Source organism: Glycine max, chromosome 5 (genome assembly GCF_000004515.6).
Source record: "Glycine max cultivar Williams 82 chromosome 5, Glycine_max_v4.0, whole genome shotgun sequence".
Taxonomy (NCBI): Eukaryota; Viridiplantae; Streptophyta; class Magnoliopsida; order Fabales; family Fabaceae; genus Glycine; species Glycine max.
Genome location: NC_038241.2, coordinates 27136645 through 27208733, shown reverse-complemented (window position 1 = coordinate 27208733; position 72089 = coordinate 27136645). Strand labels below are relative to the sequence as shown.

Sequence of the window (72089 nt, the reverse complement as noted above, 5' to 3'; positions counted from 1 at the left end):
TTGTTCATCTTCTATCCCTTATCTTTGTTTGATTCAATTTCTTTTATGTTATTAGCTTTTATATACTTGCTGTTGTGTTGTTCTGTTTGGTTTTGTAAATCAGTTACAGGTTTAGAACCATAACACATAGGGAACAAAAATGGTAAAAAAAATTCCATCGGTAGTCGCTAGAAAACAACTATCATGACATTATAAAACACCCAAACTCCATCAGAGCAGTACCCTTTGACACTAGCCTACCCTTCTTTCTCATCATCAAACTTAATAGGATGTTGGTCGTGGCTCACTCATAGATATAAGAGTTGATAGAGGCGGACATACGTATTCGTCGTCAATGCTAGTATTCGCATCATGATGCTCATAACCATAAACTTGGTACACCATCAATCATTTCAAGGCATCACATTCTCATAATGAATATATTTATACATATACTCATCACACACTTCAAAATATAGTAAAAAAGACTTCTATTTTTATATAGATCTGGCACATTACCAAATTATATAGCAACAATCTTAGTAAAACTGTTACAATTTTAAGCTGCATAAAATAATAGTTATAACAAGGTTATTGCTTCTTGATAAAAAATACTATATATACTTATAAAAATTATTCTTAAATATAATTCACATGAAATATTAGCCTTCTTTATGAATATTGAACATATATAATAATTTATTTTTCAAAATTTGACAACATCAAATCATGCAACTTCTTTTCTAAATAGTTATTTAAATGAGACAATTTATATAATAATAATAATTGAGAATCACATAACACCTTTTCACATAAAAAAATATCATAAGTTAATTATGTAAGCTATATGATTGAGAGTCATAACTTATGAAAGAGTATGCATAAAAAATAGTGTATTACATAAAATAATACTTTTTCATATATTATAAAATAGTTTATATAATAATAACTTGTCACATAAAATAAAAACTTTTCACATAAAATAATAAACCTTCATAATCATATTTCTAAGGAAATCACTAAGTAATAACTGGGAATGTTTTGTTTGTCGAGTCTTATTTTTCGCACTTTATTAGTTTTTCCTTTGTTTTACTTTTTCATGCATCCTCTCTTCACATTAAACAGTATCGTGCGGCTACTCGGCCCCTGTTTGGCAGACTTCAGAATCCTTTCTGTTGATGCTTGCCTTCCATATTATTGCCCATTGTCGAAGATTTTCGTGTTGTCCATGTGCACAACCAACTCAAAACACCATCACTCACAAGCCCCCCTCCCCGCAAGGCCTTGGTGTGTAAAGTTCATGCACATGACGTGTGACGCATCTCTAACAAGCGTCACATTGGCCTCCATCGTCATTGCAGGCCTTCGTTGGTTGTTGTCAAGCCATGTTTATCCAGTGCAACCACAAAACTTGAATCACCTTTAGTTTTTACCAGCATGACTACATTTGGAACAAGCTTGGTTCATATCACACATATACTCCATCTTGAGGGGGAATGTTAAAGATATGATTTTATCATAATAAATAGGAAAATATCTCAGTTGATAATTAGGGATTATATTGATTATTATTCATTATTATGTTTCCTTATATTGTACTCTTGATTCATTATAAATTAGAATAATATATATTTGACACACAACACAAGAACTTCAACATATAATAACTAGATCAAAGCATGGAAATGAAAGTAAATCCTAACAATTTCCTGAAAAGAAAAACCATTGAAAAATACAATCTGACTCCTTATTTCTCCTAAGCTTGGTTGAAGTTGAAAGTCTCCTTCTCCTATAGCTCACACCCACCACCACCACTTAGAGATCCAAAATCCTCCTTCTCTTCAACTTTATCTCTAATCTCTAACTTCTCTCTAGGAATAATTCAAGTGTGAAGAATCAGAGATGGTATTTATTGGCTAAGTTAGGAGACCTAGTGATAAATAAGACTAATGGTGGATGGGAACTCATAAGTGAGGACTAAGGTTACTAAGCCTTTAATTTGATCGTCCATTCTTCTCTTTACCTCACCTCTTCATTTATAATGTATTTTGTTTTTATTTTAATAATTTTGTTTATATTTTAATTAACTAAGATAGCAATTCTGCTACTAATTGTAACTCCTAAAATACTTTCTGCACCCTTCTATAGAAATTGGTCAGCTTTACTTCAAGAACCTCCCTTTTCTGCTATTTGCACCCCATCACTTTTGTTTTTATTTTTATTTCCTAGTCCCAAAACTAATAATTATTTTAATCTTACCCATATAGCAATAAAATGGCACACAATTAATTAAATAACAACAAATCAAACAATAATCATAATTATAAACGTAAGAAATTTGCATAAAATAAACACAATTATAACTAAAGAGATACAAGCACATAAATAAAATTTCAAGGAGTTAAACCATGCAAGACATAAAAGAACTATAATCAATAATACAAGAGAATTTTAATACAATGGTGATGGGTTTGATGTAGTTTTGGGGGCCTATTGGTTGAAACAGTTCGGTCTAGTTTTGATATACTATCAAAACCTCACTATGAAATTCCTTCATGGGGAAAATTACATTGAATTAAAAGGTGACACTAATCACACCCCTTACTTGTGAGTTTTAGGCAAATGGAGCCATTGGTTCAGGGTGACCAATCAACTCAGTTCTTCTCCTTAAGAGTTTTTGGGCCTTATGAAGCTAGGCCAACCTTTTCTTCTTCCTTGTTAGTTAATTCCCTTGAGCTTCAACACCTTCTCCAAGAGTTCGCTCCTTTGTTTCACGACCCAACATAGCTTCCACTTTCACGTTTTTCTAATCATTCCATTCCCTTCCTATCTCATGCCTCACATGTGAATGTGCGTCTCTACTGCTACCCGCATGCCTAGAAGCTCGAAATTGAGTCATAGGTGGCCAAATTGCTTGCCAGAGGTTGGATTCCACCTAGCACAAGCCTCTTTTCCTCTCCAGTTCCCCTCCTTAAGAAGAAATACGATTCTTGGAGAATTGTGTAGATTACTGAGCTTTGAATGCATTAACGATTAAGGAAAAATTTCCATTGCCAATGGTGGATGAGTTACTTGATGAATTGGGGTCATCTCAATCTTCTCCAAGCTCAACCTTACTTCCAGATTTCGCCAGATTCACCTTTAACCTTAGGATGTGCATAAGATGACTTTCCACACTAATGAGTACCAGGTCATGTCGTTTGGTCTTTGTAACGTACTTGCCATGTTCCAGGCCACCATGAACTATATTTTCCGACCGCTGCTCCGTAAACATGTTATTGTCCTCTTTGACAACATTTGGGTTTTCAGCGCTTCCCCAAAGTTGCATGTTATCCATTTAGCTCAAGTGTTTACTATACTGGCTGAACATTAGTTCTTCTTTAATTTGTAGAAATGTGTGTTTGGTTAGTTGTAGGTTACCTATTTGGGTCATATCGTGACTCATGGTACGGTGGCTCCTGAACCTAGGAAGATAGCAGCAGCGAAGGAGTGGCCCACCCAAGTTCTGCTAAGGCTTTGAGAGGTTTCCTTGGTTTATCTGGGTTTTACTATAAGTTCATTCATAACTATACAGCCATAGCTCAACCCTTAATAACCCTTTTGACTAAAGATGGGTTCAAATGGTCCCCCGCTGCCCATAACTCCTTTGATGTGCTGAAATGTGCTTTAGTTCAGGCTCCCATTTTAAGTTTGACTGTCATCCAAATGGATGCCTCTGGGTTTGCCATGGGTATTGTCCTATTGCAAAAAGGGCACCCACTTTCTTATTTTAGCAGGTTATTTTGTCCTCAAGTGACATATGCATATACTTATTTGAGGGAACTACATCTTATCACTTGTGGAGTGAAGAAGTGGCAACAATATTTACTTTGTCACTTCTTCACCATCCAAATTGACCACCACAATCTCAAAGAACTTTTAACTTAGGTGATCTAGACACTAGAACAACAACATTACTTATTAAAACTGGTTGGCTATCACTATGAGATCTAATACAAGTCGGCTCCTCTAATATTGTTGTAAATGCTTGTCCCAATCTTCCTCCTCCCGTATAGTTGACCTCAACTAAATTCTTGTTACCAATCATATATATATATATATATATATATATATGTATGTATGTATGTATATGTATGAGTCTGAGCTCTTACAACTATCCTTATCCTACAAAATAATGTCTACTTTATTCTCCCTAACATAATCGTAACAAACTTTCTTCTAGAATATTCACTACTAAAAAACTTGTTTTTTACGACGCACATTCTAAGGCGGTTATACAAAAACCGTCTTAGAATGTGACGCGATGGCATTTTTGTAATTAAAATCATTATTTTTTATTTTTACGACGCACATTCTAAGGCGGTTATCAAGAACCGTCTTAGAATGTGGCACGATGGCATTTCTGTAATTATAAAAGAGTTAAACAAGGACGGGTATCTTAAAAAACCGCCTTTATATTTGTTTCTTTATTACTAACCCTAGCTTTATAGTGCTTTCAATCTCATATCGTGCCGCACCTCACTCACCCTTTCATTTTCCATTCAATAATTCAAACACCAGTTAATGGCTACCCTTCAGATATTCTCCTCCTCCTCCTTCTTCTCACAGCATTAAACGTCGTCGTTTCCATGACTCCATAATTCTCCGGAAGCAGAACAAGAAGCAGCAACAGCAGCAACATGAGTTCACTTCCTTCCAACAGCTTCACCATCACCGACCCCTCCATCCCGGGACACCCCATCGTCTTCGCCAACCCAAGCTTCCTCAAGCTCACGGGCTACTCCCTCCGCGAAGTCCTGGGCTGGCCCGCAGCCATCTTCTCGGGCCCATTAACATCCCAAAAATTTGTAATCAAAATTCATGAAATCGTTAGAGAGGAGCGAAACGCGTAGGTCATTTTGCTCAACTACCACAGAGATGGTATGCCGTTTTGGATGCTTTTTTGTGTTTCCCCTATTTTCAGTAGCGACGGTGGCGCTGTCGTGCACTTTATTGTTGTACAGGTACCGCTTCAGAAAAAGGAATGAGGGTCCGGAGTAAGGGATTTCGGGTTCGGGTGCTATCGGAAGGAAGTGTGCGTGGATTCGTTGGCGGAGATGATCGCATTTGTTCATTGGAGCAATTGCTCGAACCTGATGTTAGAGGTTTATTTCTTTGTTTTGTTTTTTTTCCTTCCTTTTCTTTACTTTTTCATGCATGTCAAGTGAGTGCTTCGTACTGAAACATTGCTTCACCAACCCTAATAATTAAAAATAATTTTAGGACAACGTAGATACATGTGCTTTTTTATCATGTTAGGTTATGCTAAATAAAAAAGTTCAAATGTATTTTAAACTTGATATTTGATGCAGAATTGTAATAGTTCCTTTTGGTCTCCCAGTAATTGTCCTAGTGTTTGGGTTGTACTGATTTTTTAGCTTTGTGGGATGCAGAATTGGAGAGAGAAGAGTCGTGTGAGGCGAGTGATGATGAGAAGCGAAGTGTTGTTACTGCCATGGACTGTATATTTTCTGTGCTAACCCATTACGGTGAGGCCACAGGGAGATTGGTGTGTAGAAAGAGGTCCAGCATTCCTGACGTGGGTCTTTTAAGCACATCCTTGATTATTTCTCTTGGTAGAATCAAACAAAGCTTTGTATTGTGAGTTATTGGAAATGTCTACTTTTGTTATTACTTTACCGCAAGCTTTATGCTTTTTTGCAGACCCTTAATTTGTTGTTTGTATGATTTTGAGTTTCCATGCAGAACTAATCCGCATTTACCAGACATGCCTACTGTTTATGCTAGTGATACCTTGTTGAATTTGACAGGTTTTAAAGTCGTTACCTTATATAAATTAGATCAAGTTCAAATGAACTTATTAATATTCTCCCATAGTTCATAGCATGAATTGTATTGAACATATTCAACTAATTTTATTCTTCTTTTTTGTATTTGACAAGAGGGAATTGTACATCCTTACGTGGAATTGAACATGAGAGAGAGAGAGAGAGAGAGAGAGAGAGAGCTCTGTTTTTAAAATGTTCTTGCATACATTGCTTTTTTTTGGTCAAAACATACACCTTGCATACATTGCTTTTTTTTGGTCAAAACATACACCTTGCATACATTGCTTTTTTTTTTGGTCAAAACATACATGACTTATTTAATCTCAGTTTTGAATTATTCTATAATCTTTACTTAAGAGTTAAGATGGAGTGAAGGTAAGGTGGAGAGGAATGAAAGAGGATAGGGTCATGCTGCATTGTCAACTAATTAATTTAATTTACATGACTTATTTTAAAAATGAATTTAATTTACATGTATAAAAAACTACATTGTCAACTAATTAAAAACTATTATTTATATGATTTTAAGATAATAACTTATCTGACTACTCTTTATTTTTTAAAATATATATATTGATTTGAGAATACAAATAATTCATATTTGAAATTAGTGATTCTAAACTTTTCCATCTTGTATTCCTTGGCTGAAGAGTAGTGCTGTTACTTTTTAATGCCTTTCACGTTCAAATTAATATGTATTCCAACATAATAATAGCTAGGAAAATAGCTAGCATACTTAAGGCAATTATGAGCGTCTTATTTATTGGCTATAGATCAATAGACAGGTTGTGCATTTTAACTTTTAATTATATCCTTTAAACACATGTTCATAAGCAAAGGAAGAGGAGAAGTTTATTCAAACGGAATTATAATTTGATTTTCTAGCCTTGCTTAAATTGCTGTAGTATTCCTTTTACTTTGACACTACTACAGGATTATAAGCAGCAGAGGCCATCAAAAGAGCTTGTTGCCAAAGACCTGCATGGTGTGGAGTGGAAATTTCATCACATTTACAGAGGTAATGTAATTAGAAAAATTAAGTGTCACTACAAGAAAAATGACCTATGCCTACAGACAAAAACTGTCACTAGAAACAAAAAATCCGTAGGTAAATGTATGATAGACTTTGTCCTACGGACATTTTTTCCGTCAACTTTGAGGGGGCGTATAATGACAGTTAATTGTCTGTCACTATAGGTTTTACCTACTATGTATAGTGTGTAGGTAAAAGTCATTAACTTCTACTTACATCTCCTAACTGTAGGTAAAAGTCTTTAATATATACCTATCATCTTCAACTAGGTAAAAACCATATAATAATAATAATAATAAATCTTCTAGCTATGCTCCCTGCTACTTACCTATTCATATGCTTTTTTTAATTATCATGTGAAAGATGACATTTGAATTGGAAGAATATGTAAATATACTGTTTAAACATATCTATAGGCCCTTTTTAAACTAAATTGGTGGTCTTCGTTTGCAAATCATGCAAAATAGAGAAACCATGTTTGAATAATTTGTCAAACATCATACAAAAAAAGCATTTTCACCAACCTGCCGGCTGCCAAGTAAATGTGTGTGCCTATCATCAATAGGTAGAACAACCAACCTGCCGGCTGCCAAGATGGAAATCAGAACTGAAACAAATTAATTTCTTTGATTTGCATCAGGGGAACAACAAAATCTTCACAGCCTCATTTCAGAAAACTAAATGTACAAGAGAAGGTATATTTAAAGCGAAAGTCAATTCATTAATACAAGTCTAACTTATTGAGAGGAATCTACATGTACATAAAAATTGGTTGCCACTATCAGATAGCAAAGAATAAGCATTAGTCCTTTGAAGTAATTAGCAGTTCCTTCCTGCAAATGCATAATAAATGTCACAGTGTTGTCTCTTCAGTCTTCACCATACTAATAATCAAGACGTTGTTAACATGTGTCATTATCTACGTGTTTTAGGTTCGTAATACCATACTTTTAATTTTCACTTGTTTTTTTTATGTTTGAATACAAACCTGTAACATGAAGGCAACAACTATAACAGTAAGAAATAGTACTGCAGTCTCAAAAAGTTGAAAGTTTAAGTCCATAGGGTGCCCTGTTATCCAGCCAATAACAACACAAAATGGTATCTTCATAATGAAAAGGAAAATGTGAACGAAATGAAATTTCACACACTAGATTTTTGTTATAATTTATAAGGAGGAATTTATGAATGAAAAAACCAGATGACAGTCCATTAATGCTGCATCAGGCCATCTTCTACTACATATAGGAAGAAACTGAATATATTCAGTTGTTTCATCACTTGGTTTCGATCCTACTATCATGTTATATGTTACTCCTACTAAATTTTGCTTTCTCTTATTTGGACATCATGCAAATATTTCAGCATATTGTACTCCTCAGAAAAATGCATCTCTAAAATTCTGTGTGCAAAACTCTACCTTAATTCTACCTGAATATATGCATGATACATAAGAAAGCAAAGACTGTCACACATACTTGCATGAAAACTAAAATTAGAAAAAGCATTTTATATTTACCATAGCAACAGTAATTCTATATAGTAATTCAATCTCATCCATACAATATAAATATATAATACTTGCCACAAACATAGATATCTGTGTGGATGACCCAATTGCTACTCCTAAGGAAATGTCCTGCAAGAATAAAACTTATTAATATGAATATATATGGGAACACATGTGTGAATACAAGAACTGAAACCTCACAAGTTTATCTTTCATGGCAAACATTATAGCACTGGCATGTTCAGTTGCATTCCCCACTAGTGGAAGCAATATGACACTAATAAATGCTACTGGAATTTCCCATGCCATAGATGCTCCCTGTAACAAATAGAAATTTTATTTCTTAGAAAAATGTCCTAAAAAGAACAAAACAAAAATAATAAATTTCATATAATAATAAACATTTAATGATACCTTAGAGAAGTTATCTTTCTTGTAAAAATATACAAAGGACAAATGGCATTTCATTTGAAAAGCAAGCCAAAAACCTGAATGACCTCAAATAGGTAAGCACAAAGGCAAGGATGAAGGAAGAACAAGATAAACTGCTTGAACCGCTTAAGGACAATAGCCGGAGACAGCTAGAATTTGGAAGGTTTAGATTCTTGTCAGAAAATGGGAGTGAGTATTTGGACTTGTTAGAAATCAGTTAGGTTGACAGTTATTATGTTGTAGTAGGTTCTTAAATCGTAAAGGCTATAACAGATCTCTACCCAATAATAAGGCGACATCTCCCTAGAAGAGTTCTCTCTCCTTATTCCCAATTGAATTGCATATTCACTTCTCTCTTCATGCAATTCTGATTATCTCTCTCCCCTTGGGAACCTCTCACAAAATCAACATCACCTAGTGGACAAAAATAGTTTACCTATCTAATGCTGACAAACATGGGTCATGCTCGTTCTTCGGACATTGTTAACGATGACACACAACTTAGTGCTTGCCAGGCCAGCTTTTTAAGACTTGCATAAATATATAAACATGATATACTGAGTAGGAAATATATTATTAGGCTGAAAGGTAAACTTTGAAGGGAATCTATTTCAATTTAACTACCTTCTAACAAAAAATGTGAATATTATCCCCACCTCTATAGCGCCAACCAAATATTCTGACAGGATTGATATCCAAGCAGTCATAACCGAAAGCCAGATTATTGTTTCCCATTTAGAAATATCTGAAGATTCATCATCATTTGAGTTGTTTCCCATTTAGAAATATCTGAAGATTCACAAAATCTTGATTGATATACATCAAACTTGGGTTATCTAAGTCTAGAATCTAAATATCACTTTGTTGTCTGCTCGTTTAGATTAAAGAGCATCCATTCGGTCCAAAACCTATTAATAAGCATGTGTCACAGTTCCTATTCATAACAAAATTATAATTGTGATTACATAAGAAAATCAATAATATCACATGGCATACCACATATCCACAAACAAAAGAATGACTGAGGAAACAAAAAGGAAACTGGATATAAGACTGCCAACCTCGTTCACAGAGACGTAGAGATTTCTTTGACTTTTTAACTGAAAAAATAGGTATGCAACATAAGCCACAAGCATAATGCAGCTGCTGAATCTTGAAAGTGACAACTCTGACTTCCCAACATGGACCTCACTGTGAGTGTAGTGTAGAACAGCAGGAAAAAGTATGCCCATGACTGCCATTAGCAATAATCTTGAGTTCACGGAAGTAGCTGCCTACATGGTAAATTGAATCAGCTACAGGTAATACAAAATGAAACTAAGGAACATAATAAAAAAGGCAGAAATTAACATGTCTACCTTGTTAAACACTTGCTCCTTCTCGTGATTAACAATCCCACCACATAAGAATGCACACCCAAGCACCAGTAACATATTGGACAATATTGAACCCAACAAAGAGAGCTGGACAACGCATGTCATTCCACTTTTCAGTGCATATATTGAGATGATTAGTTCTGTTGCATTGAACTTCACGATTTTCTTTCTTGCCGGTGTCATGACTCTGATTCTTTCTATTCCCTAGAAAATTACACACTAATGTGAATTCACTTTTTTGGCCATGCACTAATGGTAATTAATTAAGAACGGGTGTTCTAAATAGTTAACCAACATAGAAAGTGCTCGTGAAATTTCAAAACCTTGTTTGTTGATTTGGAGTGCGGGTCTTTGTATATCATCATATGACTCAATTATGAGTTAGTGTGGGTAGGTCACGGGCCAGTTGCTTACGCACACATATTATAACCCTATGTGCTATGTCTATATAGTTATAAAAAAAATGCAGCCAAATTATGAAAAAGTGACCAAGGTTTAGACCATGATGATAACAAAGCTTGAACACCAAAACAGGGGAGGATAAATAAGAACACGAATAAATCCATTTAAAATTAGCAAAAGGAAACAGAAAAAATGACTACATGATCATTTCGATTGAGTTTAAGTGGCTTAATTCTCAAAAGGAAACAGAAAAAATGACTACAAAAAATAGTGTACTAAATCCTTAACGCATTTAAGCACTGGGTACAGGGAATCATCTTATGTTAAATTTCACAGTGCTAAAATTTTCACATGTATATATAAAAAGTTGCATATGTTAGCTATCAAAGAAAATCACTGAGCAAAAATTGTGACAATATGCCAACGGAAAACAATAGAATTACGGAGAATGACTTATTTCCTTAATTATTAATTGCACAACAATAATTAAATGGTGTTGAGAAACGAATGAAACAAAAGAATCTATGTTTATTTTCAGAAAAAATTTCATAAACACTATGTTATATAAATAGACACACAAAGAAGGAAGTGTAAATATAATAATTTATATAATGCATGCATTGAACTGTTAAGTTACAAATTGGTAGATGACTTTCAGTAATAAAAAATGGAACACTTAATTCTTTGGTAGGCACTTTAAAACTACTCCTAGACAATAATGAGTCATTCTCTTTCAAAATATTATTGTGGATAGCATGATATACTTTTTTGTTCAACCATTCAATTAAGCAATGTTCCAACTTAAAGTGACTACCCTACTGCAGCATTCAACATACACATCCTATTACATATTTACATGTGCATTTGCACACCATATTCTTCACAAGCATCTTACTTTCTATCACGTGTGTTTATATTATTGTATATTAAGCTTTTAACAATTGTACATTCTTATAAACTCAGTAAATTGAAAAACAAATTAATGAAACCATGTAACTTCAAAGAAGAAACAGACGCTTATTTTATTAACACACAAAATTCTTCATCTTAGAACTAAACAGTACTTATTGTAATGGATAATCCTTAGAGCAGGTGCCACTAATTCTTCCGGAATCTGTTGAACTTTCTCAGCAGCATGCTTCTCTGACACCAGAGCCTCTTCATAAGTCAAGCCAGATTTTCCAGTAATTTTACAAGTCCAAACCCTCTGGCGATATTGATTTAGACGATTCAAATAATCACTAGTACATGTCAAGGAATACCAACCGTCAAACAAATAATCTAAAATAGGAAAAAAAGTTCATTAAAGTATTCAATCACTGTTTGCTATTAGTTTATTCAAAGTAATAAAGAGAGGCAAGGTAGAAATAAAAAAGATGAACAAAAAAAAGATACTTCATACTTGTAATCTTGAAATATTTCTTTAGTAAATCGAATTTGATAATCGCGCTTCCTCGAGCGACATAATAACAGTGAAATCGAAAAGGCATAGAACAATAAAATTGCTTCTGAATGAAAATTAAGAGAGAGAGAGAGATTCAAAACGGAATAAACCTTTGTCCTTGACGTACTCAGAGAGAGTGTTGCAGTCGGAGCACAAGACAAGTCCGATGAAACCGAGATTCTCGCATTCTCGCGAATTTAATTGCTCCGATGATGAACCCAAACACAAACTCAAAGCCAACACAAGCCCTTCTTCATCTCCGAGAATCGAATCGAATCGAACTAGCGAGCCAAGTCAAGGGACTGGGTTAGTTACTTCATTCCATGGGCATGATCCTCACGCTCTATCATATTAGGCTTCACTATATGGGCTCCAGGCCCTAATTTGTTTTTGATTTATCTATTTAGTTCAACCGAATTATTTTAAAATGAGAAAAATAGTGAAAATATTGTATGTTATTGAGTTTTTGATTAACTTTCTTAAAATAATTATTTTAATATGTATTTGTTTTATTGTATTTTACTTACATTATTATTTGTAGGTAGAAACTTTTTATCTACACCAATGGACTGTAGGTATAAGTTTTATAGGATTTTACCAACACCAAATAATCGTAGGTATAAGTTTTTTGAAATTTTATCAACATTAAGCATTTGTAAGTAAAAGTTATTTTGAGTTTTATCTACACCAAATAATAGTAAGTACAAATTTTTAAATTTTACCTATGATAAACAATTGTAGGTATAAGTATTTTTTGACTTTTACCTACACTATGTGTGTAGGCAAAAGTCTCCGTACAAATTTTTAAATTTTACCTATGATAAACAATTGTAGGTATAAGTATTTTTTGACTTTTACCTACACTAATTTATGTGTGTAGGCAAAAGTCTCCGTAGGTATATGTCATTTTTCTTGTAGTGTGTGAGGTGTGATTGTGTGTGTGACTTCATATATTGACCAAGGCCCCATTTGGTTTACATTAACAATCAAATTATTACACTGTACAACATTCGAATATAAAATCTCTGGCTACAACTCTAAATCATGTCCAAGTGTTCAATATCAATTTTACTAAAAATCTAATCTAAGCATACACTAATTGGTACACAAAATCAATGTGGTAACATGTCAGGTCAGCCAAGGCGGCATCTACTCACTACTAGATGGAGCATTTTTTGTCAGTCAAAAGAATCTTGTCTCCGGTGATGTAGTGCTCTTCCTAAGGTATATATATCTACAGGATCAAGTGTGTTTTAGCTTAAGTGTGTGTTTATATACAATTACTAATTGTTAATGACGGTCTTCCAATAATTTAGTAGAAAGTTAATTATCAATCCAAATACCAAACAAAAAACATGGATCTTATTAATTTGGATAATTATTAGTTTTTTTTATGTTGTATTATCAATATTAAGTAGTAGTTTTTAAATGCTGTAATGATTAATATTGATGAACTATTCCGAAAGGAAAACTATTCCTCTTTCTCCAAAGTCATCCCAGAGACTGAAGTACGTAAAACTCTAGCTTAACAGGAGAAAATTATAATAACAAAATTGACATAGACGTACGCAGCTTCAAGCAGTTATTTACAAAAATAATATGAAAAAAAGTAGTTTCTAAAATAATATGAACAAAGTAGTTCTCCTCAGCCAAGGGAACCTGATAAGACTCTGATTAATATTGATGCTATGCCGTTAAATTTTATATGGATAAGGTGATATATAGTGACATACTATCATTTTCTATTAAGCCATGATTATCAATTACCTTTCCATTTTATTTTTTAGTTAATTGAATTTTTTAACTAGTATAACAACCATTTTATAAAATTTATTTATGTTTGACTTACTCTCTGCATCTACCTCTAAAGAAACAGGGAGAAATTTCTTTATTTCTTTATTTTTCATGTCTATTTAACTTAATTAAAAAACTCCATTTCTGTTAAAAAAAAGACTCAGTTTTTTTATTTTTAAATCAGTATCCTAAGATAAATAATAGTAAACGTTTAATATTTAATAATAAAAGTATCATTTTATTGTCCCTTAATTAACGTTGCTTGAATACTGCTTATTTGATCTTAATGTATTAATTTAACAAAATATATATATATATATATATATATATATATATATATATATATATATATATATATATATATATATTTTGATGCAGTAAATAACTTTAGTGTATGCCCATCACGATAAGTATATATATAATTAATGAATTTAATTAAACTACATACATAATATTTAAAAAAATTATATTATCATCTAATTATAAATTATTATGTATGATAAAATAAATGGTTTTTTAATAATTATTTTAAAAATTATAGCATCTAAAATAATTTCTACAATAATTATTTAGCAATACTATAAAAATCTTTACTGATGAAAATTAAACTCATAAGTGTCCCAGTAAATCCTTATTCTCAATAGTGTGGGCTGAATATTCCATGAAATAATTCATGCATTCTAGATTTTTCTAAAATATTGTTTAGACTCTTGACAATAGTGTGGTATCAAGCAGTTTAGAGAATAATTCATGCATTCTAAAATATTTTTCTAAATTATGTGATAGATGATGTTTCAAGCAGTTTAGAGAAACCAAACATATTGCATGGTTTTGAGATAGTTATTTGTTTAAATAATCCTTATCAATGCTGTCACTGGAGGCAGAAGTGTTACACGCTCAAATAGTATTCCAACCTTGACCACCTCTAATTATGTAATTTGTGTTTTTCCAGTATTAATGCCATGGACCTCAAATCAAGGAAGATCCTGCAGCTGTTGTGATTGAGACAGGTATGGTATTTACTTGTATATCTGCAGTTATAGAATGCTTAAAAGGGATGTTTGATGCTTTGTTGTATTCCATGCCTTGTTATGTTTCTTTGTTAGTTAGTTTTAGGATGGTTCAACCATGATTTTTTTAAATTAGAAAAAATCTTATTTAATTTTGAATTTAATTAAAATATTTTTCAATAAAAAAATTATTACTTTGGCCTCGAATATAAACCAAAAAATATAAATTCACAATAGTAAAAAATGTTAGTTAACTTTATTTAATTTCATCAATGTCATGAAATTCATTTCCTAGACAATCCTCTTTACGCTCTCACCAAAGTAATAAATAATAAATAAATAACTATCATCTTCACGCTAATGTTTTAAATGAAGACTTGCTTTATGGACAACTAATGCTATATTAAAACTGGATCAAGTTTATAGACTTTTAAAAACTAGCTTAACAAAAGAGAATCCGGCCTTGACCTAAAGTAAAATTTAGGCCCCAAATAAGTTACCCATAAAATTTTACTCTTTTAAAAAAAAGAAGAAGAAATTATTGAAATTACAATAGGTAGGTAAGGTTAACAAGACTTGAGGTGACCTAAATATAATTTCACTCCTAATAACAGAGTTTGAACAGATTTTTTGAAGGAGTAAAAAATCTTGTAACTATTTTTTTTCAACAAAAGAGGGGCTAATTCCTTGTTCTTCTTTTTTAAATAAAAAGAAAAAAATAAATATTGCTTCCCTCTTTGTTTTCTCTTTATACATTCATTCATTTTCATTTTTCTTAAAGTTCTTTGTCACGGGCTATAGATGAGGGTGAGACTTTAATACATCAACCACCAATATTAGATACAATAACTAATTATGTGTTTACTTCAGGTTGTTTAAATTCCAATAATATTTTTGTTATCGACATTTATAGTTTCAAAAAAATGCAAATTGGAATAATAAATCATGGTAGACAAACAAGGGAATCTGTTTATCTTGGAATGTGCATTTTTGCTTTGAGAAGTGTGAAATTCATTCACCAAGTAAATGAAACAGAGATTAAGTTCCTTCCTTATGAATGACATTAGTTTACTGTCTTTGTTAAGAACCATTGACAATTTTAAGGATAGAACAACGGAACTTTTCATTTTTGCAATGCATTACATGGACTGGGCATTGTATAGGACTTACATATTAGATGTTGCCTGCCCTTTTATCTAGAAAGCAAATGCAGCAGGTGATCCTCTTCTTGTTTGAGACTATAAATAGAAAGCAAAAGCAGAATGTCATGGCTCTGGAAACCAAAGTAGACTAAAAATAGACTATGTGGTGAACTAAGTTTTGTTTTCTTTCTATATCCATGTTACTCGTCCTTTCCACATGATGTTATCTAGGAGAAATAGATGCACAGAAAGCTCTCTTATTGTTAATTTTTATTGTAGGATTGTTGTTGATGGGGAAGAGGAGGATACTGGAGCTATGGTGAAGTCAACAACTCCCCGTATGTTCTGCAAGACTCTTAGAGCTTCAGACACCATCACTCATGGTGGATTCTCAGTTCCTCATCGAGCAGCTGAAGATTGTTTTCCTTCCCTGGTAAGTATGAATTATGATGCATTGATTTCTCGTCTAAGGAATTGTGTTCTAGTGTTTTTGTATTATGTAATATAATGATTTTTCAATTGTTTAAAATAATAAGTATACTTTTGCTTCAAATTAATGTTTAGTGTTGTATTAGTTAAAGAAATTACAACAAATAAAACAATAGCAAAAAATATTACAAAAAATAAAACCGTTGCAAAATATAAAAAAATTATTAAACTTTCTAAGACGATTATAAGAAAAACTGTCTTAGATTGTGAGACATACTAAGACGGTTCTTGGAATAACCGTTGTAGTATGTCTCATGTCAACTGGACTTTTTAAGATGGGTATTAGAAGGACCGTCTAAGAAAGCAACACATACTAAGACAGTTATTTAAAGAACCGTCTTAGTATGTCTCGCATAGACTTGGGAATCTAAGACGTTTATTGATAGAACCGTCTTAATATGTCTAACTTTCTAAGACAGTTCTATTGATAACCGTTTTAGAAAGTCTAGTATACTAAGACGGACATAACACAAAAATCGCCTTTGATAAATGATACATTCTAAGACGGTTATTCGAATAACCGTCTTAGACACCCATCTATACAACGATGGTTCAAAAACCGTCGTAGAAAGTATATACCATTTTACGACACTACAGATTACGACGATTAAAAACCGTCGTTAAATATCTCATAAAACCGACTTAAAAAACCCTTTTGTAGTAGTGATTCATAATTTCCCTATTTGTAAATTATATAATTAGTCCAACTCTTAGGTGTATTTATAATCCTATTGGGCCTAGTAGTAACAGTAACTTGGTCTTCATTAACTTGGATTGAGGCCTGGTTTTTTCCCTTGTTGGTTATGGACACATCACAGTGTGACTTAGTACATTATTTTTGTGCAAGTTATCTATTTTTAAGTGTGGATCGGCACTCATATATAGAGAGCGGCTCATTGTGTGGTAGTATTATTTTCTAATGTTTTGAGGGGAGGGGAATCTTTTGAATTATAGTCGTTTGACTTTATGTTTCTTTTGTATTGTTGTATTTTGGTCATTCTGGCACAACTTGTACCAAAGTTATGACATTTACTAATAAAATTTAATTTTTCATTGTTCAAAAGAATGTTATAGAATTATAATGCAGGTTAGGAAAATATCAATTACTCGATTATATTATTTTCCTTAATTTGAGCATTAACAAATAAAAGTTGTTCATTGTGGGGGGAGTTACATTGTTAGTTTCTTTCTATTTTATCTTTATTTAACCACCAAACTTATTTTCTCTTCTTTTATTTTATTTTATTTTTATTTTAAAAAATACATTTTGGCCGCCTTTCATGCCTTCTTGGATCCATCCCCGATGCCTATGCAATCCATTTTTCTCATAATTGTTTTTAGAAAAATGGTAAATGCTTTTATTATGACCTTAGTTTTTGGTTAGTTATACTTTCTTCTAGCCAAAGTTGTTAAAAGATGTTAATGATGCAAATAGATAAAATGAGTTGTTTATCAAAGTTGTTTATCAAAATAAGCAGGTGCGGAAGCAGATCTAGGGAAACACAATGAGATGTCTTAATGAAACTTTTGGACAAAAATGTCATAGAGAAAATTCAAAATGAAAAATTTTGCCCCTCTTTCTAAACACACGATTCCTACTTCCTATTCCAAAACCCTTCTCCATGTCTCCTAGTCCTTGCACACGCCCATTCCCGAACATCAACCACTCGACACAAAATCCTCGCCTTACATTTCTCTTATCAATGTCGCACATTCCTTGGACTCTTGCAATCCCTCTCAAGAAGACATGTCTATAGTTTTGAAGGATTTAGGGGGTAGGTTTATACGTGAGGCACGTCCAATCCCATGTTGTACCCTTTGTTCTTAATTACTTTCAGCGTAGGATTAGACCCACCTGAGAGGAAATTCTCTATAATGCCACCCTCATGGTGTTTAGGAAATGCATGTATTTGGATGTAATAGAAAAGTTGTTTGATAAAATGCTCCAAAGAGGAGTGAGGCTTTGTTTTATGGTTTTTGTGGTTGCATCAATTTGATGACAATAGTGAAGGGGTTGAATTGTTTTGGTGATTTATACTAAAACATTATTAGTGTACACATGATTTAATGCTCACAATGTTAGTATTTAGTACAAAGATACATAATTATTATTTAGAAGGGTGATGGGGATATTTCTTGCTTTTGTTATTTTTTGTTGGTTTCAAATGTAATGAGTTGGGAAATTTGAGATTGACTTCCAATGTTTGCAGGTATTGAATGATGTGTTGCAACAATGGATTGGAAAATTTGCTAATGCATTAAATAATATAGGGATGTGATGTAAAGGTTGCATGATTCTATAGAGGAAGGGAACTTACATGTAGAGAGTTGATTGGTAGCTTTGTTTTACATGCTAAATTGATTTACAAGCTCATAAGATGATGTAGGTTATTTTCATTTGCTCTGCTTAATTTTTGGCTACAGTACTTGGTTAAGGGGTTGTATTTGATACTTGTATATTGATTCTATCATGTTTATAAGGTTTTTTCTGTAATTTTGTAATAAATAAAGTACTTATACAATTGTCTCACCCAAATAAAGTGTAATGTTTTAAAACATAAATGAGGTTAGTGTTGGAATAGAAAAAAAGTGACATTATGTGTAATTTGAAAAAAAACAAAAAAAAAAAAAAACTCAAGGGATGCTAGTGTAATTTGATTTTAAGATAATTGAATACTAGCATGCATGTGTAAAAGTGAAAGAAGGGGAATTGTTCTTGTTATTTTTCTATTTATAACTTTCATGATTTTCTATGGAATTATACATATAAAACATAAGAATAATAATTATTATATTAATTATATGATTAATTTGGGGTGCCTGAATGAGAAAAAGTTAGAAACAAAAGCCCAAAAAATATATCATGATAAATAAAAAAATTAATGCCACCAATTAAACAATAGGCTCATAAGAAATGCAATCTATATGCTTTCAAATAGTTTAAGGAACTTGAAAATTGGTTCAAAAGACTTGAAAGTGCCTTTGTGGTTACGAGACAAATAAAGGGGGAGTTTGTAGTGTTCTAATTGATGAGTAAAATGTTTGTTAAAGGGCAAGTGTACTCTATGCAATAGTATTCTGGACTCGAAAGATTAGATAAAGTATCCTAGAAACTAGTTGTGTTCTTAAATAATCCAATTTGCACAAACTAAATAATTTTGGGATTTTATCTTGTGTTTGATATTGTTTCACCAATTGTACTAAAAAAAATAAATTAAGCTAAGCAAAAAGTTTTTGAGAAAGAAATGTGTGAATGGAGATAAGTCAAATTATGAATTATCATGTACCCGTTTTCCCCTGATTCTAATTATAACTAAGAACCCTAAATTAACAAGTAACTGTTGATTTCCTGTTAAATTAATTGCCAACCAATGGTCAAGGTTTGAAAATACTTTTCCCCCTAAATTAAACCTCAATTGGTCATTTGGGATTTAATTTAGGGTTAATGATGAATAATATAGAGATTCATAAAGGGATTCAAGCCACTAGTTTAATCATGCAAGTTTTTATGAACTTTATCATTCTACAAATTAGTTGATTATGAAAAGATGATCACTGACATGCAATCAACTATGAATTAGAGTGATTAGGTCCAATATGAAAGTTAAGATAATAAAATGATACGATTAGTTGAATAACATCAAAAAAATCAATTAAAATATAGAATTTGAACCTAAGGGTTTAGTCAATCATAGTCATAATACAACCAAACAATGTATGAAATATCATTAAGAATGAAAGAGATCGAAAACCCTTATAGATTATGACTCCAATTGTCCCTTGCGCACTCCTAAGCACAAGAACCCTCTAGTGTTCAAAAATGAGTAAAAGATACCCTTTTCCCCTTTTCCCCTTTTCCCCTCTTCCCCTTTTCCCTTCCAATTTATAATTAAAATGCATAAAAAAATTCGACGTGGAAGGGAGCATGACTGTGTTGAACAACAGGACAACCATTCTCAGAAAATACTACTGACGCTAAGGACCCTTTTATGAAATTTGGAGAACAGTCATCTTGTGGGTTTTCTAGGATGAGCACGATCTTCTATGAGGACCACAGTCGTTCTCAAAAGATCTGACACTAATTTCCAATTTTAAAAAAATCAAAGCATGGGTGTGTTGGGATCATCTTGTGGATGTTCTAGGATGAGCACGATCGTGCTCTAAGGACCACGGTCGTTCTCAAAAAATCTGACACTAATTTCCAATTCTCAATCAAAGCATAGGTGTGTCTCGAGAGGAGGAGCATAAGTGTGCTGGAACGAGCACAACCATGCTTTCAAAGAGCACGAGTGTGCTCAAATGAGCACGACCATTCTTCATCATAGTGCACTTTTTTTTTCCTTTTTTCAGTTTTTTCCCCCTCAATTGACTTTGATCTCCTGTCTAACACAAACTTACATCAAAACATGGGCTCTGGCAAGAAATTCAGTAAAAAAGAAAAGGATAAATTGGGGGAAAATATGGGGCTCAAACTCAGTCAAATAATGGTTTATCACTATTTCATTGTGTGTAGACAATGTGGAGGTAGTTTTGTCCATTTTAGAGCAAATGAGATTGTCTTGCTACTTTGTAGTTGATACATGAAAACTATATGTTTAATATTGTGTTATGGCTTATGCATTTGGAATTTGGTCAAATTATGAGGTAAAATACAATGAAATATTCATGATGTGGTTGTTGGAATTTTGTGGTTAGTTTTGTTTGAAATTTGTCACAATTGGTCCATTATGGTGTCACACTTTTAGCATGGGCATATTAGCTTTCGTTTGGCAAAATGGTATTATTAACATAAGGGTATCATGTGACACTAAAAGGGTACCATGTAAAAAGCTATTATTACTTCCACAAATTTTTATATATAATTGTTCTTATAATTTAGAATTTTTGTGCTCATCATTGTATCTATGACAATTCTTATGCCTATTTTTTCTTTCTATCAAAAATATATTTCCGCTAAACTTTTAAATAAAAAAAGAAGTATCACGATTCATATTACTATTCAAATAAAAATATATATAGAGACTATGCGGAGTACAGAGAGAAAATAGTTCCTCAATTCTTGATGCAATAATCCCCAAGCAAATTAAGAACCAATATTTCCTTGAATAAGATTTCTTCAGTAACTAAGGGGGTGTTTGTTTAAGTTATCTATTTTTATTCTCAGGAATAACATTCTAGGGAATAATGTGCCCGAGAATAGCATTCCAATGTTGTAATAAAACATGTTTGGTAAATTCATGGGAATCTTTTTTATATTCCCAGGTAGCATTAAACATGTGTTTGGGTTCAAATATATTTTTCTAGGAATAAATGTTATAATTATCAAAATGCCCTTATTATATAAAAGATATTAATTTTTACTATAATACATAAAAAATAAAATAAATATTACAACTATACATATTTTATAATTAATACTCCTTTATGTTTATAAATTATTTTAGAAAAAAATTATAACTAATATTTAATATCATTTATATTTATCAATTATTAATATCCTTTTATTAACAATTTACACTTATGGTTCCTTTTAATTTTATGCAACAAATTCTTATTTTTTATTTTTGATTTAGAAAATTAAACATGGGCATGATCTCACAACTAACTATTATAACTTCATTGGCCTTTAATATTGAGATGTCTTGTATTATATAATCATTTGTGAGGAAATCCCAACATATTTTTACTTAAAAAATATCTTTTTATTGATAAGTCAAATAAAAAAAATTTATTAACTTGTCAAAGCACAAAATGTGATGAAGGATAAAACCATAGCTTACAAATAACTAGGAACCAGGTTATAATAACATAAATATATAAAAGGCATGCCACGTGTAATATTTGTGTGAGTGGGATGCCACATTGGAATTTTTTCTTTTAAAATTTGTTTAATGCTAAACGATGTCATTTAACGCATTCAAAAACCAATCATCTGATTTGGCTAACGTGTCATGAATTTGGGGAAGGATAGAGTGAGTGGATTCAAGTTTGGTGGGGAAGAGGAAGAGGTGGATTCGGGAGGGTTTGACGGTCATGTTCTCGAGGTCCTTGTTGGTGGTGACAAAGATGAGGGAATCGAGGTCCTCATTGGGAAGTTGGTACTTGAGCGTGAAGGGTCTTCCTTTCAGGAAAGTTTTCGAGAGGCACATGGAAAGGTCTGCGAGTGAGGCAGCATGTTCAGACACGATGATGTGTGTGTCACCGCCCACGAAGTCCGGGTAGCTGAGGTGCGACGGTAAAGGCGACGATGCAACCGAGGGGGTTGGAACCCAAACTTTCCACCTTCGTCCAAGTTGATCCCTCCTTTGTGAAAGCCAACCCCAACCACTCAACAACAATAGCTTGAAACCCAAACTCTACATGCTTTCTCCCTTTTTCCCCTCGTTAATTGTGTAGTCCCTTTCCGCCTCCACAGTGAGCCCGTTATGGTCGCATGCACCGTCGTGGGTTATGACTACCTCGACTTCTCCAATGAGCCCAAGTTCATAGAGCATATGGAGGCCACACACTACAAGAGGACCATCGACACAACACATTTGTCATCTTTGCCTGCGGCTTCTTCTCTAAACCTGTCACACACCACAACTGCAACCTGGTTTTTAAGATTTGGATTTTTTCCTCCTAAGTTTAGGTTTGTTGATCGATTTACGGTACCTCCAACGTAGGTTTGATTTTTGGTTGGTGGTTCATGCAACAGTTGACGAATGGTGGAGATTCATCGAGCACATCGATCGCCAACTATAATTTCGTTGAGGAGGAAAGATAGAGCGTGATTTCTGAACCTAGCAGGGAAAGAGAAAGAGAGAAACAAACAACCAAAATGGAATAAAAAATGATGTTGTTTCTACTTTTAAAAAATTAAAAAAAATTCAACGTGGAATCCCACTCACATAAATATTACACATGGCATCACATGTGACATGCCTACATGGCCAGTTAACATTCACATAAGTAGTTAACGGATCCTGACTAACGGCAAAGACCTCGAACAAAACTTTTAAAATATTAGGGACCCAATTCGAAGAAAAAATTTATTAGAGACCAAATGTCAAAAACGGGTATACATCAGGGATCAAAAACATATTTAAGTCATATATAAAATGTTTCTTTGCACACTTTTCTTATCAATTATAACACTAATCTGTTTATTTTGTTTTCTATTTCAATAAACAAGTCTTGTCCTATTTTTTTTTAATATTTGTCCATAAGTTTAAATTACAAGTTTTTCCTATATATTATTAAATCTTGAGCTCATGAAAATTGAAGAGCATGATCAAAAGCAAAAAAATGCATGCATATATATTTATTCTCTATGGGTCAACATCTCTCCTTCATTTGTTATGTTCTATGAATCAGAATTTAAGCCAGAGATTCAAAAACCCTCTTCCCCAGTATATGGCTACACTATATTTTAATATTGAAAGGTGTGAAGACTCACAAATGCACATTCTAAAGTGCCTAAAATTTATATAGTAATGCTATCCAATTATAAAGATCAAGAAGCTAAGAATATATATATATATATATATATATATATATATATATATATATATATATATATATATATATATATCTATCTGTGTGTGTGTGTGTGTGTATTTTAATGCACACTAAATCATTGAAGTTAGGGAAGATTCGTGTCAATACGTAATCCACAAAGTTTGAGCACAAAACTCAACATTTTGGAACTAGAAAATAGATTTAGTGTGCATTAAATATGACTAAATGACTTTGGCTTGATCAATGGTTTGACTAAATAGTCTGCTTCACATTGTAACTAATTTTACTTTCTCTTTGAAATCATGCTTTCAAATGTTTACTAAACATTATAAATGTTGAATCTTTTATTACTAAAAAGGAGTATACACAAGTCCACACAAATTTTTCCCTAAAACCATTCAGGTCAACCACGTAATTCCCATTTAACATAAAAAATCAAAGACATATAATGTTGTCAAGAAAGAGAATATCAAATCAATTTAAATCAAAGAAATTTAATACAGTTCAAGTTTACAAATTTCAAATTGGTTTTAAAACTCCACTTAGATTATTATCAAGTTTCGAGAAAACAGGTTTTTTTATAGGGTATCAAAACAAATTATAAGGTATCAAAACAAATTTGTGGGCTTTGGTTTCACTTGAAAAGCTCAAGTAGTTTGAAAATGGCATCCATTTAAAGTTTGGGTTAAAAACGATTTAGAAAATAGGTGGTTTTCAAAGGTGAATTTAAAATCCGAGGGAAGAAATTTTGTAAATCCTCAAAATGGATTTTGTGCACCTAAAAATAGGATTGCAGAACCTGGTCTCACATTGAAATTCATCCCAGATCAAAATCTAGGCTTTTCGGATCACCAAATGAACTAGTTTTGGGTCAAAATAAACTTAGGGGTTTGAAATGAGTTATATAAGTCTGATGGCTATGGAATTTTGTGGAGAACTACACTTTGGTAATACAAAATTGTGGGAAATGGTTTCATCCCAAAACTCATTCTATGCAGAGAGCAATTGAATAATCAATTATCAAATAACAAAATTTTTAGCTTCTTAGTTTTCCAAGTGAAGATTAACCAATCAAAGGAGGAAAATCTAGACAAAAATAAGCTTGGAACCACCATTAGCTTTCAAAGTGTTTTTGACCCATTTGCAGGTTGACTATCTAACTAATTTAAGTTTGTGGGTCAAGTTGGCTTAAGTATGTGGCTTAAGTTGGCTTAAGTATGTTTTTTGCTAAAAATGTTTTGGATGCTCTAGTAGGTGGCACTTTGAGTGTTAGCTACAAAAATTGGAAAGAGTTGGCGCTTACAATCACATTCTTTATTGTACATTAATCTAAGTATCTAACCAACGAACATGTTATCTTGTCTGCAACAAAGCCTGAGGTTTAATGCTTGTGTATAGAAAAATACTAAGTTATGTAGTCATGTAAACTTACAGTTATTTTATACATCTTATCAGACTGAATTTAGTATTGATGGGGAAGGGAATTGATCATATGATTGTACAACTAATCTTGGCGAACATCAAGTGTATAGATTGTTGCAAAGTGTTACAAGAAGTTGTCTTGAGATTCATAAAACTAACTTACCAAAACAAAGCCTCAAGTAAATATTTGGAATTATTTGCAAATGTTGGTTCCTTACAGGTTGTGTCATGAGTGGGTTGGATTGGTGCTATTGCCATCTATCATAAGGCAGAAGTTTGGGACGTTAAGCCTCCTAGAATTGTACTAGGAATAAAAATGAGAGGAAAATAATTTTGATCCCATTCATATCTATATATATTGAATTATGAATGTATAAATAATAATATCATTTATAATTCAAGAAAATAATGGTATTGAGTATAGATGAAAGAGGGGGATATGGAAAAATTGGTAGACGCTATGGACTCCCCTTCACTTCCCTCCAAATATTTGAACAAAAGTTTCTTTTTATAGAAAAATCTCCCCCTTTCCCTTTTCTCAATTCTGGTTGCAACACTACCATTGGATGAGAATAAAAGGTTTATATTTCTCATAAGACCAAATCATTTTCAAATGAGCATTAATACAATGACAGTACACATTGTATAACCCAAAGTTAACAAGGCAATGATGTAGCACCCTGAAATATCGTTAATTATAAATCGATGTTTAATTGTATTTATCGTGTTATTTGATTATATGATTGACTTGAATGAGTTTAGGTATGGTGGGAATTAGTCATGTGTGATTTGATTGATGTGGATGTTGAGTTATGTGGAGTTTTATTGACCTAAGTTGAAATTATGAGATTTCAAATTTTACCTAAACCTATTCTAGTAAAATCATGATCTTGGATTCGTTAACCGTTGGATCATCTTCAATTTTGACTAGAGATTCCAAAGATATTTCCCCACGGTTTGACTGTTGGGATTTACAAAATAATAACTTTCAACCTCTCTCTTAGCACGAGAAGTGCGCTAAGTGCAATTTCAACCCTAGAGGGAATTGCGCTGAGCGAAAATTGTCGCACTTAGCGCAAGAGGAATTGCACTTAACATGAATTGTCGCACTCAGCACAAATCCCAACCTGAGAGGAATTGCACTAAGCACGAAAATTCGCGCTTAGTGCCAAAAGTGGATTCTTGCTTAGTGAGATATGCAAATTATTAATACGTTTTTCAGCATGAGAAACACAATTTCAAGCCTCTCTCTCAAAACTTTGTCCAAACCACCCTACAAACTCCTCCTCCACCACCCACGACCACTGGTGGCCACTATGAGCCACCATTGCTTGTCGCCAAACTCCCACACCGAGAGGAACATTTTAATCGGAGAGGAACCCTCAGAATCCACCTCAAGGATTCGGTGGAGAAAAATCTCCCAATCCTTTCTTTCGTAGCTTCTCTGAGGTAATCATGACTTCTAAGTCTTTCCCTTAGTTAGTTTGAGTTTCTCTTAGTGTCTCTTGTGTTTTTGGTACTGTAATAGGGTGTTTTTATACTTCCTTTAAAAACCCTTGAAAATGAGACGTTGTAAAAGTTATCTTTTTATAAAATTAATTTTATTTTTGTGACCTTAACTAAACCTCAGTCACATTGGCATGATCGAAATTTCAAAATGACATCTCCTTTTAGTAGAATCTGAAATGCCCTTTAGCCCTTTATGTTTTGACAGGGGTAATTGATCCTAAATGTTGTTATTAACCTTGTTTTTGAAATCTATACTAAATTTCCTTCAATTTGGTATATAGAACCTTGCATTTGGATTGACAAACATGAACGAGAGAGGTCTCTGAGTGACGCAAAGAGGAATTGACAGACAACTCATGATAGGTGAAGGGAGTTTATTATAATTTACGGCTTTTGATACCATAGTTGGGGTCAGGGAACCTAACTATGGGGATGTATGCTTGTCCCTGTTGCACGCTAGTTTTCAAGAAAACAATGTTTTTGACTAATGGGATGCGATACGTCTATTATTGATAGATGACATTATTATTTTTATTAAACTTGTGTTATCTGAAGACCTGGGGAGTGTGAATCTCAGGCATGAACTATATATGTATGTATATGAAGAATATGATTTGCCAATGATATTGTTATTGATGATATTAATTGATATAAGGTGACGTTGATGTTTATGATAATGTCGATAGAGAATGATGTTGTTATTGAAGATGATACAAGACTATGTTGGTGTTTATGATAATATTGATATGAGATGATGTTGTTATTGATGATTATGTAGATATGAGATGATGTTGATGTTGAGAATGAAATTAAGATGAGACAATATTGATATTGATAATGACATTGAGATGAGATGATGTTGATGTTGAGAATGACATTGAGATGAGACAATTTTCATGTTGATAATGACATTGAGATGAGATGTTGATGATGTTGAAAATGCCATTGTGATTATGTATGTTGTGTATGTACATGGGGGTACAATGCCCATGTTGGATATCCCTGGTGGGGGAAATATAATGGTTAAAGAGTTTTAAGCATCTCTGGAGGGGGATGGTTTAGAATTTTTTTATTATCCACGGTCAGTACATTGATGGTGCCCATGTTTCATACTTCATATTGCATGAAAATAGTATAAACTTTGTTAGTAAGTACTTGTAGTTTCTCATGAGGGGGAATACTTGTACTTGGGGGCATGTCACTCGGTTTAGAACTACCTTGAGACTCAGGCTGATCATCATGGGGGGGAGTTGCCTATGGATGACAGGGTGACCTCGACACTTGCTGCCTAGTTTTCCTAAGTGAGAGTTTCATGCGTACATGCTTAGGCTATTTCCTTGATGAATGGTACCACATTGCACTTGAGAGATGAGGTCAGGTGCATGCTTCATATTGAGCATGATTGATTGGAATTATGGATGGATGATGACTACTTGTTGAGTGTAGTTGGACTAATGAATGTTTGTGCATGCTTATGCTATTTATTAATGTTTTCTTACTAATCATGGTTATTTGATTTTTTTGTGTTAATTTCTTTTATAATAAACTCACCCTTGCAATTTTTGTACCATTTAGTTGGTACCTATGATGATCACGAACCTTTGTTCATGGGGTAGAAGGACAACAGTAGAATACGTGAAGTGTGATTCTTTTGTGAAGCTGCCAAGCTGACGTGATGACATTGAGATTATTTTGGAAAAGAGTTGTATTTTGTTAATCAACTCCTCCGTAGTTGGTTCTATAATTCTTTTTTTTAAAATTAAGAATGTAAATCATAGATTTAATTATATGTATAAGTTAATTTACTTTCCATTATGTGGATGATGTGTACTGAGTTACTATATCTATATATGTATTCATTTAAGTAATTGCGCATTGTTTGGTGAATATATATCGCAAAAAATTTACTTTCATTTTTCATAAGCAAATTAACGGAATTTTCATTTAAAAATTGAAATTTTCACGGTTTAGAATGATGATCATAGTGATGAAGCGGGTCGTTACAAATGACCAAAGACATATAAAAAATAATTTTATCTTTTTGAAAAGTGTTTGCTAATTGTTTCACCAAACCTTACAAATTATCTTCTTATCACTTTATTCTTAACATGATGTGCTAATATGTGTAAAAATGTGGCCACAACTCTTTAACACACATATCTCTAGAAGGACGCAACCCACCCATGATTTTCAGAATGTTGCATAGTTTATAGGATGTGGCTCTATTCATCCTTGTATTCTCAATACAAGCCACATCACTTATGAAAATAATCCTACGAACTTGTATTTCCCTAATTAAGCTTCTTTCGTAACAATCCTATGACTTTTTTTGCTTTTTCAAGCACTTTCTTAAAACAAAATAGCATATAATAGAAATGTATAGAACATGGGTATAATAGTTTCCTGGGAATAAAATATACTCAGGACTAAATATCTTATTACCTCTTAACGAACATAGTAATAGATATTCCTAACCTTGTATTCCTAAGAATAGAGTAGGATAACCTAAAACAAACACCCCCTAAAACATTAAAACATCTTCTAAAGATAAAGCATGTTATCTTTATTAATGTCACATACAATTGAACTCATTTTTTTATCTAACAAAAAGTATGCATGACATAACTACAATTTACACATTAAAATGTAAGAGTGAACGAAGCATTAGATTTCCAAACTTTTGAACCAGCAAAAACATATAGTGTTCACTGGTCGGCAAGTGTATCGATTTACACAAGTAGTATATAAAACGGTAAGACCGAGTGTCGAATCCACAGGAAATTTGTTTCACTCAGACATTGTACATATAGTATGCAAACATTTGTATGGATTAAAAGCAAGTAAATATTAAGTTGAATTCTGTACTATAGTCTATTTAATATAACTAAAGATCTAGAATTTTGAAAGTGAAAACAATCAAGTAAAAAGGCGTTGGGTCGTTCTACTGAATTTCTCTTGATGTTGTTATGTATTTTTCTCTATCTAACGTTATCCTAGTGTTCTTATGTTAAGAAATTACTCAAACCAAGATCCCTCTACTGAATGAGCTTAACTCTCTTTAAACTTCATCCTTAATCCCTCAACAAACTTAGTCTAAAAGAGTTGCATTAAGCCAACAACATAATATGAACTAGATCACTGCACTCCATTCTTAGACATACAAATTTCTAGCTTGCTCTGCCAAGTTCTAAGGCTTTAAAGCATTTCCCAATGCAAAAAATCCTAACTATACATATAAATGGGTGATCAAGCCACAAGCATGTAAAAATAAGCATAGGTAGAAACAATGAACACATAAAAATAACATTAAACAGATAGTGAAAGAATGTTACATCAAGGTTTCAGCAGAACTCCCCAACAAACAGGCTTAGCCTTCCATTACAAGAAATATGCTCTCAATACAAGAAATGTGATTTTTGAGTGAAAGAGAATGTCAAAGGCTGGTTGAGGATGTCTCCTACAACCTCTAAACCCTAAACTTCACTCCTCTAACCTAAGCTCTCTTTGCTGCACTCTTTTTGTCGCTTCAGCTTCTCCTTGTGCTCTATTTTCGACTCCCTCCCTTCTAAAACTCTGTCAACTTCAATGTTTTAAAAGCTCTTGGACCTTTTAGCTTCTGAAGGCTCGCTTAGCGAGATTGGCTCGCTAAGCGAGAGTAAGTGAATTTTGGCTTAGTGAGACTGGGCACGCTGAGCGCGAGAAGAGACAACATCCTTGCTGGGCTGGCTGGCTGTGTGTTGGGCAAGCACATCTCTAACTTTTTCTCTTCTAGGGTTTCCCAACCCGCTAAGCGAACTGTATGACTTGCTTAGCGGATGTCACTCGCTAAGCGAATCTGCCTCGCTGAGCGAGTCTTTGGCTACTTGAACCTTATCTTCTTTTGCCTGAAACTGAAGTGGTTTCAATATTAATTCACAAAATGGTAGTATCTAGTCTATAAAATCACACTAAACATAAAAATATGTATAATTCCTACAAAAAGAACCATAAATTAGAGGTAAGGCGCTATTTCCTTGCAAATATCCAACATAAAACTAACTAATGAATAGTGACTAACAAACTCCCCCAAATTTACAATTTTGCTTGTCCTCAAGAAAAGAAAGAACAATTTACTTGTCCTCAATTGACAGAATTCACAGTGGTTAACCAAAAATGTGTTTGCTCCAAAATATTCAATCGCATGAACATAAGTGGCTAGCAATACTTCAACCAATAGCCCTTCATAAAGATATGCAATATTTCAAAGATATGAACATGTTCATTATGTAGCACAAATGAAATAAGCTAGCAAGCAAGACAGGTATCAAGGAAGGTTCATCAAGCCTAATCCTCATGGTAACTGTTTCTCTCATAAGCACAAGTGTTTAAGGTAATTCTTCAAATTAACAACCAACACAAGTCTCAACTTTTGCATTTCATCTCATGTCAACAATCACAAACACACAAATTGAATCTGAAGGACTTTCTTGGCTTGTAATGAGGCTGGGCTACAAACAATTCATGGTTTTTCTAGGATGCAAAACTTAGGTTCTAGGAGAGCATTCATCCTTAGATCACCTTTTCCCTTTTATTTCCAGCTTCACAATCATATAAGACACTTAGCTTAAGCAACAGCACACAAAAGCTTTGCTTATTCTTGAAACTTTAATTTTCTCTTTTTTTTTATATTAGCAGTTTTTACTTACTGCTTCTTTAAACAATTTCCTGTGGTTGTTTCTTTCCTTACCACAATCAAAATCACCAAATGCACTCCCCCAAATTTGGTACAAATTTGCTTTGAACCACAATGCTCTCCTACAACCTAAAGAAAGGTAGATGGAGATTATAATTTCAAACAGGCTTAGGGTTCAATTCATTCAATCAGATTAAAGCTCAAAATGGGTGCAAAGGTTTCATCATTCATGAACAGGGTAAAGCTATTTGGCTAAGTGGATAAATCAATCAATCATGGCCTTCATCATTTCCAAATCATGCATTCATTCAGTATTCAAAGATTCATGCAAAAATCGGTACTTGATACTAGTCGTTCTCTCACAATTTAAGTTCACACAACTCACCGGGTTATGGCCAATGATTACCTTCACTATTTACTTGTCAAACAAACTAACATTTTCACTCACACGCCTAATTCATGTTCTTTCTCTTCTAACTACCGCATACTTATTCAAGGCACGTGATCTAACATCACAATTCACTCAAGTCATGCAATCAATCGGATTCAAATTAATTCAACAAACACCAAAACATGTTTCAAAAACTACCACTGCATAAAGTTTAAAAACTGTAAATTGTTCCAAAAACTATAAATTATGCTAAATAAGTAAATAAACTAAAACTAAACTGAAATTTTAAAAACTGAATCTAAATAGCAGAAAATGTAAATGAATCCTGTCTTCAGTCCTCCTGTGCCAGTGTAGGGTCGTCCTGAGGTGAGGAAGGAGCATCCTGGGCTGGCAAAGACGTGTCCTGTGCTGGAGTAGGCCAGGGATCCCAAGTGCTCTGTGCTGCTGCCATGTCTGCAACATAATTTGTGTCTGTAGTGCTATCTCCCTCCTCAGTAGCCTCGGTCGGTGTGGCGGCAGGAGTGTCCTGAGGCATCTCCTCCGGTGTGGCGTCTGGCGTCGGTTCCAAGGTTGTAGGAGCCTCACCTCCCCCCGCAGGAGAAGGCTGGACTCCTGGCCAGGCCACCTAGGCCATAAAGTCCTCCATGCTGATGATGGGCTGATGCTAAGCCAGATCATGAATGCTCTACATCACTAGGCATAAGTCATGGTGAAGGCTCTATAGCATCGACACCAGAATGTTTGAGCTCTGAGCAGAGGTGTCGGAGGGTGCTGAAGTATAAGGGGCAGGAGCAGGAACTGGTGGTGGAGTTGGTGTAGAAGTAGGAGGAGCAGTAATGAGAGCAAAAGTGGAAGCATTAGAGGGTCCCCGAGCCTTGGTCTTGCGGGTCCCCGGAAAAGTGATTGTGAGATCATCCGGGTTCTAGCAGTTCTTTCTGATATATGCCAAATTAATGGCAAGGTTGAGGAATTCGAAGGTTAATGAGTCTGGGAAAACTCCTCTGGAGATGCATAAAGCGGTGATGAGGGCAGGGAAGCCAAGCCGAGAGGAGTTGGATTGGGCCATCTGAGAAATCTGGCCTAAAATAAACGAGCCCATGTCCATATCTATCTTTGTCACCAGACCATACACTAACCTCACCCTGTCCATATTAAGATCGGATGTATGAGAGGTGGGGGCGAGGTTAGAGTAGGACAAGACACTCCAGGTTTGGGCCAAGGTAGTGAGATCCTTCCTCAGGAGCTTCTAGGATGCTCCTTCAGCATTAAGAACAAAACCGCGCCTTGGGATACATAGCCTGGCGGCGAGCTCCTGAGGGTCTGGGTGCGTATGGCAAAACCTGGAGTAGGCTGAGTAGCGCTCCCCTGGCTCCAAAACCATCGGGGTCTCCAAGAATGCGTTAAGCGTCTCCCCATCAAACTTTCTCAGCTTGCCCCGTACTCTAACCTGTCTGGGGGACTTTTCCTCTGGGTCAAACAGGTTGGCATAAAATTCCTTAACCAGGACCACATCAATGCGACCATCAGGCTGCCTGGTCAAGGCTTTATGCCACCGCCTCCGCTCGAGCTCCTTACATAACTCATCATACTGCGTAACATAGAGGTCCACACTCCTCTTAGGGAGGATGTTCCTGGAATGAGCATTCTGCTCATATCGCTCCCAAGCAACCTTAGAAACGAATCTCATCGTGTCGTAGGGTTCTTGAGGCTGGGATGTGGATGATTTCCTCTTTCTGGAGGCAATCTGAATCAAAAGAATCACAGGAAAAACAATTACACAGGTTTTACTCAAGACTGAAAGCAGAAAAATAAAACAGGAAAAAGGACTGGGCATTCAGCGAGACTGGCTCGCTTAGTGCGTCTTAAAAAAATGACATGATACACTTAGCACGCAGGGTGCGCTTAGCGTGACTACTGAAAAATAAAGACTCTGGCTAAGCGAGACACCCTCGCTTAGCTAAAATAGCACAATGGTTAAGCGAGCATGGCTCGCTAAGCCTTATTCTCTAACAGAGAGGTAATTGCGCTTAGCGAGCATGGCTCGCTTAGCGCAACACACTACATAGGATTAGCGCCAGTGGGCGCTTAGCCTGACTTGACCACTTGAACATAAATGGCTTAGTGAGTAGGCTCGCTAAGCCTTATTCAAAAACAAAGAAGAAATTGCGCTTAACGGGCACAACTCGCTTAACACATGAACACAATTCAGCAAAACTAAATTGCCTTGGGCTTAGCAAGACAGACTCGCTTAGCCTAGGCTTATTCAAACTTCAGAGGCATGGTGGCTTAGCGAGCGTGGCTCTCTTAGCCCCAATTAGAATACCAACAACCTCTAAGACTTAGACCTAACTAAATTGACTCGCTAAGCGCGAAATTCCAGCTTAGCGAGTTCATAAATAAAAGCATAAATTCAAACAGAAATGATGAACGCGCCGAGCGGGACATGGCCGACTTAGGGAGTTCATTTGAAATCCCAAAAATTCATCTAAAATGGATGAACTTGCTTAGCGAGTAGGCTCGCTTAGCGGTACATCGAAATTTCCAGAAAAAAAAAATTAGGGCTTCGAAGCCTCAACTCCCTAACCACTTTCAGGCCTAGGAAATCTAAGCAAAACCCATCAATTAAACCTACATTATACGCTAAACTAAACTCCGAACATCAAACAACTAACTAATCAGCAGCAACAACAACACAAAATCAAAAATCATAGAGAAAGTAAAGTGTCTTCTACCCTAGGGTTCAAAAATGAAATTAAAAAGGAAAAGCAAGGGGTACTTACTTGGATTGTAGAAAATTGAAGTGATGAGCAAGATGAAGGCAAAGAAACAGAGTAGTAAGATGAGTACAGTGCAACAATGCAATTGAAAGCCAATGATGGGAGTGGGAGTTATATTTTGTGCAAATGGTAACTGCTTAAGGCAATTATGTTTTATTTTTGGCAGTTTCAACTGTCTCTCTTAGCGCAAGTGACTCGCTAAGCGACCACTCAATAACGTTTGAATTTTTAGGATTTAAACTCATGCGCTTAGCTAGACATGCTAGCTTAGCCCAATTCGAAAATTAGAAAACTCGATAAGGTTTTGGGCTCAGCGCATAGGTGCGCGCTTAGTGAGTTATGCAGCTCTGATTGGTCTGTAACTTTCGCTAAGCGGGACATGGCCGGCTTAGCAGATTAAATGCCTCAAGATGCAGTAGTGGGGTCACGCTTAGCAAGATGGTCTCGCTTAGCACAATGCCATTCTAGAGAGAGTTTTGGGCTTAACGGGTATGACCCGCTTAGCCCAATTGACATGGGGGTCCACGCAGAGAGTGATGTGTGCTTAGCGCACAGATGTGCTTAGTGAGACGTTTTGATGTGCTTAGCGAGCTTGCTCGCTTAGCCTTATTCCATTAATTGCACAACCCGAGAGGTTTTTGGGCTTAGCACAACTGTCTCGCTTAGCAAGACCCTTTCAGCCAATAGGTGGGGGTTGGCTCGCTTAGCGAGAGATAATACTCGCTCAGTGCATGAGGTATGTCTCGCTTAACGCATAGGGTGCGCTGAGCGAGTGGATGACTAAAAAATTTTCTAAGTTTTTTCCTCATCCTTTGCTTCATAGAAGCTGTTGCCAACCCCTCTATCATACAAAAACATGTTGATGTCTTACTCTGGCAATCACAGATAAATTGAAACCTAGCTATATGCAATGGTGAACAGAAAATAATGATTGAGAAAATAAAGAAAAAGCTGGGTTGCCTCCCAGTAAGCGCTTCTTTAACGTCACTAGCTTGACGCATTTTTACCTCTAAGGGTCCTGTGTAATCTTAGCTCTGGTCATCTAAGCTATCCCATTCTCAATCTCATCCATCTTAGAACAAATATTTTGGTCAATTGAGTGCTTTGCTGCATCAAACAAATCAAATGTGACCTTCTGGTCATCCACACTCATTTCAAGATTACCTTTCCCCATATCTACCACACAATTGGCTGTTAACATGAAGGGACGGCCTAAAATCAACGAGATTTCAGCATTTTCTTCAATGTCCATAATCACGAAGTCTACAAGGAAAGTAAATTGCCACACTTTGACCAATACGTCTTCAACTACGCCATACAACCTTGTAATTGACCGATTTGCCAGTTGCAATGTCATTCTTGTTGGCATGATTTCCAGCTCTCTAATCCTTCTACACATGGATAGAGGCATCAAATTAATGTTGGCCCCTAAGTCAATAAGGGTTTTTCCAACTGACACCCCACCAATCGAGCAAGGGATTGTGACACTCCCTGGATCCTTGTGTTTTGGTGGAAGAATTCTCTGGATAACAACATTGCAATTTCCCTCCACCACAATGTTATCACTGTGAATATATTTGCCCTTCTTGGTCAGCAGATCTTTAAGAAACTTGGAGTAGAGTGATATTTGTTGCAAGGCTTCTCCAAATGGGATAGTTATCTCCAATTTCTTGAAGATATTAAGGAAACATGCAAAGTGTCGTTCCTTGTCTTTCTTGGATGGTACCAAAAGGTATGGTGCTTCCTTCCCTGTACATGGAACAACCTCATTCTTCCTTTCTCTGGCCAACTCACTCTGTCTTTTTCTCTTCCTCATTTTCTCTATTTTTTTCATTTTGTTCATTTTTTTCTTCCTCCTCATTATTTATTTTTTTCTCCCTCATCTGATCTTCCTCTTTTTCTTATTCTCTCTCAGCTTCCCACTCATTCTCATCACTAATCCTCCTCTCATCCTTCACCATGGTCTCCCTCTTGCTTCTAGTTATGATATCCTTACATTCTTCCTTTGGATTTTTCTCTGTATTAGCCCCAAAACCTCTAAAAGAATTGTTAGCTATTTGCTTGGCTAGTTGTCCCACTTAGATCTCCAAGTTCTTTATAGCTGACTCAGTTCTCTTATGGTTGGACATTGAAACTTGCATGAACTGAGCCAAAGTCTCTTCCATCTTGGTGGTCCTCTCGTACAAGCTAGGCCCCTGATTCTGAGGTCTATTGGATGGTCCTCCTTGGTCTTTATTGAACTGATTCTCTGGATGGGACCTTCATCCTTGCCCTTGATTCTGATTAAAATTTGCACCTTGTTGGTAACCTGAAAAATCGCCTGCATGGAATCCCTATATGTTCTGATTCCCTGTATAATTCACTTTCTTTGTAGCATCATCTAGGGGTATGCAACAACTAGACTCATGAGCTCCTCCACATATGCTGCAACCTCCAACCTACATCACTGCTGAATGAGAAGCTTGAGCCACTTGTTACTGTGTTGGCAGCTTACTAAATGTTTGCGTAAGTGATTCTAGCTGCTTAGCTAGCAGCTTATTTTGTGCCAACAATGCATCTTGTGAAAAGAGCTCTAATAGGCTTCTCTTTATGGGTACATGAGTTCTATCACGCAAAATAGCATGACCACTGGCAGTCATATTCTCAATAAGTTCCATTGCTTCTTCAGGAGTCTTTAATTTAATCTTTCCTCCAGCAGAAGCATCCAATAATTGCTTGGATTGCAGTCTCAAACCATCAATGAAAATATTCAACTGAATAGGCTCGGAGAATCCATGAGTAGGTGTCTTCCGCAGCTAGCTACGGAATCTTTCAAGTGCTTCACTCAAGGATTCATCTGGGAACTGATGGAATGAGGAAATAGCTACCTTGCCTTCAGTTGTCTTTGATTCTAGGAAGTACTTCTTCAGAAATTTCTCTACTACCTCTTCCCACGTCTTCAAGTTGTTTCCCTTAAAAGAATGCAGCCACCTCTTGGCTTCTTCAGCCAAAGAAAATGAAAACAAGTTGAGCCTCACTGCATCTTCCGGCACACCTGTAATTTTCACTGTGTTGCAGATTTCTATGTATGTGGCAAGGTGTGCGTAAGGGTCATCATTAGGCAAACCATGAAACAAATTTCCTTGAATCAGCTGGATCAAGGAATGAAGATATGTGATGTTATGAGCTTGAACCTTCGGTCGCGCAATACTTGTGAAAAATTGTGGCACGGTAGAGCTAGAATAGTCCTCGAGAGTCACCTTATGCGGTTGGTCCTCTACGGTGATATGTGCTTCAGACGCACCAACTTCGGATTCCCTCAAGTCTACTGGAAATGCTGAAGATGATTCAGACGAATGAGCTCCCTCCGAACTTAGTTGTGTTGTCTTCTCTTGCAAAGCTTTTCTCCTCCTTTCCGCGTTGTTTCTCCTGCAAGTAGCTTCAATCTCCAAATCTAATGGAGCTAAATTCCTTGCTGAAGAATTACCTCACATACAAGAAGCACTAAACAGAGCAGCAGTTAACCAAGTCAAGAGAAAAATTGAATTCTAACTATCTATTCACAAATTAATCAAAGAATAGAGAATAAATGTTTCCAAACTGAATTATACTATCTAAGTGGAAAGAAATTCCCCAGCAACGACGCCAAAAACTTGTTCGCTGGTCGGCAAGTGTACCGATTCGCACAAGTAGTATATAAAATGGTAAGACCGAGTGTCGAATCCACAAGAAATTTGTTTCACTCAGTCACTATACATACAGTATGCAAACATTTGTATGGATTAAAAGCAAGTAAATATCAAGTTGAATTTTGTACTAAAGTCTATTAAATATAACTAAAGATCTAGAATTTTGGAAGTGAAAACAGTCAAGTAAAAAGGCCTTGGGTCATTCTACTGAATTTCTCTTAATGTTGTTATGTATTTTTCTCTATCTAACATTATCCTAGTGTTTTTATGTTGAAAAATTACTCAAACCAAGATCCCTCTAGTGAATGAGCCTAACTCTCTTTAAACTTCGTCCTTGATCCCTCAACAAACTTAGTCTAAAAGAGTTGCATTAAGCCTACAACATAATATGAACTAGATCACTATACTTCATTCCTAGACATACAAATTTTTAGCTTACTCTATCAAGTTCTAAGGCTTTAAAGCATTTCCCAATGCAAAAAATCCTAACTATACATACAAATGGGTGATCAAGCCACAAGCATGTAAAAATAAGCATAGGTAGATGCAATGAACACGTAAAAATAACATTAAACAAATAGTGAAAGAATGTTACATCAAGGTTTGAGCAAAACTCCCCAACAAAGAGGCTTAGCCTTCCATTACAAGAAATATGCTCTAAATACAGGAAAGGATGAGTTTTGAGTGAAAGAGAATGGTAAAGGCTGGTTGAGGATGTCACAACCTCTAAACCCTAAACTTCACTCCTCTAACCTAAGCTCTCTTTGCTACACTCTTTTTGTCGCTTCAGCTTCTCCTTGTACTCTGTTTTTTACTCCCTCCCTTCTAAAACTCCGTCAACTTCAATGTTTTAAAGACTCTTGGACCTTTCAGCTTCCGAAGGCTCGCTAAGCGAGTGTATTGTTTTATTGATCCATCAATCATGTTAATAAATTGTTTAATGGTTGATGTTATTGACTATATCAAAGATAAATGGGTGAGTATTATTCTTTCTCTTAAATATTTTTTTTTTGACATATTGCATTAGTTGTTCAAATTTTAAATATGTATTATGAATAAATTATTTAAGTGAAACATTTATTGATTTAAATAAATTTTTCTTGTATTTCTATTTTAAAATATTTCCCCTCTTAATTGTAAATATTTGATTTATTTATCAAATTGTAGAGATATTTGTTACATTCACGTGGCACACATTTTCTTTATCAAAATAGTGTTAATAACATCTCTGTGTTAATAATTATAGCAAACAATGTCTTGGGAAGATGATCATGAACATCAAAATTAATTTATTTTTATTATTAGAGTAAATTTAACCTATATTTATTTCAGTTTAAATTTAAAATATTTTTTTTCAAAAACCCACTGAAAAATATGTTAAAAAGCTGATATTTTTTCCAAAATTGTGTTCTTTTTTTTTTAGAATGATGATATTAAAGTTAGAACTTATGATTTTATGTATCTATACTACTTAAACATATCACCACTTAATCAACTCTAATAGATTGACTATGCTTATTGAGAACAAGTTATTTACAAAAATAGCTAAAGATGTTTGGAATAAATTATATTGTGAAGAAAACAAGTAAAGGGTATTTTATTACTTTAAAGATGTTTTTAAGATTGATGAAAGTTAAAAAGAAGAAATTTCAATATATATTTAAATTCAAATATCCCGTAATAATTTTTTTAAAATAAAGATTCAACAGAAGAATTAAGGGATTATATATTATATATTTTTATTAATTTAATATTTAATAATTAAATACACATTTAAAATTTTCTATTTTATTTTATTTTTATAAAAATTAAACCTTTTAAGTATAAATCTTTTATTTATATTTTAGGAATTAAATTTTGTGATAACTCTTTTTCTGATAAGTTTTATCTTATCAATATACAAAGTCATATATCAAGTCATTAATTCATGTGGTATTAAATTAATCTTCTTAAGTATGTTTTCATTAGTTTATGTGTACTAAATTAATCTTTTTAAGTATGTTTTGGATTTGAGGTTTGTGTGGATAAAAAAAATTAATTGAAATTGAGGAAAGATTAAGTGACCAACCGTCAAGTGTTTGAAAAAAAAAATCATACATTTAACAAATATAGAATTTTAACAAAATATTGAAATAATTTTTTTTTAAAATAAATAAAAAACGAATTTTAGTAGAACATATAAAAAAAATAAAAAATATATTTAAGACAGCAATTTTTATTTTTAATCATCTATATATTGAAGAGAAAAGGTTTTGGCCTAGCCTCCAAGCGTTGTGCGGTGCACGTGACTGGTCGTTCGGAGCACCGTTACTCTTTAAGCACTCGCCTTCTTCCTTTCTCTCTCAACCCAATTTCCCAAGGTCGGCACAGCACTCTTCAACAATCCATCGCCTTCTTCATTTCATCACCGCGCGCGCAATTGCAATTACATTTCCACCCCTCAAATTTCCCTTTCAGAAGAAACCATCATCGCACCACTGATCCGTGCACCTCACGTGCCCCATGGCTCCTCCTCCTCCTCCTCCTGCTGCTGCTGCTACCTCCGAGCGGGTGGACTTGGCCAGGCTCTGCGCCTCCAAGGACTGGTCCAAAGCCATTCGAGTCCTCGATTCCCTCATTTCTCATTCCAACGCAATTCAAGACCTATGGTACGTGCCTTCCTATTTCACTTTCATTCATTATTCTCAATGCTTCCTTTGCTCTCTCCTTCGCTAATTGTGACGCCCGATCTTGTTCCGATGTTCGCTTCCAGCAACCGCGCCTTCTGTTACAGCAAATTAGAGCTCCACAAGCACGTGATTAGGGATTGCGACCGAGCGCTTCAGCTTGACCCTACGCGTCTTCAAGCTTATATTCTCAAAGGTTTTCATTCTCTTCTGTCAAATTCGATCGTTCTGTTTTTCTCTCTTTTCGTATTGAATTTACGCTCTTCTTACCTATTTAATTGCGTGTTTTTTTTTTTTTGGGATTGGTAATTGAACTAGTTAGGTTTTAGCTAAACGTAATCTAATTTGCCGATTTTCCTTATGTATTTCGCCTTGAAAATTTACTGTGCCGCTTTTTGACTTTTTCAAATATGCTGAATGAAATTTTATGGTGAAGAAGATTTGAATGAATTTTTTTCATGCTCTACATATGTGTTATATTTTTTGAACTTAGGGCTGGTTTTTTCTGTTGTGTAGGTTCTGCACTGTCTGTGTTGGGAAGGCAAGAAAATGCTCTATTGGTATGGGAGCAGGGCTATGAACATGCTCTGCATCAGTCTGCTGACTTGAAACAGCTGCTAGAACTTGAAGAGCTTATAGAGACAGCAAAACAAGGCAAAAATACACTGTGTGAAAGTGAAAACCATAGGCCACCGCCACAAACCAAATCAGATTCTCTGAGTAATGGGAGCTCTAGTGAAACTCTTAAGATCCAAGATACATTGGGCACTCCGGCTGAATTATGTGGTGATGCTACTGGTGATAAATCTGAGACATGCCTAAATTCTGCTGATAATTCCGACTTAAAGCATGAATCACATGATGAAGATAGAGACTCTAATAAATCTGATGGCCAAGTGAATGGAAGCCCTGATGTTCTTGATATACTTAGTTACAATTCTGAATCATGTAATGACTCCAGTGATGCCTCAGAATCAAGCGAAAAAGTATCTACCAATAGTGGTGACTCATCTAATATCCCTGAAATTTTTAGAAACCCTATTAGTAAGTTTATATTTTCTGATGAAAGAAAAGGTGAAGCAAGGAAAAATAAGAAGTTCTGCATTGCTCAGATTTCAAATACTAATTCCATTAGTGTAGATTTTCGACTCTCGAGGGGTATAGCAGAGGTTTGTTTTCATGCTTTTAACTGAATAAGCAAATTACATAAAAACTTCTGTGTTGTTGTATTTATTTGGTTAAGAGCATATATGATATTATAGTCCTTTTTCAGGTTAATGAAGGAAAATATGCTCATGCCATATCCATTTTTGACCAGGTGAAATATTTTCCTCACAAGTGATTCTCTCATTTTCATCTTTTCATGCTTTTTCTATCCTGTTCTCTCTATTTTTTTTTCATATTATTAAATAACATACTGCAGCCTTGCCCCCATCATTTTATGTAGATACTGAAAAAGGACCCAGCTTATCCTGAAGCACTAATAGGAAGAGGTACAGCATATGCATTCCAGAGGGAACTTGATGCTGCTATAGCTGATTTTACAAAGGTGGTTGAATGAACACTGCCGAACAGGTGTATATAGAGATATGGTATTTCTTCTATATGTAAGTGGTTTACATGTTGTATGTATTAGGCTATACAATTTAATCCATTGGCTGGTGAGGCATGGAAACGGAGAGGTCAGGCCAGGGCAGCCTTGGGAGAGTTTGTTGAGGTGAGCATGGCCATCCCTACTTCTTAGAAACTTAGTATCAGTCTAACATGTTGAAACTCAAGGTTGGGAGCTTTGTGCATCAGGCAATCCTCTGGTTATATACTTTTATAAAATAATCAGTTCTATTACAGAAAATGAAAATTGCAAGGAATTTTGTTCCTTTTTTTTTATGCCAAGTCTGGTTATAGTACTATTTGAACATTGCCATGTAAAGCTTTAGGCTTTAAGTTGAATGCTTGACTACTTAATTGTATTGGTGGTTGTTGCTAAACTAATCATGTGGTTATGAAGAATTCTGTGATCTCTTATCTTGCTAGACTCAATGTTGTTAAAGTCTCTATGTATGACCTACAAGATCCTATGTGATATTGTTTAAGAAGTTTGAGATATGAAAAGATTGACATATTTTGTACATTCTGTGGTGCTTCACTTCCTATTTGTATATATTTTTTGGCACAAGTATAAACCTGTAAATGTGGCAATTGCTGTTTTCCCCCCTCTTTTGATATGGATATCAGGCTATTGAAGACTTGACCAAGGCATTAGAGTTTGAACCTGACACAGCAGATATTTTACATGAGAGAGGTAGCTTGCCTTTAACTAATTTGTTATTTGTGCAACTGATTTTTGCTGGACTTGAATAATTAACTATGGCTCTATTTTGCTCTCTTTGTTGCAATGATGGGTGCATATTTTGTGGTAATTTCTAGAATTTTGGACAGAGAAATTGGATTAGTTTTTCTGTGGCATGATTGTTGTTTTTTACCTTTAGCATATCTTGTGCAAACATACATTTTCATTTCTTAGAAGCAGATGAAGAATTAACACATTTTGAATTCCTAGATGTATTTACATTTCTGTTACTGGATGCTCATCCATGAGTACATGGATGACATTATATTATTAACTGGGGATAGGAGAGAACAACAAATCCTGAGTCAGTGCCTGACCAAAGGATTTGATGTCAAAACCTTGGATAAATTGTATTATTAAGGATCTTTATATTCCAGAAGAAGTATATCACTGATTTGCTCAAGGAAACAGCAAGCCAGCCTGTAAACCTGTGAGCAACCCTATAGATCCAAACCTAAAACTTTGGAATGCAAAAGAGGAAACTATAGTGGATAAGGAGATGTATCAACACCTTGTATGAAGTTTCACACTGGACAAGTTATTGACTATGCAGTAAACTTAATTAGTCAATGTATGCACAACCCAGGAGAAACTCATTTACTGGCTAATCACAGAATTCTGCTGTATCTGAAGGGGACTCCAGGAAGAGGAATTTTGTTAAAAAATAATATGGGGAAATGGCACTAGAAGCCTACACACATGCCAACTATGCAAGGTCAGTTGTTGACAAAAGATCAACTTCTGGGTATTGCTCTCTTCTGGAAGTAAATTTTGTAACAAGGAAAAGTCAAGTGTTTTGGCACGTTCTAGTGCTGAAGCAGATTTTTTTGCTATGGCATAAGGGGTGTGTGAATTACTTAGGCTTAAAATTATTCTATAAGACTTGAAGATTTATGTGGGAATAATCTATGAAGCTTTACTGCAGCAATAAATTAGCAATCGGCATAGCACACAATCCGGTTCAACATGATTGAACCAAGAACATCGAAGTGGATAGGAATTTGATCAAGGAGAAACTTGAAAGTGGCTTTATATGTACTAAATATGTCCTATTCATCTTAGAATATGAGTTTGGACTTAACTCAACTCCAAAAGTTAGCTCATAGGGTGAGGGTTGTCCCCCACTTATATACTATACCTTTGCACTATCTCTAGTTGATGTGGGACTTGGGTTTTTTCCAATACACCCCCTCACGTCCAAACACTTTTGAACTTGGTGTGTAGATAATATATTTCAAGGGAACTTCTTACTTCCCAAACAAATCTTCCTACATCTCTAATATAAACACTGGTTTATCAAGAATATGCCAGAAAAGCATTTTGAATTGTTGATTCATTGCTCACACATGGACAACATGCAAATATTCTCACTAACAGATTGAAGAATCCTACATTTTAGAGGATTGTATCTAACCTGGCAATGGAGGACACCTATTCACTAACTTGAGGGGGAATGTGAGTATATGTGCTGTTGTAGGAATGTATCTGTTAAGAAGTTATATTATTTTTGTAATCTATAAAATTTATGTTGTCAGCCGTGCTGTTATAATAGCAAATAGAGGATAGTGGTTATGGATTTTGTAGCGGTGCTACGCAAAAGGGTAAGGGCTGCAGGTTTGAAGAAGCAGGAAAAGTAGCCATGATTTCAACATCATGCCTCTTGTGGCAAAACGCAGCTGCTCCAGGTGTTTCGGCGCAGTCTCTGGGACCCGTGCCATCGCTGGGCAGCATCTGTGACCTTTGCTTTTGCTGGTCAGCCGCTGCCACCTTCCTCTAGCTGCTACTGACCTTCCAGTCCTCCATCTTCAATTTCTGCCATTGGGAGTTGGGGTTTCACTTTCAGTCTTTCAATTAGAGGCGGCGACACTTAGCTAATAGCATGGTGCTGAGTGGCTGACTGTTCTAGTGACTTAGAGTTTCAGGGGAATTTGGCCATGTTGGCCTAATGTTTTTCAGTGTTTTTTTTCTCTTTATTGTTTTTGGTTTGTTGGGCTTCAATTTGAGTGTATTGAAGAGACTAAAGGTTGTGAAATGCTTGAGTGCTTAACCCACTCAGCTGATCTATATTTATATAAACTTAGGGAGTAAATACAATGTGAAATTTACAAGAATATTAATGAAGTTTTAGTACCTATGTACATGCATGTGAATTCCTAGATACATGAATATGTGACTAACTAGGTACATTAATAACTATTCTTTATTGGAACAAGTATCCATACAATGTGTGTAATTCCAACACTCCCCCTCAAGTTGGAGCATATAAGTCAAATGCTCCAAGCTTGGAACAAATATTTTGAATTCTTGGTCCCCTTAGAGATTTTGTAAAGATGTCTGCTAGTTGATCATTAGAACTAACGAATTCAGTAATAACTTCCTTAGAAAGGATTTTCTCCCAGACAAAATGACAATCAATCTCAATATGTTTAGTTCTCTCATGGAATACTGGATTAGAAGCTTTATGTAGGGCTGCCTGATTATCACAAACATAGCTTCATTTGTTGAGTATTTCCAAACTTCAATTCTTGAAGTTGTTTAATCCAAATGAGTTCACAAGTGGCTACAGCCATAGCTCTATATTCAGCCTCTGCACTAGACCTTGCAACAACATTTTGCTTCTTACTCTTCCATGAGACAAGATTTCCTCCAACAGACACAATATCCTGAAGTGGAACGCTTATCGATGGGTGATCTTGCCCAATCTGCATCACAAAATCCAACTATTTGAGTGTTTCCTTTGTCTTCATAGAGTAGTCCTTGTCTTGGGGTCCTTTTAATGTATCTCAAAATTGGAATTACTGCATCCCAATGATCATTATGAGGAGACTGCATGAACTGACTCACCACTCCAACTGCAAAGGAAATATCTGGCCTTGTAATAGTGAGGTAGATAACCTTCCCAACCAATCTCCGATATCTTTCAGGATCAGAATAAGGCTCCCCCTGATTGGGTAGCAATTTTTGATTTGAATCCATGGGACTATCAATTGGTCCACAATCTGACATACCAGTTTCTTTAAGTATGTCTAACGCATACTTCCTTTGTGAGATGATAATCCCATCTTTTGATTGAACAACTTCAATTCCAAGAAAATATTTAAGTTTTCCCAAATCCTTAGTCTGAAAATGTAAATGTTCCTTCAGTTGAACAATTTTTTCTTGGTCATTTCCTGTGACTATATCATCTACATAGACCACCAAGTAAACACATCTACTTGATGAGGTATGACAATAAAAAATTGAATGGTCTACTTCACTTCGTTTCATCCCAAAAGCCTGAACAAATGAGCTGAATTTTCCAAACCAAGCTCGTGGGGATTGTTTGAGACCATAAAGAGGCCTCCGAAGTTTGCAAACCAAGCTAGACTACCCCTGAGCAACAAATCCCGATGGTTGCTCCATATAGATCTCCTCTTCTAATTCTCCATGTAGGAATGCATTTTTAATATTCAACTGATACAGTGGCCAATGACGGATGGCGGCTATGGCAAGAAAGAGTCGAACATAAGTAATTTTAGCCACAGAGGAGAAAGTATCTCCATAATCTAGGCCATAAATCTGGGTATAACCTTTGGCTACCAATCAAGCTTTGAGACGATCAATCTGTCCATTGGCCCCAACTTTTATAGCATATACCCACCGACAACCAACAGGTTTCTTGCCTTGGGGAAGAGGAACCAGCTCCCAAGTACCATTATGCTCCAAAGCTTGCATTTCATCAATCATGGCTTGTCGTCATCCCGGATGATCAAGTGCTTCACAAAGATTTTTAGGAAGAGAAACAAAAGATAAAGAGGAAACAAAAGAATGGTACAAAGAAGAAAGAAAATGATAACTTAAGAAGTTATAAATAGGATAAGGATTACGTGTAGACCGAGTACCTTTCCTAAGAGCAATGGGCAAGTCAAGATTCTCTTCGGGTAGATCCATGGTCGGGTTGTCTGCTGGAGTAGGACATGATTCAGCTGGTCTTTAATTACCTTCAAGTTCTACGTCAAGAATTCGAGAACGACGTCGATATACGATGGGTGATTTGAGTCTGCTCAAGTGGAAGATTGTCAGGAATATCTATGGTAGAATCTATAGTTGACTCTGATTCCTGCAAAGAAGGTGAAGGACCAAGATAGGGAATAGGAAAAACTTCTTGAAGAGTATTGGACTCAACCATGGAGGGAGCAAAGTATGGTTTTTCTTCAAAAAAAGTTACATCTGCAGAGATATAATAACGATTGTGAACAGGAGAGTAACATCGGTAACCTTTTTGTAACCTGAAATATCCAAGGAAAACACATTTGATGGCTCGAGGAACAACCTTATCAAGACCTGGAGACAAGCTATGAACAAAATAGGTGCATCCAAAAATACATGGATCAACATGAAACAACGGTTCTTTAGGAAACAAAATGGAATGTGGTATTTTATTTTTAATAGAGGAAGAAGGCATCTGATTCATCAAAAAACAAGCTGTCAAAACTGCATCACCCCAATGTCAGACATATACATTGGCATGAAGTAATAATGTTTGAGCAGTCTCAACAAGATGCCTATTCTTCCTTTCGGCAATGCCATTCTGTTGAGGAGTATGAGGACAAGAGGACTGATGGAGAATGCTATGTGCTGACAAAAAAGAAGAAATAGCAGAAGAAAAGTATTCTTTCGCATTATCACTCCTAAGGATCTTAATTGTCTTACCAAACTGAGTTTTAATTTCATTTACAAAAGAAGTGAGAATGGAAAAAATTTCAGATTGTTCTTTCATTAAGAAAACCAAAGTGCATCGAGAAAATTCATCAATGAAAGTAACGAAATATCTATAACCCATAGACGAAACACGACTAGGACCCCATATATCAGAGTGAATAACCGAAAAAGGGGAATCAACACGACTTTCAACATGCCTAAAAGAAGAACGGACATGCTTTCCTAGTTGACATGACTCACAAAATAGGTCTTTTATTTTTTCAAGACTCGAAACCATAATTTTTAGTTTAGATAAATGTGGGTGTCCCAAACGTTCATGAAGGAGCTTTGGTGATGTGGCAGCACTGGAAACCCAAGAAAGATTAGGCTTGAGGTAGTAAAGACCATGAGATTCATGTCCTACGCCAATTGTCTGACCCGTATCACGTTCCTGTATGACAAAGGAGTTAGCATTAAATGTTACCGAACAATTATGAGAACGAGTAAGCTGACTAAGAGATATTATATTAAAAGAACAACTAGGTATGAGCAAAATAGAGTTTAAAGACAAAGAAGAAGTGGGTGATATATGGCCGATTCCTGTTGCTACAACTCTAAAACCATCGACTAAAGTAATGAAATGAGGAATTTTAGGAGGAGAGAGGGATGAAAATAAAGAACTATTACCAGCAATGTAATCAGAAGCACCGGTAATATAAAGAGAGGTCTGTAAATGAGAAAATATTATGTAAAATAACTGTGTTGGATTGATTGTGTGTCTCAAATTGGAAGTACAGTGCCTATTTATAGGCTACAAACTCAAATCCCCTATTGGACCTCGTTTTTCTACTTGTAACTTCCTAGAATGTGGTTTGGGGTCATTTGGCTAGTTTTACACTAATTCGGCTAATTTTGGCAGTTTTGGCGAGCAGCAGTTGATTTTTACTAGTAGTTGATTTCGACTAACTAATTTTGAAGTAGATTTATCTTTTGGAAATTGCTCCTAAAATTTAGGTACATTATCCTCTTTCTACAAGCCAACTGATAAGTTATTTCAAATGTTGAAGAAGATGCCAACCACTTCCTTTTTTTTAGGGAGCACTATCATTGATTAGTTTCAACCGCTACAAGCCATTTGAATATCAGAAAATTGTGAAAAATATCATCTTATCTTTATTAAATTAAATCTAACTTAATTCAGTTAATTTTTTTATGCTTAAAGTTAGCTGAAATCTGTCATCGACTAACTTTGTAAGTAGCGTAAATGATCTTATCCATGTTCAACTAACACTAAAGTTAGTTGAATCTCCCACCCAGCTAATATTGAACGTAGCCAAATTGATCTTTTACTCATTCACCTAACCTTATAACTAGCTGAATTTTACCAATTTGGCTAACATTGTAGGTAGTCGTATTGACCTTATCCATATTTAGTTAACCTTCATGTCCAACAAATATTGAAGATTAGTCAACTGTGCCATTAATATTAGCTGAATTTTGTCATTCGGCTAACATTGTAGATAGCCGTATTAACCTAGTCCATGTTTTGCTAACCTTCTTGTTTGGCTAATATTGATAAGTCATCAATTCCGTATTCAACCAGACTAGCCTTCACCTCATTCAGCTGACATAAAAGTTAGCCGAATTACCCCTTAGCCGGCAGTCATTCAACTGAATTTTGCAGCAAAATTTGGGTGTTGACATGTATAAATCTATATTGTTTTCTAGACTTCACATTAGATGCCATCCTGCTATCCCACTTCAGCAACTTTGGGATCAGCCGCTATTTGGGATTGACTACTCAATATAAAATAGGCTATAATTTAGAAAATCCCAACAAATCAAGGGATTATAGCTTTAGAATAGGGAGATATTTGTTTCCAAAACTAGTGTTGGAGCTTCTGTGTATATTCTACCTAATTGATCGATGAAATCATCTAGTTGAACCCTAAAATTTTGAGACTAGCTAATGTATGTCTTGTATAAATTTCAATGCAGGAATTGTCAATTTCAAATTTAAAGAGTTTGATGCAGCTGTTGAAGACCTTTCAGCTTGCGTGAAGCTAGATAAGGATAATACATCTGCCTACACATATTTGGTGGGCCTTGAGTCTTAATACTTGAATTGTCATTGATTTTGGACCTAGATCTCTTATATGGAAGGTCTCTTCAGTATTTCACCGAACAAATTGACTGTACAGGGTTTAGCATTATCTTCAATTGGTGAATATAAGAAAGCTGAGGAAGCTCATCTCAAATCACTTCAACTTGACAAAAATTTCCTTGAAGCATGGGCACATCTGACTCAGGTGTCTATTCTCCCATATCCATACTGCACTGATAGTTTGATCATATTAAAGAAAGGAATGTATACTTCAAATATGTTAAGTTGTATTCTTGAATTCTATTTTTTATCTCTACTCATATCTGGCATCACCACTTTAACCCATGTTGCTTCTGTCTGCCAGTAATCCAATTTACTTTCAACTTGACATGAAGTATCCGTTTCATATCAGATCAGTTCACATCTACATTTTATTTTATTCAATTATAGGCTTATTTATCTGGTATGCTACAATTTTTATAGCTTTTTATTTATAGGCTTAAGATGATTTTGCTTGCTAGCTTTGGTTTGAATGTGTATTTGACAGTTTTTTATATATATATCAAAGATCTAGAAGTCATAGGCTAATAGCTTTGGTCTGAATATGTATTTGGCAACTTTATAAAAGATCTAGCAGCCATAGGTTAATAGCTATTAAGTATGCCACTCCTTTTCTGCCTAATTTAATTATCAGTTATGGGCTTGAAACTATTCTGTTCTTGAGTATAACAGCAAGTTTTATGGTGGCTGCTAATAGCCTAACACATCCCTCCTCCTTAACTTGGGCTTGCGACTAGCTATTTTGTTGGATGACTTTAATTGGTAGTGCTTTTCTGAATCTGTGGTTTTTGTGCAGTTCTATCAAGATTTAGCTAAGCCAACAAAGGCTCAGGAATGTATAAATAAGATGCTACAAATTGATGGGAGGTAATTGTCATGAATGAACTGTATTACTCATCAGCATTGTTTTCGCCGGGCTTCTTCCACTTGATGTACTTTGTGCCTATTCTCTTTACCTGAGGTTGATTGCTTTTACATTTTGATGTTAGGTTTGCAAGAGCTAATCATTTGCGTGGCCTTCTGTTCCATGCAATGGGTGAGCACAGGTATTTGTCCAGCCATACTTGTTAATCCATTGAAGAAGTTGAATATTTATTTGCAGTGACTTTTTTTTTCATGAGTCTTTCTGATTTGGTCCATGAAACTAGTATAAGTTATAGTGGCACTCTCCTTTAACAGTTAAGGAAACATATATGGATGGTAGAACATGCAATAAATTGAAGCCTTTTAGGATCAAAAGATTAGTTGGTTATAGGAACTAAGGAGAGATCATGACTGGAACTTAGATTACTTGCTGTTTTTCATAACAATTATGATAGTTAAAATAGAATCTCTTAAGGAGATTCATTTTTGTATTTTCGTAAATTTAGGTTTGTGTTAGAGAACAAGCACTTTGAGGAAGATTTATGTTGTGATTTTTGGTATTCCTAAAGTCGTAAACTCAAATCATATAGTTGTATTATAGCTAGTATTCAATTTCAATTCCTAAAATTTTGGGGACTTAAAATGGTCAGCTACTGGTATTTTGGTCTGCTATCTAGGATTCTAGAATGATAAATCATATATGAATTATTGCACAATAGGTATACTAGTAAGTATAACAATTTGCTGAGTTTGAATTCATAATGGCACCTAAGGTCCATGTAAATTGCTTTTAAATATTTCACACCAATCATCAGTATTAAATTTTCTAGTTTGGTACTCGATGCTGTTACTTGATTTTATTTTTAACTTGGGTTTGGATGTGACAGGAAGGCTATCAAGGATTTGACAATGGGGTTGAGCATTGATGGCAGCAACATTGAATGCTTGTATTTACGTGCTTCCTGCTACCATGCTGTTGGACAATACAAAGAAGCGGTATGAATTTTTTTAATTTAATTTTTTGGTGCAATGTAGGTTTACATTTGGCACACTACAACTTTTTTTAATGCTCTTAGGTCAAGGATTATGATGCTGCATTGGATTTGGAGCTGGATTCAATGGACAAATTCGTGCTCCAGTGCCTTGCTTTTTATCAGGTTTGTTTTATTGAAATAGTATACTTGTTACTCATCTGTTTTTTATTCTCCCTCTTAATCCTATTCTACTGATAAAAAAGAACATAAATAAATTTCCTTCTACGCTAAAAGATCTACTAACTGGGACACAATGTTGACACTTGACAGTATTGAGTAGTGACATGTCATAGCGAAAATTCATTTAGAGCAGGAGAGAGATTATAGCTCTACCAATATAAGTATTGCTACTCTGCTAATTTGAACATGTGAATTTCTGTTGGCATGTTTTGAATTAGGACTGTTCCCTTCTGCTTTAGTTCCTCGTGTTAGTTAAGTCAACATTGAGACATACTTGTAGAAATTGCCCTCCCTTGATTCAGCTACATATAACTAATTGGTGCCATTGGTGCTCTGGGAATTAACATGGTACATATTAAGTTTCATTCATTAAGAGCCTAATTCTATGATATGCTTCAACCCTTTCTTCTTTTGCAGAAAGAGATTGCTCTGTACACAGCTTCAAAATTTAATGGTGATTTTTGCTGGTTTGATATTGATGGGGATATTGATGCTCTTTTTAAGGTAAAATTTATGAAAACAATTCTACTTTCCTTGGTACTTCTAATCTTTCTTAATTCAAAGGTGTCTTAATTGGAAAACCATTTTTACCTGACTTTAGGATTTCTTGGTTGCTATGTGGTGATTGTGGTCGTGTGTAAAGTAGGCCACTTACCAGAAAAACAGGAAGAATAAAAGAAAATATAAGATTTTGGTTTCCACAAGCATGCCTATGGGGAATTTAATGTGGGTTTAAAAGGATGTATAGCAAGTAGGTTTTAAATCACAATGTGCTTGGTTATTCAAATTTTATAAAACATGAGTTGAGGTTTCCATTTCTAGTATAGTTATTTGTATCTATATTGTATTATATTCAGGAATACTGGTGCAAGAAATTGCATCCAAAGAATGTATGCGAAAAGGTTTTCAGGCAACCTCCTTTACGCGAGTCTTTAAGAAAGGGAAAGCTTAAAAAGCAAGAGTTTACTATTACCAAGCAGAAGGCTTCTCTTCTACAGGCTTCAGATTCCATTGGCATGAAAATCCAGTATGATTGTCCAGGATTCCTACCTAATAGACGTCAGGTAAAGCTATTTCTGGTGTTTCTTGCTCTTCTACATCTCGTGGCTTATTGATTGTAGTCATTTTTCTTTTTCAACAAATCCCTTTTCTGCTGAGGGCCACTTTTATTCTCAATAGTCTGTTGTGCCATATTATACTTCATTATACTTGTACATTTTCTTTGCTCTATGGAACTAGAAAAGGATTTTGTTGCATCCAAAAATTCTGATGATCCTTGTTCATATCATGTTGTAAAATCAAATTGAAAAGTAGGAAACATTTATATTATTTCCATTTACTTCCAAGTGGCTAATACAAGGGATGCTATTTTATTTTATTGAGTGACAAAGAAATAATAGTGCATAATGATTGAATAATATTATAAAATTGGTACACAGTTGAGGGATTCCAGTTTTCTGATTTTAACAGCATATCTTCTAAACAAGTCAAACTTCCATTCTCAATAAATTTCTATCAAAGAAAACTTTATTTTAACCGTATTTCCCAAAGTAAAAACATGCAGTTTTCATAGAATCATATCATTTATGAGGGTGAGTCCTAGTGTAACGGAAAAGTTGCGTCTTGGTTACCTGTTGGTCATGGGCTTGAATCCAGAAACAACCTCTTTGCATATGCAAGGGGAAGGCTGCATAAAATGACCCTCCCCAATATCTTCACGTGGCGAAGAGCCTTTTGGCACCGGGATATGCTAGTTTTTTTTTCAATTAGTTTTAAAATCCTGGATATATGCGTGCGCACACGCGTGCATGTGTAGTTTATTTAGTAGCTACAGTATTTTCTGGACACTTTTTTCTAGATATGTGCAAGTTGTGATATATTTTTCCTTTATAATTTTCGTGCGTTTACTTTAAAGTGACATGCATCTAACGGACAATTGTTTATAATATCATCATCTTAACCTGTTAATATTTATGTATTATCAGCATCGTATGGCTGGACTTGCTGCCATTGAAATTGCACAAAAAGTCTCTAAGGCTTGGCGTTCCCTGCATGCTGAATGGAAATATTCGAATAAAGGAAACTCAAAGAATGGGAGAAGGGCCAGGAGAAGGGAAAGAATTAATATGCCCAGTCAAAATAGAGGAGGAGCTGGTTGTAGTACAAGCAGTACCTCAGTAACATCTTCAAATGGAACTGTAGATGATAGATTATCCAGCCGTACATTGTCGTGGCACAATGTTTACTCATTAGCTGTTAGATGGAGACAAATTTCTGAGCCTTGTGACCCTGTTGTATGGGTGAACAAGCTAAGGTATCCCTTCTATGGGCTAAGTATTTTATCAGAGTAAATAAGTGTACAGATGATTTATTGTTCAGAAATTTTATAATGTTTCAGATCTAATATTTATACTCAGGATGTACGTAGATTTTCATTATCTCCACCTTTTTATGTGTCTCTCCTATCTAATTAATATAATTGCTGCTGAATGCGGACTCTGCTGTAAAATCCTATAGTCACCGAGGCATGACCGAACTATCATCTTTTGTGGTCAACTAAGTTTATAGAAATTCTATATGTATTCAAACTCCCACTTATTTTCAGTTAATACTGGTAATGTAAAATTGTAAATTTTGTAAGGTCATGTTCATATCTTCAAACACAACCCCATAGACTTGAGGTAGTATGCTTACATTAAATATGTTTTCAGTGCAGATAAAGGTCTCGTTCCTATAATAAATTAATTACAAATAATTGTTTAAAAAATCTATAATAAGACTGAGGAGAGAGGACAAGGATGGTGTAAATTTACAGTAATGGGAAAATTTCCAAATTAATCTGAAAGATACATTGACAAACTTGTATTGAATACTAAGTTGCTGACTATACTTGAACTTTTCTCATTTACATCAGTTGAGTCTGAAATGAGTAAAGTGAAAGTGTGCAGCCTTTTCTACTTCCAGGATAACCAACCATAACCTCTTTGGTACAAAGTAAAGAACAAATTAGAATCTGTGTATTTCAGTCCTCTCCCTCCAAACTCCCTAAAAGTGAGGATGATTTTTATAAAAGAATGTGGTTATTCATAATTTCTTTTAGTATCATATATTCCATGTTCATCTCGTTTTGATAAAAACTCATTTGGATCCTTTACTTGTTACTATTCCTCTAAATTTTGCATGTATTGTTTGTCCCTTTTCTTTTCATTGTTACATTTTAGTCCTTCAACATTTATTTGCATGTGTTAACTTTATCCTTTTGCAAATGCTTGTTGTTCTTGTTGTTATTTAGTGAGGTTTTAGATTTGTTTGAGAGGTGACACGGAGTTTTTGTTGGCTCTAAGTTGATATCTTTTGCTTAGGCTTTCAACAAAAGCTGCTGCTTTTATTATTCCATAAGGACCATAAAAAGGGATAGAACTTCCCTTTTAAAACTTAGATGACTTAAGTTTTACAGCTGAAAGGAGGAAATGAATTCTCAGTTGAACTAGAGTGATTAAGTATATTCGGCCTTCATATTAACTTTTAGTGCTTTCATTTCTATGTGGATTGTTTTGCTAAGATTGATTTTACATTTATTCAAATTATGCAATTAAAGAGGAACTCTTCTTACTTTTATTGTTAACTATGTACTTCCCTTTATTTGTGACAATAAGCTCAGAATCATATTGGTCATGGTTGGATCAGTTTTTGCTTTAATTGGTTGCCAGCCTCGTAGCAATATTGGTTAATGTGCCTGGTTTTTCCTAAGATTATTATTTCAGAGCTGGACTTAACTTGTGCTTGATTTTGATTTTTTTTTTTTTTTTGCACTGCAGTGATGAGTTTAATGCTGGATTTGGTTCTCACACACCTATGATTCTTGGGCAAGCCAAAGTTGTTCGTTACTTTCCTAATTATGAAAGGTGAAGAGCCTGTTTCCTGATTTTATTGATTTATTCTATATTAGTAGAGTGGCTTTGAAAGGAGCATTATGACACCATTGATACATGCAACTGACCCTACAGTTGGAAAAGGCTTGGTTGTTGTTGTAATTGTCTGGCTTTGAAAATGATTGTTATTTTTAAATGTCACAGAACATTAGAAATTGCCAAGACTGTAATGAAAGAGAGATCATTTGTCCACAGCAAAACAGACAAGATCATTCATCTTTCCAAAGATGGGAAATTAGAAGAGGTCAGTTGTTGATTGTTGATTTAGATATGTTGTGCCTCTTTCCTTTAACATTGCTAGATTTACTATGCAAAAGGCCTCCTCCGTGACTTTTAACCCCTCAAAAGGTGTAGCCTTGGAAAAGTTATAGTTTTCCTGATGTCAGTGAGTAAACCTCATATTCCCTTGTTTGGCTGGGTGATATACACTAAAGTTGTAATTGCAGGATAGACATTTTATTCTGTATGCATTAAATTTTCAGTAGACATGGTTTCTACATGCACACACAGCATGTCTGGATAATCAAAGTCCTATTATTACTGTAGCACATGGCTTGCATCCTTATCACTAGATAGGTTGAATGTGTACCCAAGAAAGTAGAAATTCACAAGTTGCATGATAGACCATGTTTCTTATGCATCAAGTCAGATGAACTGTGAAACATGTAATCTGTAGTTTCTAATTAATTGGTTTTGGTGTTTTAAATTAGCTCGTAGGCATAGGATATCCCTTCTAAATATAATTGATGCTCAAGTATTTCATTTTTCTCAGTTAACTTTTTGACAAAGAAATGCTTCCAGATTCTTTTCTCTTGCTTTTGAATGATATCAAATTAATAGTCCCTTGCTGATGTTACGTGTTTTTCTGTTTTGTATTGCGTAGCTTGAAGAACAATATTTTTATAGTTTATCCTTTTCTGAAAATAGAAACTTTAATGTTTGATATGCAGATTATGCATGCAAAATTATGCTCTGATCTTTATAAAGTTGTTGGTGAGGATTTTTGGTTGGCTACCTGGTGCAACAGTACTGCATTTGAAGGGTAAGCGTCCACAGTGCTAACAGTGTCTGGAAACATGTAATTTCTTTAACATATATTTACTCTCTGGATATCGTTTCCTCAGGAAGCAGCTTGAAGGAACTAGGATAAACCTTGTAAAAATGTAAGCTAGATACTAACCTTGTGAAAATCATAAGTTATTGTCTGCCACATTTTCTTTTCATGGCTGTAAAATTTTAGTTTTCATGCTTGAAATTTAATTGGGGAACTGAAACATGTTTTTCAGGGGGGAGCATGGTTTTGACTTTGCAATCAAAACACCTTGTACCCCTGCTAGATGGGAAGATTTTGACGAAGAAATGGCAGTGGCATGGGAAGTATGTTTCTCATACTAAGCAACTTTTAGTATATTAATTAGCTAATAGTGATAGATATGGCTCTCTATATGGCCATTTTTTGCTTATTTCTAAAGTAAGAATGTTTCTTCTTTAACATCCCTACCAATGATCTCATTCCATCTGTGTACCATTCAATCATCGTTAATATTTCATGACCATTTTCAGCTTTAGAAATTTGCTAACAGATATTTTGCTACTCCTAAAGTTTCATTTAAAAACATGTTCTTGGTATTTATAGCTCAAGTTATTAGATGAATTGTAATATTTACCTTGTATCCCCATCTTGGAACTGTTGTGTCAGACTCTCTGCAATGCTTACTGTGGTGAAAACTATGGGTCTACTGACTTTGACACGCTTGAAAACGTGCTAGATGCAATTTTAAGGATGACATATTACTGGTATGACATTTTAAAAATGGTTAAATTATCTTTTTGACTTTGAGCATTTGAAAATCATTTCTGCAAATCTGATTGAAATGCTTTTCAGGTATAACTTTATGCCACTGTCTAGGGGATCTGCTGTGGTTGGATTTATAGTTATGCTGGGTTTGTTACTTGCTGCCAACATGGAGTTCACAGGAAGCATCCCACAGGGTTTTCAGGTTGACTGGGAAGCCATTTTGAACTTGGATCCAAACTCGTTCGTGGATTCGGTTAAAACGTGGCTGTACCCATCTCTGAAGGTGACAACCTCATGGAAAGACTACCCTGATATTGCTTCAACTTTTGCAACAACAGGGTCAGTTATTTCTGCTTTGAACTTTTCTTCTGATGATTGATCTCTTGTAAACTATAACCATGTTAGCTAATTGCATGTTAACTGTGACGGCCTTGTTTCATTGTAACCATATGTTAACAATTATACAATAAAGTTATGGATTTCTAATATTTTTTCAACAATCACTAGTTGCCTTGCCTAACCGGTGGTCCTTGCCCATAAAAGACTCATGTTTTCTGTTTGTATTTTGCTTGTTAAATTGTTCGCTGCGACAATCGGTTCTATCATAATTCTTTACTTCCTTGTATTTAATCTTCTCCACTCTTCCATTTATTTCCTGTTTTATGTATACTATTCTCGTCATGCCTCAAAGTTAGGTATACGTCCATGATTGAGATATTCTGTTTTTCGTAGTATTTTATTGATCAGTGCGCAGAAAAAACCAAAGAAGTTTGGTCGGGTAAGGCGCATAAATCTAACTTTATTGCAAAAGAGCTGTGGATTTTGCAGGAGGTCATAAAATAATATTTTATAGGGAAGTATCTTATGATTAAACATCCCTAACTTGTTATGTAAAAATAAAAAAATCACCAACTTGTTTAATCCTTTTTATGAACTGTTATCGTGCTGAGTGTTTTTCCAATTATCATAAACTCTACCAACATTAGTTGATTTATGACGTCCATTTCGCATAATAGAGAGAAGACTTGAGTAGGATAAATGATAGTAATAAATACCATGAGCATCATTCAAATCTATCTTTTTTTTTTAATTTTGATTTATTTCTTTAATATATCATCCATATTCAATTTATTTAGATCAATTTATTTATTTTATTTTCTTAAAGGTTCAATTTATATTAACTGGCCTATATTGTAATCAACAAATTATAAAGAATACAGTAGGAAAAAAAGGATTAAAATAAATTTACCAATATCTACTAGTTCAAGTGACAAGGAACTTAACTTTCTATAAATAAAATTTGTGAATTGAATTTTGTAATAAAAAAATAAGCATTAATGTCCTTTTAAATAAATTCGTTTAAAATTCGTCACTCAGTTTATATTAGTTCGAGTCCAATGTGATTTGTAGATAATTAGAATTTAGGACAAAAAAATATAATATAATTTACTAGGCTAGTTCTCTCCTACTAAAGTGTGTGCATTTGAAATATCCAACCAGACACGAAAGTTACATTTATAATTGAAATAATTAATTAATTAATCTGACCGTAAGCAACTTTTCACTTTTTGGTTGGCATACAACTTTAAAAATATCTTCTCAATCATTCTAAAAAATATTGATTTGTTTTCTTTCTGCATCACTTGAATTGATTATGCTAAACAATACCATATATTTCTCATCCTCATTGCTGTTCGGATGGAGGTGCAAGCCATCGGTGCGGGACACGTAAAAGTAAAACAACGGACCTGAAATTTATTTATTTATTACTAGTATTGTCTAATTTACAGGATATTTAATTCTCCAGTAGCCTGCTTAACATCAGTTGTGGTGGTATGAATACCTAATAAAGTTGATCAACTCATGAATCGATTGATATAATCTCTACAATTAATGGTCCACAAATGTAAAGTGGGAATGTGAGATTGAAAATTTAAAGAAATGACATTCCCTCCAGAGAGCAATCAGAGCATTTTCGGAAGGCGAGAAGACAGGCACCAAACTTTCAATTGCAATTTACGCGTATGGCTGTAAAATGAATATTGCCTAATGCAAGAATTCTTTTGAAAATAACCAATATGGCTATGCCTACGAGGTTTATAGAATATTAACCTCAATTTTGCACGATTATTCTTTATAAAACACGAGACATTCTGAAATTAAATGCTCTAATATTTTTGTAATTAAGAACAATGTTATAAAGAAAGGAGAAATTGTATTTATACAAGTTTTTAATACGATAAAGCAGATATAAAATAAGAAAATTAATGTGTTGGAAACAAATAAAAAAGAAATTGATGTTCTACAACATGTATAAATAATAGGCAAATGCTAAGCACACTGGCTAAAGAACTTAAAAGAAAAATATTTTTATTAAAATATAAAATATTGATTGTCAATTATTTTTTTAATCCTCTCCTGTAATTTTTACAGTAAATATTTTATTTTTTAAAATTTCTTAACTAATATCTTAAAAACACTTATTAACAATATCCTAAATAATATATAACTACAAATACAAAGTACAAACGTGCTATCCTTGTCACAAACTATTTGTTGGAGCCTCAAGCGAATTTAAGTGGCATGCATATATTTTGTTAATATATCATTACTTATGTAAACCAATCATAACTTATGGTACCGACAAAATTCCTTAATAAATAGCATTGCCGTCGTAAAAAGTCTGACATTGTAAACGTAGGTAAGAATATGGGCAAAGTTTCTAGTAATTAAACTCAAACAATTAATTGATTCAGGTCTTGGTTCACCTCCTCTTTTCAACTTCTTGTATGTACTACTAATTTATGATCAAAAGCAATTACCATATATAGAACTAATAGAAGAATAATTTCTCCCTTTCTTGTGAATGAAGGCAAACATACATATCATTTTCCTATAATAAATCACTTCATGCCTCATCCTTTTCGATACAGTGCCAGCTTCTTCTAACATTTGCACTCACTAATTTTCTCCCCTGGCTCATCCTTACACACTTTCTTCTCTCCCTTGCTCTTCTCCCAGTGAAAGGTTCTTCTACAATGTAACTCATACCTATTATGCAAACACGAAAAATAGTTAATTAAGACCCTCCATTCACCACTAATATATATAAATGTACCCATGAATTGCACAATTAAACCTCCCATGTGGAACTTAATTAAAATGAGACAAAAGAAAGAGGAAAAATAAGATAATTGACTTCATTGTGGAATTCACCTTTCATTTTTCTCATCGCTTTCTGACTCAAACTCACAAATCCATTCATTTCTTCGTGTTTGCTATACCACTTTGACTGAGCTGAAGCGAAGAGCCACGAGGAATTAATTTGCTTGTTGAAAAACCGTGCTACATAGTATGGTATCTTCAACCCCTTTGTGTCAATGAACGCTAAACAATCCATCAAGCTCTCCTTGGCGAAGCCTTCCATGTCATAAGCCTGTGATCTTCTCCACAAGCTCTTACCGTGAGGACGCGCCGCACCCGATAGGCACAGTGCTCTTGTGGCATCACTGATGGCACCTTCTGAATGTTGAAGAAGCAAATAACACTGAGCTCTATTGCTATGAAGCACAATCCTCTCTTTTCTTTGTTTTAAAGGGCAAAAATTTAAAGCCTCTGAGTACTTCACCACTGCCTTTTCAATTTCCCCAGCAAAAAAACTCTTACTTCCTTCCTTTTTCAGAACACATGATAAGGCTTCTTTTTCTCTCATTTCTTGCACACTCATCAGTTTCTCTCTGTTGATTCTCTCCACCTTCAAATCCCATAATTCTTCTAACCTGCTCCTGGTTCTTTCACTATACAAACTCACCTTGCAAAGCTTGATTTTGTGGTAGTCATGTAAGAGAACCTTCATGATTGTTTTTCCAATTTTGTGTTTCCCTTTGATGTCTCTTAGTTCAACCAAATCAGCAAGCACAGGAGCAACCTTGTCTATCACTTTATACCTTGTAACTGGGTCCATGAGAAGCTGCATGAGACTTTCAATAGCCATGTGTTGCCTTTCATCTGAGGATCTTGAAACATTACACAAACTCTCTAACACTTCTTGCAAACCTGCTATGCTTTCTCTTCCCATTTGGGTGTGACAAAGAGTTTTCAAAAGTCCTATTCCACAAGGTGAAGATGGGTTTTTTAGTCCCCCCCACATTCCACACAAATCCTTCAAGAATTTCTTCTTGCATATTAACCTGAGAGATCTTTCTCTGCATGCAAAACAGTGTAGGAGATAGAGAGACCTACATTGAAGTTGGCTAGCCCATTCTTCTGCCTTTCTGTTTTCCAATTCAAACCCTCCAAGCCCTCTTGTTAGAAGGTTCCTGTGGTACTTCAATCTCTCTGACTTTTTCAACCCAACAAAGTCATCATATACCTTGTTTAGGCACGTGGAAGCTATGTTCATGGCTGCTTCTATGATTTCTACTTCATGCGCTTTAAGAGCTTCAAAAGTTGCTTCCTGGCTAGCTATATGAGCCAGTGCTCTAAGTGCAACCCTTTGTTCAACCCAACTTATCTTACCCTTAAGAAGTTCAAGTAAAGGCTGAACCACTAAGGACTTAACAGCTTTTTTGGCAAACTTGGCTTTCTTTATGGTATAGGAACCAATGATATGTGCTGCATAATAGGGTATGTATATGTTCTGGTGTCTAAGAAGCCAACTTCTATTAGTGACACCTTTGCTAATAAGTTTGGCCATGCATGCGAAGATGCCAAGGGAAGGGAATTCTGGGTCGTTTGGTTTAGTCATGGCGATTTTCCAAAGCCCACTTAAGATCAAGACATGTTCTTGGTCGTCTCTGAGAGGCATTTGTTTCAAGTAATTGGATATTTTGGCTCTTCTCACTGAAGGGACGGTTTCAGACAAGATGCAGAAGAAACAGGAACAGTTCAAATTGTGAGTAGTCTTGCTGGTTGAAATTTCTGGGATTCGGGATTTCATGGCTTATGGAAATGGAATTGAGATTGAATTTTTGGATGGTTTTTTGTGTTGTAGGGGAACTCACTAATTATATTTGATAAAATTGATGTCTTTCACTATTCAATGTATCTATGTCTTGTTACTGATCAATAATAAGGCAGGATTTGTGCCTCGGTGACCGGTTGATTGTGGAATTAAATCCCAAAACAAATCATTTTATATATGGAAGGATAAGAATACGTTTCTCTTATATTCACATGGAGGGAAGTCATGAGTTTTTATGTAATGTATAGGTTAAGCACTATGTAACACTAAATATATTTTTAATATTTTAAGTAGAATTAGTTGAAGGATTTATGTGATCTCTACAAAAAGAGTTGGATTATAGATTGTTTATTTGGGCAGAGTGGAGGCTTAGGACCTCGTGACACGATAGTGAGTTGAGTAGCACATGCACATGTTAGTATGTTACACAGTGCAGAAAGTAAGTTTCTTAGGCACCACCTTCCCCACCAAGTGACTCTGTTCCATCCGTGGGAGGCAAATTGCTTCTTCGAACAGCGGATCCAAAGTTGAAGAAAATTCTAACGGCGGCTGTTTCTCTCTAAGAAGTATGGACTCCAACACAAACATCAGACATAACACGGGCGCACTAAAGTTTAAAACATAACACAAAGGAACACATTGTTAAGCTTTATATATTTATCTTAAAACAAGTTAAGTTTTATAATTTTCATATGATAAATCTCACAAACTAAGAGTCATGATATTTCTTAACGCAAAAGGTTTATCTCTTTACAAAAAAAAAAATCTAAGTAAACAACTTGTCAAGTTCTTTTATAAAAAGTCTCAAAAAAATTACTAAGAGAAACCACCATTAAAAGAAAAAAAAAACTTGGTAGTATTAATTTAATCTTTAGGATATTTAAAAAAAAAAGATATTAAAAAATGTGTCTAGCGCGTGTGTGTGTGTGTGGGGGGGGGGGGGGGGGGGGGGGGGGGCGGTTTTCTAAAAAAAAAAAATATAAAAAATTCTTTCTTCACCTTCTCCCATGTTTTGTGGGGGTTGGGGGGGGGGGGGGGCGGTGTTACGTTGCTATGTCAAAATCTAAAAAAATGAAAAAATATTGAACATTGCAAAAATGTGTGGCACACACATGTCCGTGGTGTGTCATGTCGGACTCTCCTGACAAGTCTTTCAGCCGGTGCGCCGTGCTTCATAGGTTTCTCTTTCAATGCTCCAAGTAAGTTTTGTTAACTTGAATAGCGTGGAAGCTAAGAATGCATTTAAAATTACATTCTACAAGAGAGCTTAGAACAAGACCAGCTGGCCAAGTTAAATCAAATATCTAATGAAGCTCTAAAGTCCCATGAAAAATGAGTGTGTTATAGTATAAAATACTAGCTTAACAAATACTATTATGGAACTGTAAATAAAAAATAAATAAAAAATACTACTATGGTTCATAAATAAATAAGGCCATGAGACTATAATAGGGTTGAACCCTTCCTTACCTGTTGAATGGGTATGGACTCATTGAGTCCATGACTATCTCATTAGGAAGAGTTGATTGAGACAAGCTTTTTTTTTTTACCAACATAATATAATATGATACTATCACATGGTAAATAACTTTGTTCTTTAAATATGTGGTTAAAAACTCAATTTTATAGTTTATGAGCATGTTAGGATCCACGTCAAAATCCCTTGGATGAGTGTATTTCGTGGTCAAACGTGGGAATTTCAATTGACCGTGATTCACCTCGTCGAAATCAATTTTAAAGCGAAGCAGGGTCAGGGTTGCTTCCACGTCAAGGTAAAATCAATTTCTATATGTGGCTCTTCGATTTCTCTTATTTGTCCTTCACCCAACCTGTGTCTCAACGGATTTCTATCATCCATTCAAATTAAACTCTTCACCCACCGATTAATGTTGATGGACATTTGATGTTGTGTCTTTGTTATGACACCATTACAAACATGTGCATCTTATGGGCATTAAATTCTAGTTTACTTCCTTTCATATTGGACAGTGTTAGACAAATTTGTTTCAATTAATGTTGATAATTTCTTTTGTAGTATGGATTGTAACTTATCTCAATTAGTGCAACTTGTTTCGTTACATTTGGAAAAGAAAAAATGGTTGCCTATTTTGGTTTGGATGATTTGAATCAAAATAGATTGTTCATGTTGCAATTAATAGGTAACCAACTACCATTTGTCTCAGAGTCTATTTAACTTTGTTTATGTTGATTTGTCTCTACAAAAGACTCTTATCCCCTTTTGTCTCTTTGGTAGCTCTTTGCTTTGATATTTTTTGTTACTTTCAAGTGTTTTGTGAATTTTTATGATTCTGTGAGTGTCATTTTAATAAATTGGTTTCAACTTGTTACATAGGTTCAACTTGGTGTAGAGGTTGTTGAAAGAGTTTATTGAAGGAGTGTTGAGGTTAAGAAAAAAAAGATAAGTTAAAAATTATTACAATGTGAGTTTAGATAGATATATATGGTTTCTATTTCATGTTGTGACAAGCATTCACCTATATCTCTAATAGTAACATCAATACTATATATATATGATACCAGCAACTCTAGTTTTTGTTTTGGTTTATGTTGATATACTATGATATTGTGTTATTGTTGTCATTGATAGTGTGGTTGGTCATGTTGTTTTTAACCAAAAAGAATTGGTGGTGATTTTATATATAAAAAGATATCACTTTAAAAGAAATGGTTTTTTTATTATGAACCAAAAATGCTACCATGCATTTAGCCTCCAAGAAGATTCAGTGGCTTTTAAACATGAAGCAGTGACATTTAAAGATATTGCTTTTGTTATATATTCTTTAATGCAGATATGGCTTTTTTATTAGTATACTAGCACTCGTGCACTTGAAACAGTGCAATCATTTTGGCTAAAGTTTAGTGGACTATATAAATTAATAGCATTCCAGTGTTGTGAGATCCTATTGCCTCAAAGGCATATATATTAACCTCAAATAAATTAATAGCAATCATTTACATTTTTAAATAAATTGATCACTAAATACACAAACACAATTAAATACCAACATTGCTAATGTTTTTCATAATAAACAAGTTAGGTCTATATGTTGATACTTTTAGCAAATGATAGTCTCAGATCCAGAACAGATGAAAAATATTGCATTACATTTCATTCAGTTCAGGTATTATGGTGGTTGGTGGATGCTTCACTAGCCACCTTAAAGTCACGAAAATGGTATTATCAATTCTGCCTTTTTTTATTGATGAATGAATTTCATATTGGTTCCACTAATAAAGAAAAGACCTATATCATTAACTGTTAATAATGGAGTAGCTTCATTTGGTTAGCATGATGATTGGCTTGTTATTAACAATCTTTATGGTTTTGGAGGGGTGGTCAAACTAAAAATATACCAAATAGTATTGGTACAATGACATTTTCCTCTTATCAATTCTGCATGTTAATGTTTTGTTAATCATGCATCAAAAAACTTCTTTAATGTAGAATTATGAGTATTGAGAAAGTAAAAGCTTCTTGGGAGCTTAAAGCAATTGAAGGCTTCATCATAGCATGCTTGGGACAAGTGTCCAAAGGAGAATGACTCGGTACAAGTTTTACCAAGAATGGGTGGAATGGAATTGTATCTAGATTTAAGAAGTTGACGGGGGGAAATTATAACAAACCAAAGTTTAAGAATAGGTTTGATAACCTCATAAGAGGATGGCGAGTATGATATAAACTATTTGGTAAAGAAACTAGTCTTGGATGGGACAGTGTCAAAAATACTAAGGATGCAAGTGATGAATGGTGGGAGAAAAAACAATTGGTATGTGTTACATAAATGTATATTGTTGTAAGTCTAAGTTTTCTATTTAGTGTATTTATCCTATGATAAATTCTGAATGTGCAGGAAAATCATTTATATAGAAAATTTAGGACTTCCATTTGCTCACAAGTTGATTGATCTTTTTAAGGATGTAGTTGCAAATGGAGATTTCCAATGGGCTCCCTTGTCTGGGATATTGCCTACTAGTGTTAAGGTTAATATGAATGATGGGTATCGTCCAAGTCTTAAGGGCATTGGCCTAGATTTAGAAGAAGGCTCAAGTGTTGGTGCAACATATGCTTTTGAGGGAATTCATTTGAATAATTCACAAGGAATTGTTAGCCAAGGAATTGGTAGCCAAAAGAGTAGGGAAAAGAGAAAGAGAATCAATCACACTGAAAAGTTAAGCAAAATGAAGGCAACTACCTCTTCAAGAATAACTGATGCAATTAGTGTGATTGTTGAAGCATGTAAGTCACACAATGAAGTTATGGCAAATAAATCTATTCAAGAAGTGATGAATAAGCTTAAGACACTACCTGAATTACAAAAGGATTTACTATTTCATACACAATGTTGCAACCTGATGATGTTAAAGCCAGCAAGAGAAATGTTTATTGTCATGCAAAGTTTAGATGAGCAAAGGATGCATTGGCTTACTATTATGTACTAGTGCTTAGATGTTTGCTTATGGTGGTATGAGTCATGTTCTATTGAACTCATATTATGTTTTGTTATCAAATTTGGTTATGTTTCTTATTTGGCTTGTAACGAACCATATTATGGTTGGTAATGAACTTATGTTTTATCATGTGTATCTTGATATATGTTGTATTTTGTAATATTGTTTCTATACAGGTCAAAAATGAATGACTTGGTTGAAAATTTTGAATCAAATACCAATGAAAATGATGAACTTATGGAGCAAGCATCCTATGTGGCTGTGTTTATGGGTGAATATGCAATAAAAAAATCTATGTAAAGAGTTGTGCATAACCAACCAACAAACAGGCCATGCATGGGTGCAAGACATATTGCAAGGTCATCCTATTCGTTGTTATGAAATGTTTCCTATAAAAAAAGTATATTTTTTACAAGCTTTGCTCTAAATTGGTTGATCATGGTTTAAAGCCCACTACCCACATGCGAGTTGAAGAAATGGTTGCAATGTTTTTAAACATGGTTTGCCACACCGAAAGAAATAGGAACCTTTAAGAAAGGTTTCAACACTCTGAAGAAACTGTAAGTAGACATCTCCATAAGGTATTAATTTCTCTCCTTAAGTTATCTATGGAATATATTAGGCCACTAGATCCCTTGTTTCATGACAGTCATGCCAACATAGAAAATGATACACGGTATTGGCCACTTTTTAATAATGTCATAGGGACAATTGATGGTACTCATGTTCCATGTGTGGTTACTCCTAGTGAGCAGGCTAGATTTATTGGAACAAAGGGTATGCCAACACAAAATATAACGGTTGCATGCGATTGAAACATGTGCTTTACTTTTGTATTAGCTAGATGGGAAGGTACTGCCCACGATGCTCGAATCTTCAATCATGCTCCCACTACTTCAAACATGAATTTTCCACATCCTCCTCAAGGTATTATTTTTTTTGTATCACTACAATTGACTTTTATCCTCATTTAAATTTTGTTTATATAGATTTTTTCCTTTCTCAACAGGTAAATATTATTTGGTAGATTTTGGTTATCCAACACCAATGGGATATGTTGGTCCTTACAGATATGAACGCTATCACCTTCCAAATTTTAGACGTAGATCTGAGTTTGCATATAATAATAAAGTTATAAATTATTATCACTCTAGTATAAGGTGCATAATTGAAAGAACTTTTGGAGTATGAAAGAACATATTTGTAATCTTGTGATGCATGCCTAAGTACAAATTTAAAACACAAGTGCAAATAGTTTGTGCAATGATGGCTATACATAATTTTACTAGAAGGAATTGTCGAGAGTGATATTGATTTTACACGTTATGAAAATGAAAGCATAAGCCTTAACTCAAATGATAATTACCACGGTGCAGTTAACTTGGACCAAACTTAAGTTGTAAACGTCATTTCTTCACCTCAGATGGATTGTGTTCGAGATTCAATATGAGATGAAATTTTACAAGTCTTAAATCAAAATTAGTATTGTTGTGGTAGGACAAAGTTGTATTATATTAAGAAAGCTTAAATATGTTGGAGATCCTTAAAATATACCCGAATTTCACAACTGATCCCTGAAAAATTCCTGCTTCTCATTGGGTCCCTGAAACTTCAAAAGTTTTGTGGGAAATCCCTATCATTAGTCTTCATCAAAAACATGATGACATGTATGTTAGTTGGACACGTAAGCGATACACGTGCGAAACCACGTCAGAGGTATCAATGACATGGTGTGCACCTGAATTTTTTTATTTTATATTTAATTTAATTTAATAAAGTATTTTATTTTAAAAAAAAAAGAAAATAAAGTCCTTCATCCCTTAGATCTGCACTTTCCTCGCTCCAGTCTTCTGTTCGCTGCCTCTGCTCTGAGCTCTCCGACCCTCACCGCTCTGTCACCACCAAAATCGCCCAACTCTCCAACCTCCATCGCACCCCCGAGCTCCTCTAGCACTCCATCCACGCCCTTTGCCTCTCCAAGAAGCTTTACGACCTCATGGTTGCCATCGACCCCGAAAAAGTCGATCTCGCCATGGCCGCCCAGCTCCACTTCAAGATCCTCAGCCTCTACGACAAGTATGACCTCGTCAGCATCGACGTTGTCGATTAAGAGCTCAATTGGATTAGGGAAATGACAGATTTTCTTTGCAGTGATGCGATGAAGGTTTTGGAACATGGAATGGAATGGTCAGGAAAATAGGAGATTTGCTTCCCAGCTTCTTCTTCTCTATCTACAATAACCACTTCTTCTTTCTTTCCTACAGCAGGTGTAGTGGTTGTAGAGGGAGGGGTCACGCGCGATTATAGAGGTGGTGGTGTTGTGCGTGCAATGGTTGGGTTGGGTGGCTATGGTTGTGCGACAATGACAATGGAAAATTCGTCCCTAAATATGTAGAGCGTTGACAAATTATGCTTATTAATCAATAGACAGATTATGCTTATTAATCAATATTATGCTTATTATTATGTTTGTTCTAATTTATGATCGCTTTCCTTTTTTTTAAGTGTTTATTGTAATGTTATATTTGCAACAATTGAAAAAAGGGGGAAGATGAAGATTAAATGTGTCAAGCATCGAAAAATTTGTTCCTGAATGTGCCACGTAGGCTCTTTCACTTTCGAGGACTAAAATTTGAATTTTTATCTTTGAGTTACAAATTTGTCAACACTCTATACATTTAAGGACGAAAATGATTATTTACCCATTGTACAATTATCAATTCTCAATACCTATACCAATCTCAACCGTTTATTTTATTCCAGCTTATATCTAACGGCAAAAACACCTTACTCACCAGTGGACCACCTTCTTAATTGGTCCACCATAGAAATTATCGAAAAAAATATTAAAAGAGATAAGCCTCTTAAATAAACTTTAATATCTTTAACATATTACACTCTTCATCAAGGTCTCTTGGAAGTATTCAAACTCCCCTACTAATTGTGTGATGGAATCATCGAGTTTCCAATTCAAAAAGTGACTAACAAAAACAAGCAAAAATAAGTAGGATGGTCTTAATAAAATGTAGCTACAACAAACATGATCCTATATGAAAATGCGTGATCTAGTGCCTAATAATGAATGTCGTATTGTTCCAAAAAAAAATAAAACTAGGAATCTGCAGTACAAAATTAACTTAAGTCGAACTCAAAAATATGATTCCTACATTCATTCATTTACAAACAGAAAGAGGGGGGATTTTATCAAACGGTTTGTAAGGGACTATAAAGGAATGCAAAAACACACAAAAACAGAGTTCAAGAAACAAAAAAGAACAAGAGCATAATACAATTCACCAAACCAATGAAAATCGAATTATCACAGTTACTACGAATGATGTTCAGTGTGAAAGTTCACTCAAATGCATTAAAGAAAGTTCAATGGAATCAATCTCCCTAAATTGTTTAAGATCACAAATTAGGTTGGATAATCATCCAAACAATCTATGATTAAATTTCTAAATTAGGAAATGAATACATAGCCTAATCCATTTTCAATCCTAAACATAATCACAATCATGAAAAACGAAAATAAGATTGAAGAAAAAGAAGAACATTCACAAAGAGTAAAAAAACTAAACCAGAACTCAAATTCAGCCTTGCTTGGAGTGGATCCTTAAATTGATTGATTGTTTAGTCCTCCATGATCATCACCAATGAAAAGCCATGAAATTTTGTGTAAGAAAATGGTGGAACATAAGTGAAAAGATGAAGAAGAATGAAAAACAATTGAGTGAAAAAAGAGAGAAAAGAGAAAGCGTGCACAACAAGTTTTGTACAAAATGAAGTAACTTTTTTCTCTGATTAACTAACTGACACTAATATATAGAGTGACTAATAACTAACTAACTAACACACACTAATCAGAAGGAATGGATGGACCTTGATTAGGTTCATCTAATCTACCTAATTAAACTAATTACACAAAACAAAAGCCCAACTAGCGGTCCAATTATTCAAATACAGAGGTTCTGACTTTCAAGCTTAATTTGACTATCAAGATGGCAGAATTGACCAAATTAAGCTTATTTCTGACAAAATTGAAGATCTTTTTCTCAGCTTTCTAGGGACTAATCACACATTCCATTTGGAGTTTTGTAGTATCATCTAGGCCCTGTACAAGATAGATAGGTCAAATAAGCACAAAATCTAAAATTTAATTATAATTCTCAATTAAGCTCAATCATTTGCCTTAGATCAAAACTGAATTAAGATGAGAAAATAAAAATAAAAAAAATATCAATTGAGCTAAGAAAAATAAAAAAAAAATATTAAACTACAAATATTTAATTACTATCCTTAAATTTAAAACTATTATACATTGATTTAAAAATAGGACTCTGCCTGAAACAATACTCATAGCCAATAATGGTTTGGGGTGGGGTCCTTTTCGATCACTCATTAATGTTATGGAGCATGTATGCTGTATGACTAGATGACTGTAGATAAGAAACTGAATTTGATCAATAATGTGAATTTTTATGTTTGAAATTCGTCAAATCATGTTCTCTTAATGTTTAGTAAATTATATTTTGGGATTGTAAATTAAGCTTGGGTTACTATGCATGTTATTCATGACAAGGTCTATATATGGTGGAAAAGTTTAATAT

The 72089-nt window shown here is 34.6% G+C and overlaps 5 protein-coding genes and 1 pseudogene across 16 annotated transcripts; 2 read left to right on the top strand and 4 right to left on the bottom strand.

The window, feature by feature from the left end:
- The first annotated feature begins 4658 nt into the window (after positions 1–4658).
- Positions 4659–5995, top strand: LOC100804909 (protein TWIN LOV 1-like; annotated as a pseudogene).
- A 548-nt stretch (positions 5996–6543) lies between these two features.
- Positions 6544–12393, bottom strand: LOC100804380 (vacuolar cation/proton exchanger 2). Of its 12 annotated transcripts, none has more exons than XR_005891452.1 (10): positions 12115–12390; positions 11625–11801; positions 10141–10362; positions 9844–10056; positions 8552–8668; positions 8426–8479; positions 7829–7945; positions 7596–7673; positions 7365–7447; positions 6544–6785 (listed from the first exon to the last, which is right to left on the bottom strand). XR_005891452.1 is itself a non-coding variant. In XM_041015361.1 (10 exons), exons 3-10 carry the CDS (start codon positions 10339–10341, stop codon positions 6743–6745), a joined length of 885 nt encoding a protein of 294 aa, XP_040871295.1. In that variant the 5' UTR covers positions 10342–10362; positions 11625–11801; positions 12115–12390; the 3' UTR covers positions 6544–6742. The 12 variants fall into 12 exon arrangements, 10 of the variants coding, with proteins under 10 accessions (XP_040871295.1, XP_040871298.1, XP_040871296.1 ...); XR_005891453.1 differs by having other exon boundaries at positions 7602–7673; XM_041015361.1 differs by having other exon boundaries at positions 7365–7426.
- Positions 12394–32264: 19871 nt separating this feature from the next.
- Positions 32265–33083, bottom strand: LOC102663302 (lysine-rich arabinogalactan protein 19-like). The gene is made up of 3 exons (XM_006580720.1): positions 32931–33083; positions 32667–32855; positions 32265–32558 (listed from the first exon to the last, which is right to left on the bottom strand). The coding sequence occupies exons 1-3, from the start codon at positions 33081–33083 to the stop codon at positions 32265–32267; spliced, it is 636 nt and encodes a 211-aa protein (XP_006580783.1).
- Positions 33084–35752: 2669 nt separating this feature from the next.
- Positions 35753–36526, bottom strand: LOC102663168 (uncharacterized). The gene has a single exon (XM_006580719.1). It carries the CDS (start codon positions 36524–36526, stop codon positions 35753–35755), a length of 774 nt encoding a protein of 257 aa, XP_006580782.1.
- Positions 36527–40638: 4112 nt separating this feature from the next.
- Positions 40639–58532, top strand: LOC100803316 (suppressor of RPS4-RLD 1). The gene is made up of 23 exons (XM_003525799.5): positions 40639–41026; positions 41131–41240; positions 41561–42213; positions 42318–42362; positions 42492–42593; positions 42681–42761; positions 43280–43346; positions 50073–50173; positions 50276–50383; positions 51035–51105; positions 51228–51284; positions 51990–52098; positions 52179–52259; positions 52734–52820; positions 53174–53380; positions 54302–54630; positions 56135–56221; positions 56393–56492; positions 57199–57290; positions 57373–57411; positions 57535–57625; positions 57948–58045; positions 58134–58532. Exons 1-23 carry the CDS (start codon positions 40881–40883, stop codon positions 58423–58425), a joined length of 3153 nt encoding a protein of 1050 aa, XP_003525847.1. The 5' UTR covers positions 40639–40880; the 3' UTR covers positions 58426–58532.
- A 2233-nt stretch (positions 58533–60765) lies between these two features.
- On the bottom strand, positions 60766–63274 carry LOC100802794 (uncharacterized). Its single transcript, XM_003525798.5, has 2 exons — positions 61263–63274; positions 60766–61097 (listed from the first exon to the last, which is right to left on the bottom strand). Exons 1-2 carry the CDS (start codon positions 62983–62985, stop codon positions 60955–60957), a joined length of 1866 nt encoding a protein of 621 aa, XP_003525846.1. The 5' UTR covers positions 62986–63274; the 3' UTR covers positions 60766–60954.
- Between the last annotated feature and the right edge of the window lie 8815 nt (positions 63275–72089).

Coding starts and splice junctions, on each gene's coding strand:
- LOC100803316 (XM_003525799.5), top strand. CDS start 40,881: ATGGCTCCTCCTCCTCCTCCTCCTGCTGCTGCTGCTACCTCCGAGCGG. Junction 50,384..51,034: donor CATGGGCACATCTGACTCAG/GTGTCTATTCTC, acceptor GTTTTTGTGCAG/TTCTATCAAGATTTAGCTAA. Junction 52,260..52,733: donor AGTGCCTTGCTTTTTATCAG/GTTTGTTTTATT, acceptor CTTCTTTTGCAG/AAAGAGATTGCTCTGTACAC.
- LOC100804380 (XM_041015362.1), bottom strand. CDS start 10,341: ATGACACCGGCAAGAAAGAAAATCGTGAAGTTCAATGCAACAGAACTA. Junction 8,669..9,843: donor TCTACGTCTCTGTGAACGAG/GTTGGCAGTCTT, acceptor TATTTGTTACAG/GGAGCATCTATGGCATGGGA. Junction 7,946..8,425: donor CACAGATATCTATGTTTGTG/GCAAGTATTATA, acceptor TTCATTATGAAG/ATACCATTTTGTGTTGTTAT.
- LOC100802794 (XM_003525798.5), bottom strand. CDS start 62,985: ATGAAATCCCGAATCCCAGAAATTTCAACCAGCAAGACTACTCACAAT. Junction 61,098..61,262: donor AGCGATGAGAAAAATGAAAG/GTGAATTCCACA, acceptor TTTGCATAATAG/GTATGAGTTACATTGTAGAA.
- LOC102663168 (XM_006580719.1), bottom strand. CDS start 36,526: ATGAGGAAGAGAAAAAGACAGAGTGAGTTGGCCAGAGAAAGGAAGAAT.
- LOC102663302 (XM_006580720.1), bottom strand. CDS start 33,083: ATGGACAGGGTGAGGTTAGTGTATGGTCTGGTGACAAAGATAGATATG. Junction 32,856..32,930: donor CTTTATGCATCTCCAGAGGA/GTTTTCCCAGAC, acceptor AAGAACTGCTAG/AACCCGGATGATCTCACAAT. Junction 32,559..32,666: donor CTCAGAGCTCAAACATTCTG/GTGTCGATGCTA, acceptor TTTATGGCCTAG/GTGGCCTGGCCAGGAGTCCA.